We start from the raw sequence: 72,089 nt of genomic DNA, 5'->3' as shown, positions 1-72,089 counted from the left end.
CTATCTATGAACACAGGAGGTTGGATTCACCCCTGTGTAATGGATTGTTATGGCATGTTAACTACAACAGAGCAACTACATCGTAAAAAAGAAGGAAAAATTGGTGACAAGGAAATCCTAATGCATGTCGTCATAAAAGAAGTCACGGTTTGTATCATCTTACCTAATCATATGACACATGACATTTTTCCCTTTTTTTAACGACTGAATTTGAATTTAAATTCTGTAATTGCTTCCTTTTTAACTTCGCACGAAATTATTGATGGACCCCAACCTGGATTGTTCGGATCCAGAATATAAAAGGATTTTCTCACTAGATTATGTTGGCTACAGATTGGAAAACGCAGGACTGGTATTTTTTTTGGCCATCTCGCTTTTTCCGCCTAAATAAATAATGAGAAAATCCTTCTTCACTTTCCTCATAATGTATCAATTTTTTTTTTGAAATCTACTATATGTAGGTACACATTCCGTGTCCAATTGGGAAAGAGTGGATACTTATTGTCGCAAACTTCATCGACAAATCATTCGATGTATTAAATCCTGATTCAGGAGTAGGAAAGTTCTCTACAGTAGTTAACACTGTGATATTCAATTTCAAACAACTATTTGTCAAATGTTACCCTGGTTGCTTCAAGTTCAACATACATGACTTCGGTGTTAAATATGTTCATGTTCCTAAACAAAACTTTAGGTGATTTTTACAATCCCTGTTTTCTGTTTTTTTATTAAACATTTTATTGATTGTGTTTTAATTATACATAAGCTTAACGAGTGCATATCCATTTTCCCCTTTTTGAGCGCAGATATGACTGCGGGATTTTCGTGATCCAATACATGAGGTGCTACAATGGAGTTGAAGTAAAACAATTCTCAAATGTAATTTACTCTTCCATTTAGGATTCTTCTTCGTGGTTTACAAAATACAATAGTAAAATCTAGAATTCTTATTCTCCTATCTCTTTTAACTTTTTTATAATCTGTATATATGTCATTCAAATAAAGGTTGACTTGCAAGCAATCCGAGAAAAAGTCTCATGTCAGCTAGTGATTAACAAATTTAATGAGCAACAGGTGCCAATAGCACGAGAATTTATGTCGAAGCATGTAAGTATAGTTTGTTTATTATTTTTTAGTAATATATCAATTTCTATGCACTCGACCATATAGAATCCCACAACATGAGAATTCATTTTTATGTAAAGTTTGTTTATTATTTTTCACAGGCTCCACATCTTCTTCATTGATTAAGTTAGCATTTGTGATGACCATTTTTGTAAGTCCCTTCAACTTACTATTTTTCCCCAATTAATTATTATTCGGTCTCATTAGAAAATATATGATTTCTTCCAAAATGGAAAAGGCTTTGCTATGCATTTTTCTGTCCGAATTGGTATCTCATATGCATTAGATCTCCCTATGTTTCTTTTGTCTAGAACGCGTCGTGAACATGATCTATTGCTTAGAGTTCACTCCATAAAATTCAACGCATAGTCACCATTTTTTCTATATCCGTGTTGCGCTTCTAAGAAGAAACGTGTAGCTCTGTTTTCTACCAATCGTTTTTGATGCCGATAACTATAACTCTGTACAGATAAACAATTTATTTTCTCAACAAGAAGATATGCATAGCACTGTTTCCAGCTTAAGCAGTTCATACATTTAGTAATCCGCCCTCCAGTTCGACTGACTATGATAAATGTGTTTTCTGTTTAATGCTTCAGTTTTTCATGATCCGTAATACATAGTAGAATTGCTTCAGGTTTTTCAAACATTACCATCAGGATTTTCTAACTTTTTCCTAATATCCTATTTTAAATGTAGCTGTCCAGAGAAGCATGGAGATGATCATTTTTGTCAGGTTACAAGCATCGCTATGCTTTTTTTGCGAGAGGTTCTCACCATTTTAAGTTATCTTTTTCATGTATATCAGATGAACAAATTTTACATCACGAGACAGTTTTCCCTTGTAATAAACATATTTTCCATATATATTTTTGACTTATGTAACTTAATTTGTCTTATGTATACTTGGCATTTTCAAGTTGACGAGATGAGACATTTTCCAGTTTCCTCTTCTTTTTTTCATGTCTCGTGATAGGTGATTTTACAACTTACCTTTTGATCTAATAATGCTTCTTACTTTGATGTTTACAGTTTGTTTTTCTTTTTAATGCTTCTTTCTTACAACCTGATGTATGCGATTTACAATGGAATTTTACAAGGGAATTGGACAATTTTGAAATTTAAAAAGCGAAATTAAAATTGACACCGACGACAATCGAACTCAGGTCGATCGATAACGAAGAGCGAACCAGTCAACAGCGAAATTAAAATTGGCACCGACGACAATCGAACTCAGCTCGATCGATAACGAAGAGCGAAGCAGTCGAACAGCGAAGCAGTCGAACAGCGAACCAGTCAACAGCGAAGCGAAATATGGGCCGGCCCAACAAAGACCAGAGGGGGTGGTCGGTGGCTGTTACGCACCGACCAGGTCGGTATAAAGCAGTTCCCGCCCAACTTCCCAGCGCACGCACGCCGCAGCCTATTCTTTTTCTTTCTTTTAGTCCCACATCGCTCCCCTTGAGCAAATTGCTCTAACTTTCAGCCTATATAAAGACATCAATAGGCAGCTCCAAGAGCACACAAGGCGCCAGACGCCTCTCCCCTCCTCTCTCTCTCGGCGCAGCACAACCCTGCTGTTGCTCTGCCTTAGCGCGACGCACACACGAGAATCAACATGGGAAGCAACATTGCTCTCCCATGTGCGTCGCAATATATTTTCTGAAAACCGCGACCCGACGAATCCCTTCGCTCGGTAATAATTTTATTTCCGCTCTTTTTACGTAGATTGTTGTATTTAACTTCGCAATTTTATTTTCTTAGATCTAAATCTCTGTTTAGAATAGTGGTTTTTCCGTTAAATTTTTAATTAGATCATCTACAACTTTCGTGTAGAAAGTTTTTCCATCCGAACAACTTGTTCGGACAACTTTTCGTACACATTAGAAATGTGATCACTTATGTCTAGTTTTGTAAAATCCATATCTTAAGTTCTACACGTTGGATTTCGACAAACTGTATACCGTTGCAATCAGCAAATCACGTAGATCATGTTAGACATTTTGCGTGGCAGTTTCGCCCACTTTATTTCCGCGGTATCCCTTTGATCCGCAACATCGTCTATAAAATAAATCCTATAATCTTTTTCTGAGAGATTCTTTTGGCGATACGCTTGTAATGGAATCCTCTACAACTTCCGTGTAGAAAGTTCTTCCATTCGAAAAACTTCTTCTAATAACTTTTCGCGAAAAGTGCAGTCCTATGACTGGCTTCGACATAGTTTTCTTTAGCCAAAATGATCCTTATGATCATACCCATCTTCCAGGACCATTATAATTCTTTATCATGTTCACGAGATAATGCATAGCTTACCCCTGGTTGTCTAGTTCATATTATTCAAATAACGAGTTGAGTTGTTTGAGTAAAGTGTGATATATCCTAGTTTAGATTTTTACCTTGCTTTAGTAGGGTGGAGATACTCTACACCATATCACATGTGATGAAGCTTTGTTACCCATTAGCCTCCGCGAACCAAATTCCGATATCATTCACGCCTATACAATCTCATGTCATTCAATCCTTCCACTTAGTTCGAACTATTCAATTTTCAAACGGGTATTTTGAGTAATTCAATATATCACAAATCCATATCCATGCCTATGTGTAAATTATACTATTTTGAGCAATTGTTGTCACACTTATTCAATAGTATTTGTTTTGCACTATTTGTCACTTATGTGATTCAATTCACATGAGTTGTTCCAAATTATTTTCATGCTTTTGTAAAGCATAAAGAGTCTTCAATTAATTCTTGGATAGTCCATTACTTTCTTATCATGTAACTTTCCGTCCAAACTCTCACCGCCATATCTTGCAAGCCACACCTCATGCCACACCTTAGTACCATAGAGCGATTTCTGATTGTTGTCTTGTTTGATTATGATGTTGTTGTTGAATGGTGTGTTTATGTTGTGCTATATTCTATGTTATAGTTGTACGGAGAGGCACATATTTTGATTAAGAGAAGTGAACGCACTTCGACTACCAAAAAGGCAAGTGACATTCAAATCCTACTGTTTTAATTATGCATTAGTGTTTTGAAACTAGTATGCATGGTAGGATTTTGTTTTCAAAAGTAAAGTATTATGCTATGCTTAGCAAACCCTAGTAGTGTGTAGCTACTCCTGAACCTATTAATAGGATACTTTATTTTTGCTCTGCAACATCAAATGCCAAATGCTGTTTCATTGTTTTGATTATGATGGTTTGAAAAGTGAAAATTAACAACCCTTAATGAAACACTTGGGTGGATTGGTTGATTGGTGGGCGGCTGCTCAGGTCCACGCCCCTAGTAGGCTGAAGTGGTGAATCCACGAGAGCTCGCGGTTGTAGAGTGGTCGCTTTTGATCGCACACCTGGTTTTCACCGGGGGATCGTGTGGGGGTTTACTACTCGTGAGGGGTTTTAAGCTTGTGAGTTCCACTTGTGGTTGGCCACCCGAGGATTAAAGAGATTACCATGTCGTCCATGTTTTAGATAGCTTCCAGTGCAGCCTTATAGTATTATGGGCTCTACCAAAATTAATTAAGTTGTGAGGATTCAACTTGTGGCTAGACAGTGGGTGGAGGCGACGGCCAAGGGAACGGGTCTAGTTTGTATGGTTGAATTCTTCTTCTGAAAGATCTTGTCTCATTCTTCTCTTGGGAAGGGTGGGTCGTAAGGTGAAAGTGCACAACCTCTCGAGAGTTAAACCTGAGATCTTAGCCGTGTCCCCGGTTATGGACAATTTGAGCTTCTAGGCAAGGAATGTACGGAAGAATCTCATCATTGTTTTTTGAATGTAATTAAAATTGGTATCAACCTTGAAAAAACTCATGGGAGATGTAACCATGTGATTATTCTAAAACCCATGGAGGATTTTACCATGGTGTGATTTCATAATGTCATTCAAAGATTTTAAAAAATGTTTTGTTTTAAATAAAATTGTAGGATAAAATTGGCTTTATGCAAATTTGCCTAAACTCCACTTGCCAAATATCATGTAGATAGTCATGCCCAAAACAGCCACCATATAAGTGTCATTTGCCAGTACATCATTGTACTGATCTCCATTCGTGGGGCTGCATATTCAAACGTGCAGGATTTTTTTTCCGAGGAGAAGTACGTGGTAGGATCTCGAGTCTACATCCCAACATGACTGCCTGTGGCACATGAAGATGATAAAGGCTCATTGATGACTTACATTCCGCTGTATATGTTCTGAATGTTGTTGAGCTAGTCCATGTGACTATGCACTTTGTAAGATTTTACTTTACCCTCTGGATCAAAGATGTAGTAATTTGATACTGTTGCAATGATTACTATATTTTGTAATGTGTGTGCTATCAGTGATCCGGGAATAGCACTATACACGGGTATCTTACCTTTATTAAAAGGTAGGGTGCTACAGAATGGTATCAGAGCATAGTGTTGCCTGTAGAATCGAGACCCTAGGTTTGGATTAGAAATAGGAAACTCTAGGATGAAAATTTTGTCTAATCCTATTTCAAAAAAAAAAGTTTGCTTTGTGAACTTCTGGTATTCTCATCTATTCCATCTTCAAAATTGTTTTCCTCTCACCTTAGATGTCCCACTTCATGAAACCATCAAGGAAGTAGAGATGATGACTTTGTACCTAAAGTGAGGGACTAATGCTTCATGCGATATTCTTCGACTCAACAAGACGGATTTTATGGAAGACCAATGAAGCATTTGAAGAAAAACTTCGATGCAGACTGCACAACACACGAAGATACACCAAAGGACTAGAATAGAAACTCGATGCATCCAATATAGAAATAGACTATACGACCATTAGTTTTTTTTTGCGAACCAACGATAAAGTAACAAAGTATTGATCTTACCAAATTGAGGTATGACCATACTAGTCATTTTGTGTTCTGAAACATATTGCTTGATGCTTGTTAGATGTTGTTTGTAAGTTGGCTTTTATCTAATGTGTTGGGTAGGAAAATCTTTTTTAGAATCTTTCTATCTATTCTCATCTATACCCAACCCAGAGAATATTTTCGCGGCAAACTTGCCCTGAAGGCAACGATGAGTGAAACCAACCTAGATGTTTCCTATCGGATGAAGAAGCATAGGATGTGAGATACGCAAAACCCTAGCTAAGGATCGATAGAAGTGTTTTAAAAAACAATCCGAGTAATGGGGATTGAAAAATTGATTCAATTATTCCATGAAAGTTTTTGTCAAATTTGTGAGGTTGACCAAGTGTTAGAATGCGAGATTCAATAAATCAAATACATAGTAATGATTTGGGTGCAAGATGGATTGATCACCATTCCTACTACTCTTATTATTCGCTTTCGTAATATTGACTTTGCGAATCTAGAGAGACGTCGTTGTTAAGCCTGAACCTTAGGGTGGAGAAGTATTATACCTTTATAGTAGGCAAGTGTCGCCAACCGTAGGACTACGGTGAGAATGAACACCCAACTAATGGATGAAGATAGTGGAAGAGCGTCGAAGACACCAATAAACAAAGATGAGGAAAGTCGTGAAGTCCTCTCATCTTGGTCTCCTAATAGACCCAAGGAGTGACCATCAGTGTTAGAAGTAGTTTAACAACCAACCATTTGGATTAGAAGCCCTTCTATGAAGGAAACCTATTCGATTCACCTTGAAGAGATATGTTGTTCACTATATGTGAATAGACATTCACCTATTGGTTATTAACTAAGGAGCCCTAAGCCATGGATGTTTTCCAAATATGACCTGTTGTCAAGTCTTATCCTCGGATGTGCCAAGTCATGTCCAAGATAATCTTAGCCTAAACCCAAGATCTAAGACTACCTACAAAAGTTTCTTTTAAGGGTGGTAGAAGCCATACCCTTAGATTATGGATTACACGAGATGCCGCATGAAGTGGTAATTGGAGAAGGTATCACAAAGAGTTTCCCATGAGTATACCCACGAAAAAAAAATAGATTCCATGGGAGGAGTACTATCATATGAGGGTATATGGTTTAGTGTCAAAGTTTTCAAAGCCCAAAGTTAACTTCCGAAATCTCCTCGGAGATGTTCGAAAAAGAAGCAATAGTGAGTATGAACCTTTTAGAAGACCTGAGCTCAAAACCCTTTCTTTCTAGCCTTTCTCAAATCTCGAGGACGAGATTTCTTTTAAGGGTGGTAGTCTGTCATATCCCGAAATTTTCTAAATTTTGGAATGTAAAATAAAAATAATATAATGCTTGATTGTTTGAACTTGAATGAAAATTCACAAAGAATTAAAACTTTTTAAATTTATTTACAAGTTAATCCCAAAATAGTGTTTTTAAATACTTTTGGTTTCAAGTATTTTCAAAATCAAACATATAGGTCAAATGTATATAATAATTATTTTATTTTCACAAAGGGATATTAAAAGGGTTTTTGCAAAATCTAGAGTTTTCATAAAACTTGGTTTTCAAAAGATTTTCCAACAATGCTCTATTTTGTTCGGAGGTTTTGAAACTTATAAAATATTTTATTTGAGAAAACATTTAAAAGGCACTATAGCCACATAGACATGTATGTCAAATTTTGGTTTTATAAAGCTTATATTTTTGTCCCAAATTTGATCTCATATTAAAGTATTTTTCATAACGAATCCAATGGTACCTCATTTGTATTTTTCCGATTTTATTTGAAGCCCCAAAGTGTATTTCCAATTTCAGTATATAAAAAAAGGAAAACGGAAAAAAAAAGTGAATCGGGCTTGCCAGCCGCCGTTCGGCCCAGCTCGCGCGAGCGGCAGCCAGCAAGCCACCGCCTAGCCCAGCTCGCCCCTGCTGCGGCCCAGCCGCACGGCAGCACCGCGCCCAGGCCGCCCAGCCCAACTTCCCAGCGCACGCACGCCGCAGCCTATTCTTTTTCTTTCTTTTAGTCCCACATCGCTCCCCTTGAGCAAATTGTTCTAACTTTCAGCCTATATAAAGACATCAATAGGCAGCTCCAAGAGCACACAAGGCGCCAGACGCCTCTCCCCTCCTCTCTCTCGGCGCAGCACAACCCTGCTGTTGCTCTGCCTTAGCGCGACGCACACACGAGAATCAACATGGGAAGCAACATTGCTCTCCCATGTGCGTCGCAATATATTTTCTGAAAACCGCGACCCGACGCATCCCTTCGCCCGGTAATAATTTTATTTCCGAGTAGATTGTTGTATTTAACTTCGCAATTTTATTTTCTTAGATCTAAATCTCTGTTTAGAATAGTGGTTCTTCCGTTAAATTTTTAATTAGATCCTCTACAACTTTCGTGTAGAAAGTTTTTCCATCCAAGCAACTTGTTCGGACAACTTTTCGTACACATTAGAAATGTGACCACTTATGTCTAGTTTTGTAAAATCCATATCTTAAGTTCTACACGTTGGATTTCGACAAACCCTATACCGTCGGAATCAGCAAATCACGTAGATCATGTTAGACATTTTGCGTGGCAGTTTCGCCCACTTTATTTTCGCGGTATCCCTTTGATCCGCAACATCGTCTATAAAATAAATCCTATAATCTTTTTCCGAGAGATTCTTTTGGCGATACGCTTGTAATGGAATTCTCTACAACTTCCGTGTAGAAAGTTCTTCCATCCGGAAAACTTCTTCTAATAACTTTTCGCGAAAAGTGCAGTCCTATGACTGGCTTCGACATAGTTTTCTTTAGCCAAAATGATCCTTATGATCATACCCATCTTCCAGGACCATTATAATTCTTTATCATGTTCACAGATAATGCATAGCTTACCCCTGGTTGTCTAGTTCATATTATTCAAATAACAGTTGAGTTGTTTGAGTAAAGTGTGATATATCCTAGTTTAGATTTTTACCTTGCTTTAGTAGGGTGGAGATACTCTACACCATATCACATGTGATGAAGCTTTGTTACCCATTAGCCTCCGCGAACCAAATTCCGATATCATTCACGCCTATACAATCTCATGTCATTCAATTCTTCCACTTAGTTCGAACTATTCAATTTTCAAACGGGTATTTTGAGTAATTCAATATATCACAAATCCATATCCATGCCTATGTGTAAATTATACTATTTTGAGCAATTGTTGTCACACTTATTCAATAGTATTTGTTTTGCACTATTTGTCACTTATGTGATTCAATTCACATGAGTTGTTCCAAATTATTTTCATGCTTTTGTAAAGCATAAAGAGTCTTCAATTAATTCTTGGATAGTCCATTACTTTCTTATCATGTAACTTTCCGTCCAAACTCTCACCGCCATATCTTGCAAGCCAGACCTCATGCCACACCTTAGTACCATAGAGCGATTTCGATTGTTGTCTTGTTTGATTATGATGTTGTTGTTGAATGGTGTGTTTATGTTGTGCTATATTCTATGTTATAGTTGTACGGAGAGGCACGTATTTTGATTAAGAGAAGTGAACGCACTTCGACTACCAAAAAGGCAAGTGACATTCAAATCCTACTGTTTTAATTATGCATTAGTGTTTTGAAACTAGTATGCATGGTAGGATTTTGTTTTCAAAAGTAAAGTATTATGCTATGCTTAGCAAACCCTAGTAGTGTGTAGCTACTCCTGAACCTATTAATAGGATACTTTATTTTTGCTCTGCAACATCAAATGCCAAATGCTGTTTCATTTTTTTGATTATGATGGTTTGAAAAGTGAAAATTAACAACCCTTAATGAAACACTTGGGTGGATTGGTTGATTGGTGGGCGGCTGCTCAGGTCCACGCCCCTAGTAGGCTGAAGTGGTGAATCCCTGAGAGCTCGCAGTTGTAGAGTGGTCGCTTTTGACTGCACACCTGGTTTTCACCAGGGGATCGTGTGGGGGTTTACTACCTGTGAGGGGTTTTAAGCTTGTGAGTTCCACTTGTGGTTGGCCACCCAGGATTAAAGAGATTACCATGTCGTCCATGTTTTAGATAGCTTCCAGTGCAGCCTTATAGTATTATGGGCTCTACCAAGATTAATTAAGTTGTGAGGATTCAACTTGTGGCTAGACAGTGGGTGGAGGCGACGGCCAAGGGAACGGGTCTAGTTTGTATGGTTGAATTCTTCTTCTGAAAGATCTTGTCTCATTCTTCTCTTGGGAAGGGTGGGTCGTAAGGTGAAAGTGCACAACCTCTCGAGAGTTAAACCTGAGATCTTAGCCGTGTCCCCGGTTATGGACAATTTGAGCTTCTAGGCAAGGAATGTACGGAAGAATCTCATCATTGTTTTCTGAATGTAATTAAAATTGGTATCAACCTTGAAAAAACTCATGGGAGATGTAACCATGTGATTATTCATAATGTCATTCAAAGATTTTTAAAAATGTTTTGTTTTAAATAAAATTGTAGGATAAAATTGGCTTTATGCAAATTTGCCTAAACTCCACTTGCCAAATATCATGTAGATAGTCATGCCCAAAACAGCCACCATATAAGTGTCATTTGCCAGTACATCATTGTACTGACCTCCATTCGTGGGGCTGCATATTCAAACGTGCAGGATTTTTTTTCCGAGGAGAAGTACGTGGTAGGATCTCGAGTCTACATCCCAACATGACTGCCTGTGGCACATGAAGATGATAAAGGCTCATTGATGACTTACATTCCGTCGTATATGTTCTGAATGTTGTTGAGCTAGTCCATGTGACTATGCACTTTGTAAGATTTTACTTTACCCTCTGGATCAAAGATGTAGTAATTTGATACTGTTGCAATGATTACTATATTTTGTAATGTGTGTGCTATCAGTGATCCCGGGAATAGCACTATACACAGGTATCTTACCTTTATTAAAAGGTAGGGTGCTACACATACCTACCTACTATGTGGTATTTCTCTGCCATTCCAAAGTAAATTACTTGAAGTGCTACCTTTAAAATTTCATTCCTTGTCTTTGCAATATATAGCTCATGGGAAAATAGCCTTAAAAACTATTGTGGTATTGAATATGTTACTTATGAATCTTATTTCTTATAAGTTGCTTGTTGAGCGGTAACCATGTTTCTGGGGACGCCATCAACTATTACACCTTTGTTGAATATCATGCGAGTTGCTATGCATGTTCGTCTTGTCTGAAGTAAGGGTGATTTATCATGATCAAATGGTTTGAGTATGCATATTGTTAGAGAAGAACATTGGGCCGCTAACCAAAGCCATGAATCATGGTGGAAGTTTCAGTTTGGACATTAATCCTCAATCTCTTATGAGAATATTATCTGTTATTGAATGCTTAAGCATTTAAAGAGGAGTCCATTATCTGTTGTCTATGTTGTCCCGGTATGGATGTCCTTAGTTGAGATCTATCAAAAACGAGAAATCAAATGCGATCTATCTCCTTGGACCTTTGTACAGGCGGCATAGAGGTACCCCTTTGTGACACTTGGTTGAAACATATGTTATGCAATGATAATCCATGTAAGTCCAAGCTAATTAGGACAAGGTGCGAGCACTATTGGTATTCTATGCATGAGGCTTGCAACTTATAGGATGTCTTATGCATAACACATATGAATTATTACTACCGTTGACAAAATTGTTTCTATGTTTTCAAAATGAAAAGCTCTAGCACAAAAATAGTAATCCAAGCTTCCCTCTGCGAAGGGCCATTCTTTTACTTTATGTTGAGTTAGTTTACCTACTTCTTTCTATCTTAGAAGCAAACACTTGTGTCAACTGTGTGCATTGATTCCTACATACTTGCTTATTTGCATTCATCATATTACTTTGTGTTGACAATTATCCATGAGATAAACATGTTGAAGTTGAAAGCAACTGCTGAAACTTATATCTTCCTTTGTGTTGCTTCAAAACTTTCTACTAAGAATCTATTGCTTTATGAGTTAACTCCTGTGCAAGTCTTACAGATGCTTGTCTTGAAAGTACTATTCATGAAAAGTCTTTTCTATATGATTCAGTTGTTTAATCATTGTCTTTACCATTGCTTCGAATCACTTCATTCATCTCATATGCTTTACAATAGTATAAATCAAGATTATGATAGCACGGTAGCAACGAGGGGATGAACGAGACTAACCCTTGAAGATTTCCAAAGCCTACAAGAGGAGGCTCTCGTTGCTGTGGTAGACGATCACTTGCCGCTTTCAAAAGTGCGTAGAAGATTGTCGTCGTGGTGAACGGACAGATGCCATAGGATGGCTTAAGTTGGGGCCGAATGGACGCAAGAGGATTCGGGGGAGGGTTTGTGATTAGATGGGATGAACTTCCGGATGGTTTCCTCAAGAACTTAGCCAAGGCTAGAGGTTGAAGAAGAAAGACATAAGGAAGAACTCGCTCTAGATCATCATCTTTATTGATCTCAACAGACTACAAGTTTCTCAGTACAAGTTCTCTTTGTGTTTACGCGCGTGTCTCTAAGAAGGGATGCCCCCTCTCCTTATATAGGGGAGAGGTGGCTTACAAGGCAAGAAACCCTAATGGCATCTTTGACTAGACAAACTACTTTACAAAGCTACTTTAATCATAGAAGACACCGGAGCCCTCTTTAATCGTAAATGCCGACGTCCTCCGGCTTCTTTGACCGTCATCCTTCTCTTTATCGTCAGCCCTTCGTCTAAAGTTACTTTGCTTAGCTCATCTTTGTCTTCTAGCTCCGGAGAGAATCTTTGACCAGTCCTGCCGACCTCGCTCGTTCTTCCGGTAACCCGGTATCTTCTTACCTGATTCCGGCATACCCCTCTTGGGGATACCGGCTTAGCTCCACTTAGCTAAGTTCTTATCTTTAAGTTCCGGTACGAACATTAAACCGGTATCTTGATGGCTCAAACCATCCGGTTTGGCATGCCTTTGGCATACCGGGGGTCATCCCCCCAACATTAGTCCCCGAAGCTGGTATAGTCTGGCGGATCCTATCCAACAGACCATGCCAGGTTCTTTCTTTTTAGGATACCGGTTTAATCTATCCGGCCTTAGGCTTGGATCCGGCATCTTTGCCCAGATCATCTCTATCTCTTCTCCTTAAGGTATTATCCGGTGTCTTATCCTCCGGCATCTATGGTCATTAAATACTTCCTCGGCGGTGTCGAGAATATTTTGGGCCCCGCGCCTGTCGGCTGACATGCGCACTGTGACTGTCGTGGCAGTGTCAGTTGTCACTTCGCTTCGACTCCCGCGCGCCCATTTAATGCATCACTACGGATCCCACTAACCGCTTTGGATCCCACGTGCGCCTCCGTGTGGCCTCCTCTTTTCTCGCGTGTACCTCTTTGCCACGTGGCGGCCCGTGGCGCGAACCGTCGCGGCCCGTGAGGCGAACCGCCGCGGCCCGGCCGGTTTTCAGCCCATCCTCTCTCTCCTTTATAAGCACAACTGCTCCTTCTTCTTCCTCTTCTGCGCATTCCTCACCCTTCGCGCACAGTGCTCCTCGCCTTCGTGCTTCCGCCGCTCTCTGTCCGCCGTCGCTTGCTCCAGTTCCGGCGCCCGGCGAACTCACGCCGTGCTTCCGCCGGACCTCGCTGTGCAGGAATCTCTAGCAGTGGCTCCACCGCTCCCGCTGCATTCTCGCTCCTTCGCGAGCTTCTCCGCCTCACCGTCGACGGTGCTCGTCGGCGACCGCAGGTCCGCTCCACCACCGGCGAACACCTTCCTCAGCGACTGCGCCGCTCAAGGTTGGTACCAATCTTGCTTTGCTTGCTATTTGCTTGCTTTTCAGATCTTGGGTCTACGGTGTTCTTATTTCCTCTTTTTCTTTGGTTTTCTTCTTACTCGTAGATCTTCACGCGGGGTGCAAGTGTGGGATTTCTGTTTTTTCGCCTTCCCATCCAATGTCTGACGAGGAATCTTCCTCCGCATCTTCTTCTTCCCTTCTCGTTAGACACCGTAATCAATCTCCCGGTGGATCCACCGCTCCAGATCCGATGGAGACCGATTCCGGCAACCAGCAGGGATCCGGTAGCCATCAAGAATCCGGTGGCCACCTAGAATCCGGTAGCTTTAGCCAAGCTTCCGGTAGCCAAGAAGCGAGTAGCTCTGGCGAAGCATCCGGTAGCTCCAGCCAATCGTCCGGCGCTGAGCCCTCCCCAATCACTCGCGGAGCCTGGATGGGCTCCAGTGTTACCGAATTCGAGATCGATTGGTTATACCGGTCCCGACGGATTCCGGAAGGAGTCTCTTGCCGGATTCCTGACGACGAAATCGAACCGGACCCCGAGCCCGATGAATATGTTGTTTTCCTTGCTCACTTTGAGCGCGGCTTCGGCCTTCCTGCCTCCCCTTTCTTCCGTGAGTTTTTAGATTTCTACAAACTCTAACCTCACCATCTCCCTGGCAACGCCATCTTCTACCTTTCTTGCTATGCCACCTTCATGGAGGCCTATATCGGCATTCGTCCCACTCGTGAGACGTTTGCCCGCTTCTTTAGTCCGCGGATTAACTCCGTTCGGGGCAAGGAGATCCCTAAGCCCAAGCCGCCCGTTCAATGCGGGTCTTGCATCATCGGCTCCCGTCAAGGGAGCCCCTTTTTTAAGTTCTCCGGTCTCGAGTCATGCCGGCTATGGCAAGGGACCTTTTTGTACGTGAAGAACAGCGGCCGTGCCGATCTTATCGATCTTCCTCCTTTCCAAGCGGGGCCTCCCAGCAGGACCAACTGGAGCTACAACCCGAAGACTGATCATGCTGAAACCAGCCGCGTGGTACGCTTCTTGGCCTCTTTGAAGAAGGAGACCAACATCTGCTCGGATGATATCATCCGCACCTTTATCTCACGCCGGGTGCTTCCTCTGAAGCGTCGTGCGCATAGGATGAGCGAGATGTACGGCCCAGGCGATCCTACCAAGATTACCGGCCGTCCGCTTAGCAAGAAGGACGTCGTTCGCAAGGCTAAGCAGATTTGCCAAACTGCTATGCCATTTGACTGGGAATGGGGCCTCCTCCCCCCAACACTACTAACCCTCCGACCCAAGAAGTAAGGGATTACGCGATTGGGGTTGTTCTTGGCCGGTAGCTTTTGCTCTTGCTAATCTTCTTTTTTCATGTTTCAGGCCAAGGACCGCTTCCCCCTCACTGAAGCAGAGCGGCGAGGACCTTGCCAGAAACGCGCCCTTGACTCCTTCGACCCAGATCCCTACATCTTTTGGAAGGATCTGAAGATGGGCAAGACCCCGGCTGCGCACCTTGGCCGGTCTCCGCCAAAGCCAACCGGGTCCTCAGATGACTTGACCATGCTTGAGGTATTTTCTTTTCCGGTTTCTTTTACCTTTCCGTTATCGCTTTCCTGCGAATTGCTTCTTAGCCAAACTCAATTCATAGATCCATGAGCGCGTGCCGCCCCTGCGCGCCGAGGCCGGCTCCGAGTTTGTGGACAAGCTCATGGCCCAGGGCCAAAAGAACAAGCAGCCGGCATCTGATGCCGGTGCCAGCAAGGCCCCTCCCTCCAAGCGCTTCCGGACCGAGCCCGTGGGGGAGAAGCAAGTGGGAATGCGTCGCTACGGGCGCAAGGCGATGCCAACTTCTTCCGGGTAAGTTTTTCATTTTCCGGCTTGCCTCTTTTTTGCCAAGTTCTTTTTCCGGTTGCTCTTTTCCAACTGTCTTTCTTTCTTTTTCTCAGCCCCGCGCTCAAGCTTGGCCCAAGGCCATCGGGCTCGAAGATTCCGCAAGGACTTCAACCCCTCCTCCTCGCTCAAGCCCGGCACCACCTGGTGCCGGCAACACTTCTGCCTCCCTTTCGGGGGGCACAACAAATTCGGGGCGTGCGGCCCCTTCATCATCAGATCACCGCACGGAGGAGGATCCTTCCCTCTCCTCAGAGAACCTGGATACCGGCGCCAGCAACATCGGCGCCGGAGAAGAAAAAGCTGCCGGGCGGGCGGAGCCTTCGGCTCCTCCCGTCCTTGAAAAGACGACAACTTCCGCGCCGGAATCTACCGCGCCGGAAGGTTCCAAACCGGGTGACGCGCCCTGCGCTCCCCAGTCTCCACGAACCATCCTCATGCCGCCACCAGGTGCTCCTCGCGCCAAACCTCTCGGGGCCGCTCCTACCGCGCCGCCGCCCAAGATCTCCAAGCTTATCAAGGGGAAGGCGACGGCCTCCAGCGCCCCTTCTGGCGGTCAGCAGCCTCTGGTGCTGCACGTCTCCAAGGCCGCCAGGGATACCGCCACGAAGGCCACCGGTCTTCTTGGCCGCATAACTAAGTTCCAACGCCAAGGCCGGGACCTGGGGCATCTCCTGCCCTACGCCCAGAAGTGGAACGCCGCGGATATGACTCCGGCGACCCGCGGCTTGGGCAAGGACAGGCTGCCGGCACCTGATCCGGTTGGGGACCGGTCGTCCGAGGAGCACTTCATGCGGCTCCGCAGCGCCGTGAAAGAGCTCGACAGCGCGTGGTATGATGCCACGAACAACTTGATGGTACGTTTTTCTAACTTTTCTTAATTGCTACCGGTTTCCTTGCTTCCGGATTTGTTCTATCTTTAGTTTCATGCCGGTTTCTATCTTGTCTATCTTCCCAGTCCCCGAGTTTTGTGGTGAGAGCGCAGCTCTTAGCGCAAAACTTAACTTAAAAACTTAGCGCAAAACCGGCACTGCCAGTCCCCGAGTTTCGGGTTAAGAACTTTGTTCTTAGCGCAAAACTTAGCTTAAAAATTTAGCGCAAAACCGGCACTGCCAGTCCCCGAGTTTCGGGTTAAGAACCTTGTTCTTAGCGCAAAACTTAGCTTAAAAATTTAGCGCAAAACCGGCACTGCCAGTCCCCGAGTTTCGGGTTAAGAACTTTGTTCTTAGCGCAAAACTTATCTTAGAAACGCGCAAAACCGGCACTGCCAGTCCCCGAGTTTCGGGTTAAGAACCTTGTTCTTAGCGCAAAACTTATCTTAGAAACGCGCAAAACCGGCACTGCCAGTCCCCGAGTTTCGGGTTAAGAACCTTGTTCTTAGCGCAAAACTTAACTTAAAATCTTAGCGCAAAACCGGCACTGCCAGTCCCCGAGTTTCGGGTTAAGAACCTTGTTCTTAGCGCAAAACTTAACTTAAAATCTTAGCGCAAAACCGGCACTGCCAGTCCCCGAGTTTCGGGTTAAGAACCTTGTTCTTAGCGCAAAACTTAACTTAAAAACTTAGCGCAAAACCGGCACTGCCAGTCCCCGAGTTTCGGGTTAAGAACCTTGTTCCTAGCGCAAGATTTATCTCATTTCTTCTTTCTGAACAGCTCACGGCTGACGCTCGGAAGGCCCTCTTTGAGGAGCTCTTATGGGAGCATCGGGAGCTCGCTGAGGCACACGATAAGTGCCAAGGTAAGTTCTTGTTCTACCGGCATCTTTCTTACCGGAAACCTTTTTCCCTCCTAACATTCGCAATTTCTGCTAACAGTGATCCCGGAAGCTTCCATTAACGCTCTCAAGGAGCAGCTCGCCACCGCTCAACGTATAACTTTTCCCCTTTCTCCTGTTAACTTGATTTTTTTCTCATGTTTACTAGCATAATCTTGTTAACATTCCCTTTTCCGCGTTGCAGAGGAGAAGGAGCAGCTCATCCGGCAGCATCGGGAGGAGCTGAGCGCCCAGAAGACCAGCTACCAGGAGCTCAAGTCCCAGCTCATTCAGCTGGGGCTCGACCATGCCAAGGCCCTCGAAGCCGCTGAAGCTGATGCAGCGGCCAAGATGGAGGAGGCTCTGGAGGACGCCGGTAATTCCAACGTGGTGCTGCGGGCTGAGCTGGAGGAGCTGGCCAAGGCCCGGAAGGGTGCTGAGGAGAAAGCCGCGCGGCTGGAGGAGGAGCACAAGGAATGCAACCAGTTGATCCTGCAAACTGACGCGCTTGCCTACCGTGAGTCCTTTTCCTTCGTGTACTTTGACTATTGCGTACGAGGCTTCTTCTTTTTCTTCCGGCCTCTTTTTCTTCCGGATTCTTTTCCTTAGCCTTCTTCTTTCTTCGCACAGGCCTCTTTCCGGACTCACAGAAGTATGCTGTCAAGAAGGTTGACGCGCGCCGCAAGGACCAAGGCCGAGCGGATCTTACCGTGGCATGGACGCCCAACGACCATCTGGTCGCGCTCAACGCGCGAGTGTCTCACATGCGCGCCATAGATCGCAATCTTTCTGACATTCCTGATGTAGCTACCCAGCTCTTCAGGACCCTGTGGCCTGGCGAAGAGGTGCCGGATACCTTCTCCCTTATCAGCGACCGTCTCAAGGGCGCCGGCAAGAGGATCCGCGAGTGGCGGTGCTCGCTGCCCGCGCCGGAGCAGATTCCGCCCTCCGCGTCGCTTGTTCCCGGTACCCGGAGCTCGACCTGGGTGCCCTCACCGGAGTGCGCGAAGGCGCGGAAACCGATTTGGACCCGATTCTCACCGCTAAGCGGCGGGATCGTGCGTACCATATCGCGGAGTACGCCGACATGCGCACCTTCATCCCTCCCCCTCCCGACGTTCAAGATTATCTTGATGAGGAAGAGGATGAAGCCGAGGAGGAGCCTCTAGACGACGCTGATGCTGGCGACGCTCCTCCGGAAGCTCCTGCTGCCTGATTACCTGCTCTAAGATTTATCCTGCCGTATTGTATGGCCCTGCGTGCCTTAAAACAATGTTCTGTTAAATTCTACCCCGGTATGCCGGGGTTTATGATGTAAAACTCTAAATCTGCTTTTGGTTGTGGCACAACAGTTTATGCCGGTATGTTATACCGGTGCTAATTATCTTATGTTTTGCTTTAGCACATTTGCTCATGGTTTTGCTTTTATCCTGTACTGCAAAGATTTCTAGATCGTTTCTGCATCCAATTTAATGCATACTTGGTTCTTTTGCCTTGGCTCTGCCTGCCTTCTCTGGGCTTTCTTTGGCGTATGAGCACAAGGTTCTTTCACCAAAACAAGCATCTTTTTGAACTTAGAAATAACTCGAAATTTTTGCAAAAAACCGGTATAACCGGGGTTAGTTAAACTTTTCCGAATTGTTCTTTCCCGCTCGTCCTCTTCGCCGTTCATGTGCTTATCCCCTACCGGTTTATCTTGCTTGCCATGAAGCCGGTTTGCGGACAGCAGCGAGTCGAAGACTCCGGTAGGGTTTAGCACACTACTAAACCGGAAGGAAAAAACATTCAATAAGCAACCGGTAAACTGAAAAAATAGACAAGTTACATGCAATCTTATTGGGGTAGTCCCCGAGATTCATTCGAGGTTCCGACATCTTTTACATAGCATAGAAGGTACAAAAAGGAATTTCTTACTCCACAACTTCAAGAGTAGAAAGGACGCAACAAAGCTACATTCCATGGACGCTTGGTCTCCTCTCCGGACCTGTCCGCCTTTCCTTTCTTCCATTCCTGTGCATCGATCAAGTAGTATGCATCATTGTGAAGCACCTTGCTTACAATGAAGGGACCTTCCCATGGTGGCAAGAGCTTATGCCGGCCTTCAGTGCGCTGCACTAGGCGAAGCACAAGATCTCCTTCCCGGAAAACTCTTGGATTAACTTTCCGGTCATGATAGCGTCCGAGGTTTTGTTGGTAAATGGCTGTTCTTGCCAAGGCCAGCTCTCTTGCTTCTTCTAGCAAGTCCACATCATTTTCTCTGGCCTCTTTGACCTCTTGCTCAGTATAGAGCTGTACTCTTGGTGAATCATGGATGATGTCGGTTGGTATGACCATGAGAGTTCCTGCTCTGACCAGGGCATGTATTTTGGCACTGCCGGCATCACCGCGTTCACCTCCATGGAACGACGGCGCAGGCTTTGCTTGTCTGTCGGCTCGGTTACGAACACGACACAGCACACATCAGGGTCCTTATAAACGTTCCGGCCCAAGGGTGTCGGTGGAGGTGGTTGGCCGTAGCCTTCTCCCACCTGATTGACTTGCTGATATTGCTGCCTGTTTTGCCGAGGGTGTACCGGTAAGGCGTTTGCCCCGGTAAGCGGTGGTGGTGGTAGCTGCTGCTGACGCGGCATGTCCGGTGGCGGCATCATTGCATTGCCTCCTTGCCCTTGGGCGTCTTTTACCGCCCCCTTTTGCATCAAGTACTTGGTCCAGGTGCAATCTTTTGTCAAGTGGTTCGACGGGTGAGCCGGATTCGGCGTGTGCCACCGGCAGGGTTGATCCATGGCAGCTTCCATAGTGTACTTCGCGGGTTCTTGCCAGTTCTTTTTCTGGCCCCAGGGTTTCTTTTCGACCCACTGTTTCTTAGGACCAGCCCATGGCTGCGATCCGGTTCTTTGCCTCTGGCTGCCGCTGGCATCAGAGTTTTCTCGCACAGCAGCAACTTGCTGCGAGCCATACCTTCGATCCGGGAAATCTTCCCTCCTTTTGTTGTTCCGGTTATCCCGATACTGCTGTTGAGGCGGGTTCGATTGTTCCGGCTCAGCTTGTATCGCCGGTTGCATTGGGTCTCCCAACGCGTAGTTATCCGCCACACGCATCATCTCCGCCAACGTTGTTGGCATGTTCCTCTGCAGCCTTTGCCACAAAGGCGAACCTCGCCGGCACCCTTGGCTAAACCAAGCGATGGCCTGTGCCTCTATCACTCCTTCACAAGAGTTTACGGTGGAGTTCCACCGGGTCAGGTAATCCCGATCTGTTTCTTGCGGGCGCTGCACGCACAAAGCGAGCTGCTGAGGCCTGTTTGGCCTTCTGTAGGTGCTGCTGAAGTTGCTCACAAAAGCTTCCTCAAAATCCAACCAGCCATTTATGCTTCCTTCCGGCAAGTTGTTCAACCAGATTCTTGCCGGTCCTACTAGGAACATCGGCACAATTCTCACGGCCCAACGCCGGTTTCCTCCTCCAGCTATGACTCCTCCGCCACCAGCAACGTATACCGCGGTCACGTAATCCGCGAGCCAGTCTTCCGGCTTAATGGTGCCATCGTATGTTTTGGTGTCACGGGGCAAGCGAAAGTTGCGAACCGGTGGTGGTTCTTTCATGATCCTTGGGCCAAAGCATTTTGGACCCGGAGGACCCTCCTGCCTCAATCATCTCTCGACGAGTATACTCTGTCCGGACGGTGCCTCGCATCCCGTTCCGGCAAGTTTCTTTCTCCCAACCGCTCTCCCAAAGGTTTCCGGTAAGCGGTGAGTCTTGTTGAATCAGCCTCATCGTAACGTTCTGGTGCCGCGGCCCTTGCCTGCCGGTACCTTGGTGGAGGCATCTCTTCCTCATCATACGCTGCCCTTGCAGCCGGATAGTTTTGCCCGGTTTCGTGTCTACCGGCATGATTGTTTCCGGCATAGCCTTCCTTGGCGTAGCCTCGCTCTGCCCCTTGGCTTTTTCTACCGGCATCGTGTTGCCCGGCTTGTTGTTTACCGGCAAGGACCGGATCGTACACGATCATCCGCCGTGCGTTCACTTCTTTTTCTTTTCTTCTGTCCGGATGGGGGGACGAGGCCTGCCCATGGGACTTGCTTCCGGCATTCTTTGTTGAACGCGCGGATTTCGAGGCTATAGCCTTGTTCAGCTTGGCTAGCTGCTCAGCGTTCTGCTGCTCTACAGTGTCTAGCAGCTCTCTGACACGCTCTTGTTGTTTTGCCAGAGCCTCTCCGGTAAGCGAGTCACACAGATCTACAGCAGCCTTAGCAGCTTTTATGGTTTTATCCGGGCTACTGTACTTAGGTTTCTCTACAATGCTAGCAGATGCCAGAGGTACTCTTGCCGGTAAGAACTTCCTTACGCAGATCCTGATCTAGATTGCGAGCTTTAAGCCGGTTTTCCGGTGTCCTAGCAGCATGAGCGCTAACAGAAGCAAAGCCATGGGCAGCGTTATACTCACGTACGGTTAGGTTCAGCTCGCGTTGCGCCCTGACGACGTCCTTGCCGCTCTCGAGTATCTTCTGGCGCTGCGCCTCCAGCTCCGCCTGAGCCGTTGCCGGGTCGATGTTCTGCGCGATGGGCGTTGCCAACGCGTTCATCGCCGCTTGAAGAGGTGTTGCCGGTGGTGCGGAAGACGCTCCCGACGCGCCGGTGTCGCGCTCCAGCGGTGGCTTGGCCGCACGGGTCGCAGCCGCACGACCAGCAACTTCGTCCGCAGCCTCCTTGCCCGCGCCGGCTACGCCGGCCATCATCACCTCGACGCTGCCGGCGGCGCGGCCTGCACAGAGCCACCTTGGCGGGTCCGGTGCCACCAGCACCGGCGAGAGGCGCCGGCGCGCGGGGACGGTGCCGAAGTAGACGCGGTGGCTGCCGAACTCGATGATGCGGCCGTTCTTGGGGAAGATGCCGCCGTTGGCGAAGCAGCCCGCGTTGTCGTTGATGAAGTCGATGGAGTAGAAACTCTGGACGAGCGCAGACACTGTCCGCTCGCCGGCGAACTCGAGGATGCCCGCCCGAATTTGTATTCCAGCATGCGCCACTTCATGCCCCACGGTGGGCGCCAACTGTCGTCGTGGTGAACGGACAGATGCCATAAGATGGCTTAAGTTGGGGCCGAATGGACGCAAGAGGATTCGGGGGAGGGTTTGTGATTAGATGGGATGAACTTCCGGATGGTTTCCTCAAGAACTTAGCCAAGGCTAGAGGTTGAAGAAGAAAGACATAAGGAAGAACTCGCTCTAGATCATCATCTTTATTGATCTCAACAGGCTAAAAGTTTCTCAGTACAAGTTCTCTTCGTGTTTACGCGCGTGTCTCTAAGAAGGGATGCCCCCTCTCCTTATATAGGGGAGAGGTGGCTTACAGGGCAAGAAACCCTAATGGCATCTTTGACTAGACAAACTACTTTACAAAGCTACTTTAATCATAGAAGACACCGGAGTCCTCTTTAATCGAAATGCCGACGTCCTCCGGCTTCTTTGACCGTCCTCCTTCTCTTTATCGTCAGCCCTTCGTCTAAAGTTACTTTGCTTAGCTCATCTTTGTCTTCTAGCTCCGGAGAGAATCTTTGACCAGTCCTGCCGACCTGCTCGTTCTTCCGGTAACCCGGTATCTTCTTACTCGATTCCGGCATACCCCTCTTGGGGATACCGGCTTAGCTCCACTTAGCTAAGTTCTTATCTTTAAGTTCCGGTACGAACATTAAACCGGTATCTTGATGGCTCAAACCATCCGGTTTGGCATGCCTTTGGCATACCGGGGGTCATCCCCCCAACAAAGATCTTGACGGTGCCACAATCGGGCAGCACCTCCGTACTCGATCACACGTTCGGTGTTGATGAAGACGACGTCCTTCTCCCCGTTCCAGCGGGCAGCGGAAGTAGTAGCTCCTTCTTGAATCCCGGCAGCACGATGGCGTGGTGGCGGTGTTGATGGAGATCTCCGGCGGAGCTTCGCTAAGCGTTGCGGGAGAGGTGGAGGAGGTGGGGCGGCTAGGGTTTGGGGAAAGGGGGTGGCCGGCCACTAAGGGGTGCGGCCAAGCTATGGCTTTGTGTTGGCCGGCCCCCTCCCCTTGCCCCTCATTATATAGGTGGAACACCCAAGAGTTGGTCTACAAGTCTTCGAATAAGACCCCAAACCAAAACCTTCCATATGACATGAAACCTACCCAAGGTGGGATTCCCACTTGAGGTGGGATTCCCACTTGAGGTGGGATTCCCACCTTTCCTTGGGAGGGGGTGGCCGGCCACCTTAGGTGGAGTCCACCTGGGACTCCACCCCCTAGGGTTGGCCGGCCATGCTAGGTGGAGTCCCTCCGGGACTCCGCCTTCCATAGTGATTTCTTCCGGACTTTTCTAGAACCTTCTAGAACCTTCCATAAATGCACGGGATCATTTCCAAACTTGGAATATGACTTCCTATATATGAATCTTATTCTCCGGACCATTCCGGAACTCCTCGTGATGTCCTGGATCACATCCGAGACTCGAACAAAACTTCGAACTCCATTCCATATTCAATATCTACTAATACGACATCAAACCTTAAGTGTGTCACCCTACGGTTCGCGAACTATGTAGACATGGTTGAGATCTCTCTCCGACCAATAACCAATAGCGGGATCCGGAGATCCATAATGGCTCCCACATATTCAACGATGACTTAGTGATCGAATGAACCATTCACATACGATACCAATTCCCTTTGTCACGCGATATTTTACTTGTCCGAGGTTTGATCATCGGTATCTCTATACCTTGTTCAACCTCGTCTCCTGACAAGTACTCTTTACTCGTACCGTGGTATGTGGTCTCTTATGAACCATTCATATGCTTGCAAGCTAATATAGACGACATTTCACCGAGAGGGCCCAGAGTACATCTATCCGTCATCAGGATGGACAAATCCCACTCGTTGATCCATATGCCTCAACTCATACTTTCCGGATACTTAATCCCACCTTTATAACCACCCATTTACGCGAGTGGCGTTTGATGTAATCAAAGTACCTTTCCGGTATAAGTGATTTACATGATCTCATGGTCGAAAGGACTAGGTAACTATGTATCGAAAGCTTATAGCAAATAACTTAATGACGTGATCTTATGCTACGCTTAGTTGGGTGTGTCCATTATATCATTCATATAATGACATAACCTTGTTATTAATAACATCCAATGTTCATTATCATGAAACTATGATCATCTATTAATCAACAAGCTAGTTATTCAAGAGGCTTACTAGGGACTCATTGTTGTTTATATAACACACATGTATCAATGTTTCGGTTAATACAATTATAGCATGGTATATAAACATTTATCATAAACACAAAGATATATAATAACCACTTTTATTATTGCCTCTTGGGCATATCTCCAACAGTCTCCCACTTGCACTAGAGTCAATAATCTAGATTACATTGTAAGGTACCTAACACCCATGGCATTCTGGTATTGGTCATGCTTTGCCCTAGGGAGAGCTTTAGTCAACGGATCTGCTACATTCAGATCATTGTGTACTTTGCAAATCTTTACTTCTCCATCTTCGATGTACTCGTGAATCGAATGATAACGCAGCTTGATATGCTTCAGCCTCTTGTGTGACCTTGGTTCTTGTGCATTGGCGATGGCACCCATGTTGTCACAATAGATGACTAGTGGGTCCAATGCACTAGGAACCACACCGAGCTCTACAATGAACCTCTTCATCCATACCGCTTCTGATGAAGCCTCTGAAGCCGCTATGTACTCCGATTCTGTTGAAGACTTTGCCACCGTGCACTTGCTCGAGCTTGACCAGCTTACTGCAGCACCATTCAATATAAACACGTACCCAGACTGAGACTTAGAGTCATCAGTATCAGTGTTCCAACTTGCATCGGTGTAACTGGTTACAACGAGCTCATGGTCACCTCCATAACAAAGAAACATATCCTTAGTTCTTTTCAAGTACTTCAGGATATTCTTGACCGTTGTCCAGTGTTCCATTCCTGGATCACTTTGATATACTGCTATTCAAACTAACTCGCATGTGCTATATCCGGTCTAGTACATAGCATGGCATACATGATAGAGCCTACTCGCCGAAGCATAGGGGATCCGATTCATCCTTTCTCTTTCTTGTGCCGTAGCTGGACCTTGAGTCTTACTCAAGACCTTACACGGTAACATAGGTAAGAACCCTTTCTTACTTTCGTCCATTCTAAACTTCTTTAGAATCTTGTCCAGATATGTACTTTGTGAAAGCCCTATTAGGCATCTTGATCTATCTCTATAAATCTTGATGCCTAATATGTACGATGCTTCACCAAGGTCTTTCATTGAAAAACAATTATTCCAATAACCTTTTACACTGCTTAATAGTTCTATATCATTCCCAATCAATAATATGTCATCTACATATAATATCAGGAATGCTACAAAGCTCCCACTCACTTTCTTGTAAATACAGGCCTCTCCATGACACTGTATAAACCCGAAGTCTTTGATCACCTTATCAAATCGTCGGTTCCAACTTCTGGATGCTTGCTTCAGTCCATAAATTGAATGCTGAAGTTTGCACACCTTGTCAGCATTTTTAGGATCGACAAAACCTTTGGGTTGTAACATATATAACTCTTCCTCAAAGTCTCCATTAAGGAACGCCGTTTTGACATCCATCTGCCAAATCTCATAATCGAAAAATGCAGCTATTGCTAACAAAATCCTCACAGATTTTAGCTTCGCTACAGGTGAGAAAGTCTCATCGTAGTCAACAGCTTGAATTTGTCGGAAACCCTTTGCGACAAGTCGAGCTTTATAGACAGTAATATTACCAGCATCATCTGTTTTTCTTTTGAAGATCCATTTATTCTCGACAGCCTTGCGGCTATCAGGTAAGTCTACCAAAGTCCACACTTTGTTATCATACATGGATCCCATTTCGGATTTCATGGCTTCTTGCCATTTGTTGGAATCGGGCTCATCATCGCTTCTTCATACGTCGCGGGGTCTTCATCATTGTTGTCCACAATCATGACATTTAGACAAGGATCATACCAATCAGGAGTGGCACGTTCCCTTGTCGATCTGCGAGGTTCGATAGCTATCTTATTCGAAGTTTCATGATCATTATCATTAGCTTCCTCTGTTTCCGGTGCAGGCGGCACAGGAACAACTTCCGGTACTGCGCTACTCTGATCAACGAGAGAAGATTCAGTAATCTCGTTGAGTTCTACTTTTCTTCCAGTCACTTCTTTAGTGAGAAATTCTTTCTCAAGAAAGGTTCCGTTCTTAGCAACAAAGATTTTGCCTTCGGATCTGTGATAGAAAGTGTACCCTATAGTTTCCTTAGGGTATCCTACGAAGATGCATTTCTCCGCTTTGGGTTCTAGCTTGTCCGGTTGTAACTTTTTTTTTACATAGGCTTCGCAACCCCAAACTTTAATGAACGACAGCTTAGGTTTCTTATTAAACCATAATTCATACGGTGTCGTTTCAATGGATTTAGATGGTGTCCTATTTAAAGTGAATGCAGCTGTCTCTAATGCATAACTCCAAAAAGATAACGGCAAATCAGTAAGAGACATCATAGAACGAACCATATCTAAGAGAGTTCGATTACGACGTTCGGACACACCATTTCGTTGTGGTGTTCCCGGCGGTGTCAATTGTGAAAGTATTCCGCATTTCTTTAAATGCATGCTAAACTCATAACTCAGATATTCACCTCCGCGATCAGATCGTAGAAATTTAATATTCTTGTTACGTTGATTTTCTACTTCACTTTGGAATTCCTTAAACTTCTCGAAAGTTTCGGATTTATGTTTCATGAAATAGATATACCCATATCTACTCAGATCATCTGTGAATGTTAGAACATAACGATATCCACCGCGCGAGGCTACACTCATTGGCCCGCACACATCGGTATGTATGATTTCCAGTAAGTCTGTAGCTCGCTCCATAATACCAGAGAATGGAGTCTTAGTCATTTTTCCCATTAGACATCCTTCGCATCTATCAAATGACTCAAAGTCAAGTGATTCAAGTAATCCATCAGTATGAAGTTTCTTCATGCGTTTCACTCCAATATGACCAAGACGACAGTGCCACATATAAGTAGAATTATCATTCAATTTTATTCGTTTAGCATCAATGTTATGAATATGTGTATCACTACTATCGAGATCTAATAGAAATAAACCATTCTTCTCAGGTGCTCGACCATAAAAGATATTATTCATAAAAATAGAACAACCATTATTCTCAGACTTGAATGAATAACCGTCTTGCATTAAACAAGATCCAGATATAATGTTCATGCTCAACGCGGGTACAAAATAACAATTATTGAGGTTTAAAACTAATCCCGAAGGTAGATGTAGAGGAAGTGTGCCGACAGCGATCACATTGACCTTTGATCCATTTCCAATGCGCATCGTCACTTCATCCTTCAATAGTCTTCGTTTATTCTTTAGTTCCTGTTTCGAGTTACAAATATGAGCAACCGAACCAGTATCAAATACCCAGGTACTAGGACGAGAACCAGTAAGATAAACATCTATAACATGTATATCAGATATACCTTCTTTCTTCTTCTTGATAAGGCCATTCTTCAGATCCGCCAAATACTTGGAGCAATTACGCTTCCAGTGTCCCTTCTCCTTGCAGTAATAGCACTCAGCATCAGGCTTAGGGCCAGTCTTAGGTTTCACGGGAGGCGTGGCAGCTTTCTTGCCACCCTTCTTGAATTTGCCTTTAGACTTGCCCTGTTTCTTGAAATCGGTGGTCTTGTTGACCATCAACACTTGGTGCTCTTTCTTTATCTCAATCTAAGCAGATTTCAGCATGGCGAAGAGTTCGGGTAACTCTTTGTTCATGTTACTGCATATTGTAGTTCATCACAAAGTTCTTGTAACTAGGTGGCGGTGATTGAAGGACACGATTAATCCCCGATCCGTTAGGAATCACTATTCCCAAGTCACTGAGTTTCTTCGCATGCCCGATCATGGCGAGCATGTGCTCACTAACGGAGCTGCCTTCTTCCATCATGCAACTGAAGAAATGTTTCGATGCTTCATAGCATTCCACTGCTGCATGAGTTTCAAAGATAGCTTTCAGCTCATTGACCAACTCATGAGGATCGTGGTGCTCAAAACGTTTTTGAAGATCGGCTTCCAGACTGCATAGGATGGCACACTGAACTTGAGAGTAACAAGTTTTCCGAGTCGTGTAAACATTCTTTACTTCATCGGTTTCAGTTTCTGCAGGAGGGTCACCTAGCGGTGCATCAAGCACATATTGCAGATTTCCGCCAGCGAGGAAAATCCTCACATGACGGAACCAATCGGTGAAGTTGCTACCGTTGCTCTTAAGCTTTTCTTTCTCTAGGAACTGGTTAAAATTGATTGGGGACGCCATAATCTACAACATATATTTGCAATAGTTTAGACTAAGTTTATGACAAATTGATTTCAAATTTTAATTCAACAAAATTAAAAATCTAGGTGAACTCCCACTCAAAACAATATCCCTCGCATTGTCTTAGTGATCACATGAACCAAATCCACTACATCAAGCCCGATCATCACGAGACGAGATGTAACTTCAATGGCGAACACTCAAAGTGTTCATCATATCAATCATATGATTCATGCTCTACCTTTCGGTATCACATGTTCCGAGACCATGTCTGTACATGCTAGTCTCGTCAAGGCAACCTTAGTATCCGCGTGTGCAAAACTGGCTTGCACCCGTTGTATACACTTGTTGAATCTATCATACCCGATCATCACGAGATGTTTCGAAACGACAAGTATTAGTAACGGTGCTACTAAGGATGAACACTTTATTATCTTGATATTTTAGTGAGAGGGATCATCTTATAATGCTACCGTCACGATCTAAGCAAAATAAGATGCATAAAAAGGATTAACATCACATGCAATTCATATGTGATATGATATGGCCCCTTTGTCTTTGCGCCTTTGATCTTCATCTCCAAAGCACGGACATGATCTCCATCATCAACGAGCATGATCTCCATCATCGTCGGCGTAGCGTCAAGGTCAATGGCGCCGTCTTCATGATTGTTCTCCCATGTAGCAACTATTACAACTTCTTTGAAATACTACTCAACATGAAATTTAAAGACAACCATAAGGCTCCTGCCGGTTGCCTCAATACAATAATGATCATCTCATACATATTCATCATCACATTATGGCCATATCACATCACCAAACCCTGCAAAAACAAGTTAGACGTCTCTAATTTGGTTTGCATATTTTACGTGGTTTAGGGTTTTCGAGTAAGATCTAATCTACCTACGAACATGAACCACAACGGTGATACTAGTGTTGTCAATAGAAGAGTAAATTGAATCTTCACTATAGTAGCAGAGACAGACACCCGCAAAGCCACTTATGCAATACAGGTCGCATGTCGAGCGTGGAGCAAATCTCATGAACGCGGTCATGTAAAGTTAGCCCGAGCCGCTTCATCCCACTATGCCACAAAGATGCAAAGTACTCAAACTAAAGACAACATAAGCATCAACACCCACAAAACAATTGTGTTCTACTCGTGCAACCATCTATGCATAGACACGGCTATGATACCACTTGTAGGGATTCGTAGCATAGAAAACAAAAAATTTCCTACCGCGAGAACGCAATCCAAGCCAAGATGCAATCTAGAAGACGGTAGCAACGAGGGGATGAACGAGACTAACCCTTGAAGATTTCCAAAGCCTACAAGAGGAGGCTCTCGTTGCTGCGGTAGACGATCACTTGCCGCTTTCAAAAGCGCGTAGAAGATCTTGACGGTGCCACAATCGGGCAGCACCTCCGTACTCGATCACACGTTCGGTGTTGATGAAGACGACGTCCTTCTCCCCGTTCCAGCGGGCAGCGGAAGTAGTAGCTCCTTCTTGAATCCCGGCAGCACGATGGCGTGGTGGCGGTGTTGATGGAGATCTCCGGCGGAGCTTCGCTAAGCGTTGCGGGAGAGGTGGAGGAGGTGGGGCGGCTAGGGTTTGGGGAGAGGGGGTGGCCGGCCACTAAGGGGTGCGGCCAAGCTATGGCTTTGTGGTGGCCGGCCCCCTCCCCTTGCCCCTCATTATATAGGTGGAACACCCAAGAGTTGGTCTACAAGTCTTCGAATAAGACCCCAAACCAAAACCTTCCATATGACATGAAACCTACCCAAGGTGGGATTCCCACTTGAGGTGGGATTCGCACCTTTCCTTGGGAGGGGGTGGCCGGCCACCTTAGGTGGAGTCCACCTGGGACTCCACCCCCTAGGGTTGGCCGGCCATGCTAGGTGGAGTCCCTCCGGGACTCCGCCTTCCATAGTGATTTCTTCCGGACTTTTCTAGAACCTTCTAGAACCTTCCATAAATGCACCGGATCATTTCCAAACTTGGAATATGACTTCCTATATATGAATCTTATTCTCCGGACCATTCTGGAACTCCTCGTGATGTCCTGGATCACATCCGAGACTCTGAACAAAACTTCGAATTCCATTCCATATTCAATATCTACTAATACGACATCAAACCTTAAGTGTGTCACCATACGGTTCGCAAACTATGTATACATGGTTGAGATCTCTCTCCGACCAATAACCAATAGCGGGATCTGGAGATCCATAATGGCTCCCACATATTCAACGATGACTTAGTGATCGAATGAACCATTCACATACGATACCAATTCCCTTTGTCACGCGATATTTTACTTGTCCGAGGTTTGATCATCAGTATCTCTATACCTTGTTCAACCTCGTCTCCTGACAAGTACTCTTTACTCGTACCGTGGTATGTGGTCTCTTATGAACCATTCATATGCTTGCAAGCTAATATAGACGACATTTCACCGAGAGGGCCCAGAGTACATCTATCCGTCATCGGGATGGACAAATCCCACTGTTGATCCATATGCCTCAACTCATACTTTCCGGATACTTAATCCCACCTTTATAACCACCCATTTACGCAGTGGAGTTTGATGTAATCAAAGTACCTTTCCGGTATAAGTGATTTACATGATCTCATGGTCGAAAGGACTAGGTAACTATGTATCAAAAGCTTATAGCAAATAACTTAATGACGTGATCTTATGCTACGCTTAGTTGGGTGTGTCCATTATATCATTCATATAATGACATAACCTTGTTATTAATAACATCCAATGTTCATTATCATGAAACTATGATCATCTATTAATCAACAAGCTAGTTATTCAAGAGGCTTACTAGGGACTCATTGTTGTTTATATAACACACATGTATCAATGTTTCGGTTAATACAATTATAGCATGGTATATAAACATTTATCATAAACACAAAGATATATAATAACCACTTTTATTATTGCCTCTTGGGCATATCTCCAACACATGTCACTTCAGAAATTATCCTTGTTATCGTTTACCTACTCGAGGGCGAGTAGGAACTAAGCTTGGGGATGCTTGATACGTCTCAAACGTATCTATAATTTCTTATGTTCCATGCTACTTTTATGACAATACTCACATGTTTTATAGACACTTTACATCATTTATATGCATTTTCCGGCACTAACCTATTGACAAGATGCCGAAACGCCAGTTCATGTTTTCTGCTGTTTTTGGTTTCAGAAATCCTACAAAGGAAATATTCTCAGAATCGGACGAAATCAACGCCCAGGGTCTTATTTTTCCACGGAGCTTCGAGAAGACCGAAGAGCATACGAAGTGGGGCCACGAGGTGGCCAGACCACAGGGCGGCGCGGCCAAGGAGGGGCCCGCGCCATCCTGTGGTGTGGGCCCACGTGCCTCCTCCGACTCTGCCCTTCCGCCTACTTAAACTCTCCGTCGCGAAAACCCTATGACCGAGAGCCACGATACGGAAAAAGTTCCAGAGACGCCGCCGCCGCCAATCCCATCTCGGGGGATTCGGGAGATCGCCTCCAGCACCCTGCCGGAGAGGGGAATCATCTCCCGGAGGACTCTACATCACCATGATCGCCTCCGGACTGATGTGTGAGTAGTTCATCCTTGGACTATGGGTCCATAGCAGTTGCTAGATGGTTTTCTTCTCCTCATTGTGCTATCATGTTAGATCTTGTGAGCTGCCTATCATGATCAAGATCATCTATTTGTAATGCTACATGTTGTGTTTGTTGGGATCCGATGAATATGGAATACTATGTCAAGTTGATTATCAATCTATCATATATGTGTTATTTATGTTCTTGCATGCTCTCCGTTGCTAGTAGAGGCTCTGGCCAAGTTGATACTTGTGACTCCAAGAGGGAGTATTTATGCTCGATAGTGGGTTCATGCCTCCATTGAATGTGGGACAGTGACAGAAAGTTCTAAGGTTGTGGATGTGCTGTTGCCACTAGGGATAAAACATCAATGCTTTGTCTAAGGATATTTGTGTTCATTACATTACGCACCATACTTAATGCAATTGTCTGTTGTTTGCAACTTAATACTGGAAGGGTGCGGATGCTAACCCGAAGGTGGATTTTTTAGGCATAGATGCATGTCTGGATAGCGGTCTATGTACTTTGTCGTAATGCCACTGATTAAATCTCATAGTAGTCATCATGATATGTATGTGCATTGTTATGCCCTCTCTATTTGTCAATTGCCCAACCGTAATTTGTTCACCCAACATGCTATTTCTTATCGGAGAGACACCACTAGTGAACTGTGGACCCCGGTCCATTCTTTTACATCTGAAATACAATCTACTGCAAACTCTGTTCTCTGTTGTTCTTCGCAAACAAACATCATTTTCCACACCATACATTTATTCCTTTGTTTACAGCAAGCCGGTGAGATTGACAACCTCACTGTTACGTTGGGGCAAAGTATTTTGATTGTGTTGTGCAGGTTCCACGTTGGCGCCGGAATCCCTGGTGTTGCGCCGCACTACACTCCATCACCAACAACCTTCACGTGGCCATTGACTCCTACTGGTTCGATAAACCTTGGTTTCTTACTGAGGGAAACTTGCTGCTGTACGCATCACACCTTCCACTTGGGGTTCCCAACGGGCGTGTGCTTTACGCATCAACAAACCCCTTCGTTATAAAGGGTGCGACGGTTCCCTTCCGTCCCCCATGCTCACATTCTCTCATTCAAGTTCCAGTGCTCCAACGCCCAGAGCCGTTCGAGCCCTCTGCCCCGCCGTCCGTCGTCGAGCCCGAGCCCTCCGGCGAGCCTCTGCAGGAGCACGCAGCGGAGCTTGCTCGTCTTCTTCCGTCAAGTTCTTGCGGCGCCGTTCCTCTTCCTCGACACTGGAACGCGGCACGGCGTCCTCGACTACTTCTCCGCTCGTCGCCGCTGCTCTCCTCGACAAGCTCCGGCGCATTCCTCGCCCCTCCAACCCCGAGGATCTCCGCTGCCGTTCTCTGGTTAGTTCTTTTAACCTGGTTCACTTCCCCCTTCTTAGCATTGTTCTTGGGTCCGGTAGGGTATTTATCCCTTCCTTTTCTTTTGTTTTTCTCTCTATCGTAGATCTTCGCGAAGAGATAGGTTCGGGGAAACCTGTTGTTAGTTAGTTTCCAAACTTAGTGAAAATATGTCGTCCGAAGACTCTATACCGGAACTTTCTGCCAGCACCCGGCATAGCGAAAGCCCGGAGATCTCTTCCGGAGAAGAACCTCCAGTGGATCAAGCTGTAGATGGGCTCGAGGAGGACCTCTCCCAGACCGAGGAAGAGGCTGGTAGCTCTGGTCAAGCTAGCGGTGATCCAGGAAAACACGCCGGCAACTCGAGCCAGGGTGCCGATGCCAACTGCTCCGGTGTAGATCTGGACTCATATACACGCGGAGCCTGGATGGGTTCCGACGTGAATCAAGCTGAAATTGACTGGCTCTACCGGTCCCGAAGGATTCTGGAGGAGGTCTTCTGCCGGATTCCTGGCGAGGAAAGGCAACCTGAGCCCGAGCTCGGAGAGTACGTTGTCTTCGCTGCCCATTTTGAGCGCGGCTTAGGCCTTCTAGTGTCGGATTTCTTCCGGCACTTTTTAGACTTCTACGAACTTCAGCCCCATCACCTTACGGGCAACGCTATCTTTTGCCTTTCTTCCTTTACTGCTTTCATGGAGGGATACGCCGGTATCACTCCTTCTGTTGATAATTTCTCTTTTTTCTACAACTTGCGGAAGAATTCGATCCAAGATCGGAAACTTCCTCTCCCCAAACCCTTTGTCCGTTGTGGGGGGTGCATCCTTTCGCCCCGCCAAGGAAGCATCTTTTTCAAGTTTTCCGGTCTGGAATCAGTCCGGACTTGGCAAAAATCCTTCTTCTACGTGCGGAACGGGGGCCCGGAAGATTTCATCAATCTACCGGCGTACGTTCCTGATCCTCCTGCCATGACCAACTGGCTGCACCACCCCCAGGATGAAAAGGAATCCAGGCGGGTGGCTCTGTTTGTTGAGAAGAGCAAGGAGGAGACCAACCTCTGCTCTGACGATATAATCCGGTTGTTTCTCTCACGCTGGGTCCTGCCCCTCGAGCGTCGCGCTTACAAGATGAGCCAGATGTTGGGTTTGAGGGATCCAACAAGGATCACCACTCACTCGCTGAGCCCCACTGACTTGGTTCTTAAGGCCAAGAAAATCTGCCGGAACACTTTGCTGCCCAACGGGAAGTACGGCCTGAAGCCTTACAGTCGCTCCGATCCTCCTCCGCCCCGAGTAAGATCTCGGGATTTCCGGAAAGCTTCTTCCGGTATGTTTGTAAACTTTTGTTCTAATTTGGTTCTCTATTATGTTGCAGAATTTCGCCCGGATCGCCAGGGAGGAGCCGGCTTCCTTCGCCCCTAGCCGCCAGTTTCACGACGATGTGGACGCAGACCCCTACGTGAAGGGAAAGCACAAGATGGGCCCGACGCACTTCAAGCGCCCCGGTAACTTTTCAACTCCGCATCCGGCAAACGGTTCCGATACTAACGATGAGGTCGTTGTTCTCGAGGTATATTGTTCATCTCTTCTGTCTTATAAATTCTTTCCTCTGTAGTACCTCCTTCAGCCGATGAGAACCCTCAGGTTCATGAGCACGTTGCTCCCCTGGTGGCCGAGGTTGGCCAGGAGTTCCTGGACGCTCTGGCCTCGAGAGGGCGGAAGGACAAGGCTCCGGCCGACGGCGCCGGTACCAGCGGGGCTTCCAGAGTCCGCAAGGTCCCTGCCTCCGAAGTCGCTTCCGACAAAGCTCCCCCCGCAGAGCGCATCAAGAAGGCCGGGAGAAAACGCCCCCGCGAAATCCCGGTTGCCTCAAGGTAAGACGCTAATGTCACCTCTTTCCGGTTTAGATTTTCACCTTCAATGCTTCATTGCTAACTCTTATCTTTTTTTCATTTTTCAGGGCTTCTCTCACGCTTTCCAGGAGCGCTACTGGTATGAAGCCGGAAGCTTCGGAAGAAGCTACCAGGACCTCTCCTCCTCCTACAAGTCCGGTACCTTCGGTTGCCGGTAAATCTCCATCCTCCCTTCGGGGAGGAAACACAAGTTCGGGGCGCGCAGCGCCTAATCTACCAGATTTCCGCGCGGAGGAGGATTTCGTCTCCCCTCCAGAACATGAAGACACCGGCGCCAGCCACATGGGCGCCGGCACCGAAGATGCCGGACGGTCGGAACCTCTGGTTCCGCCCGTCCGCGAAAAGAAGAAAAAGAAGAAGATCACCGCCAGCTTTCCCTCCGAGGCCACGCCGGCGACCCCTTCGCCAGCCAAGAACGCACCTGCGCCTCCGCCGGCACCTCCTGCCGGTGAACCAGCTCCTGCCCCCTATCCAACTTCGCCGGAGGGCGCTATTATAACCGCGCAGCAGCTCAGCGCCGCAGCCACAGCAGCGACCGCGTCTCCTTCCGGCTCCCAGGTCCAGTCCTTGGTGCTACACGCCGGTCGTGCCGCGGTCGTTGCTGGCGAGAAGGCTTCAGCTCAGCTGGGCCGGATCGTTGAGCTGACCCGCGGCGAGGCCGACCTGGGCCCGCTCAGGGAGTATGTGGAGAAATGGAACCGGGCGGACCTTTCCGCCGCCACACGTGGCATCGGCAAGGACAGGCTGCCAGTGGTGGACAACTCCTGTCCGCGGAGCACGGTGCAACATTTTAGCCGGCTCAAGCGGGCCATGAAGGAGTTTGACACCGCTTGGCACGATGCCAACGCTAATGTGGTGGTAAGATTTTCACTTAAACTTCACAACTCTTTTCTTTATACCGATGCCGATTTTTAATGTTTCACTTTATAGATATATCCTCATAGTCCCCGAGTTTTGGATTAAGCACGCAGTACTTAGCGCGAAACTTTCCTGAAACGCAAAACCGGCATAGCTAGTCCCCGAGTTTCGGGTTAAGCACGAAGTACTTAGCGAAACTGCAAAAACCCGGCATAGCTAGTCCCCGAGTTTCGGGTTAAGCACGAAGTACTTAGCGCGAAACCGACATAGCTAACTGCGTACTTTGATTCTACACAGGGCACGACCGACTCCCGGAAGCAGCTGTTCGAGGAGCTACTGTGGGAGCACCGGGACCTCTCCGAGGCCTTCTCCGCCCTCGAGTGCACCCATGGCAAGTGCCAAGGTTAGCTCTTGCCTTCCGGCTTCTTTTTTACCGGCTCAGCTGCCCTTCCAGAAGCCTCCCTTGAAGATCTTGCCGGCCAAATCGCCGCGCTCAAGGGTAAATTTCATTTGTTTATCTTTTCTTTTGTTTGAGCTCACCGGCTTCTTTTACCGAACTTTTATTGTTCCGAATTGCAGCTGAGAAGGAGAAGCTGGCCCTCAAGCACCGCAAAGCACTAGAAGCCCAGCGGAGCAACTCCGCTGAACTGAAGGACCAGCTGGTCCAGGCTGGGCTACAACATGTGCGGGCGCTGAAGGAGGCCATTGTTGCTGGCGATGCCAAGGTAGAGGAGTCTAGGAAGGAGTTTGCCGACGCCACCGCGCAGCTGCAGAAGGAGCTGGAGGAGGAGACCGGGTTGCTGCATCAGGCGCTGGACCGGAACGCTGAGCTTACAGCGCACCAGGCTGAACTTGACCGGATGGTCAGTGACATCGACGCTCAAGCGCTCAGTAAGTGCCTCTTTTTTCATACTTTTCAACTTGCCTTTTCCAGCGGTGTACGTTAATACCGTTTCCCTTTTTCTTTCAGAGCTCTTCCGGACTACCAACCGCATGCGCATAAGAAGGTCACGGAGCTGCGGGCTGGGAACCCTACTCGCGATCCGGAAGCTCCCTGGAATGCACAGGACCATCTTGTTGCGCTGCACGCCCGGCTCTCCCACATGAAGGCTATCGACCGGCATCTTGGCGATGTGCCGGAAGTTGCTATTCAGGTCTTAAAGCTCCTGTGGCCCGGGGAGCCCTTGCCGGACAACCTGACTCTCCTTGCCCGGCGGCTCCGGGGTGCCGGTGAAACGTTCGGCGAGTGGAGACGCTCCTCCGCCCGTGCCGGAGCTGACGCAGCACTTCGTGTTGCGTGCTCTTGGTACGAAGACCTGGACCTGGATGCTTTGCACAGCCTACACGGGGATGCACCCACAGACACAGATCCTGCGAAGACCGCCAAGCACCGTGACCGTGCCTACCGGGTTGCCCAGTTCGCCTCTACCAGCACCTTCATCCCTCCTCCCGCTGACATCAAAGATGAACTTTCTAACGATGAGGAGGAAGAAGAGGCTGGCGAGGACGAATCTGATGCTGAGGCGGAGGTCCTTGATGAAGCAGCTGATGCCGCTCCAGAGCAAGCCCTGGGAGCGCCGGTTGTGCCCGAAGCTGCCCCTGAACCCCCTGTTGGCCAAGATAACTCATCTCCTTTGTACCACGCCCCCTGATTCTATCCTGTCTCAGTGAAAATAATATCGTGAAATTTCCCCGGTATACCAGGTTGGAGTTGTAACAATACACTTAAGTCCTTTTGGTTGTGCTACTTTAACTTAACCGGTAGGCCGGTAAACTTATATGTTAAGCCGGTACTTATGTGATTGGGATCTCTTTGGTTTGTTTTGGTTTTCTTTGATCTTCCTCATGAAGATTTCGGATTTGTTTCCGCATCCAATCCGATGCACACTAGAACTAGGCCGGTAGCCCAACCGGTAGTACCAGGCCTACGCTGGTATCGAGCCCGTAGCCAGACCGGTACTACCGGGGCTAGCCCATCTCCGCGCCCAGCTGCCTACCGTTGCACCGTGCCTCCCGCTTACGCTGCTCTCTCGCCTGCATTCGCCCGCTTGCTGCGCCAACTTGCCCGCTCGCCTGGGCTTGATCCTAGCTAGCTCGATCCATCCCAGGCCGGCTCCCCTCCTTTTGTTGTTTTCTGTGTGCGGGCGGTACTACTGGCCCAACAGGAGGTACTACTGACCCAGGTCGCAATTTTGGCAGTTTTTAGCCCCGACGGAAAGATTTCTTGGCCCCTATTTATAGCTTTCTTCATCTTTTTTTCAGCTAGCTCTTCCTCCCCCATTCTCTCTCCTCCATTGGTGATCTTGAAGAGTTCTCTCTACCTCGTGATTCCTGCAATGATTCTTGAATCTTTTTGAGAGAAAAGAGAGAAGGGGATCTAGATCTACTACTCCACCAATTAAATCCCTCTCCTTGTGAGGGGAACTCACTAGATCTAGATCTTGGAGAAATTTGGTGTTCCTCCTTATTTTTGTTCTTCCTCTCTTATTCCCCCTATAGGTTTTGTAGTTGTGCTGGAATTTTGGAGTGAAGAACTTGAGCATCTTAGTGGTGTTCTTGCCACTGCATTAGGTGCATCGGCTTGAGTTCTCTGCGGAGATTTGGTCTCGTGAGAGTTCGTGGGTGTTTCCTCTTGGGTTCTCGGAACCCTAGACAGTGTGGTAGCCTTTGTGGCCTTGTAGCGTTTGTGGTATTATAGTCTTAGTGGCCTTGTAGCCTTAGTGGGGGCGATGTAGCCTTTTGTGGACTTGTAGCTTTTTGTGGCCTTGTAGCCTTTGTGGCGGTGTATTTCAGAGCTTCCAATTGTTGTTGAGTTTTCCTCAAACTTGTGACCTTTGTGGAGTTTAATTGGGAGCCTTCATTTAAGTTGTGGAAATCGCCCCAAGCTTGTACGGGTGACCACCTTTAAGGGTCCCTTAGTGAATCGAGGATTTCCCTTTTGATGGTAAGGCTCGAGGAGAATACAGTGTGCCATCGTGGCATCTGGAGTGCCTTGTGCCTCCGCACCACCCGAAAGAGTGTGAACTTCGGGATACATAGTTGTCTCCGTGTGCCTTGGTTACTTCTCAATTCGAGCTTGTTTACTTATGAACTTTACTTTGTGATAGGCTTCGTGCTTGATGTTCTGTATCTTGCTATCACCTTATTGCTTATCTTGCTTAGCATAGATTTTGGTGCATATAGATAAATCCTAGTTATAGGCTTTGTGTTTGACAAGTAAACCCTTATTTTTATTTTACACTTTTCAGCCCTGAATGTAGAAGTTTTTGAAACCACCTATTCACCCTCCCCCGACGGCTTCCTTGGTTTTTCAACATCTTTGTCAACGATGTGCACTTCATAAAGTGACCGGCACAACTTAACGCCCTTCGAAGACCCTACGAGGACCGGTCATCCGATCCACGGTTCCCCACCCCCGAGCCACCGTGGCGACCGGCGGAGGGCAGGGTTGCCTTAAATCGCCTTGCACGAGAGACCTATCTAATGTGGCGTTCAATATTATCAACTAGATTGGAAAGATTAAAAGAATACATGTGTGAGATGTGGAAGAATTTACTATAACCACTATCTCCCATTGAATAGTAAGATTTTTTCCAACAAAGGCACTATTTTCGTGAGAGTGAAATATCTCAGATCTTAGATCTTTTGGGGCAACTCATATGGTCAGGTGAACCAACCTATAATAATCCCTTTTCGTCTCATTTTGCTCCCACTAACCACACTCGCCCAAACTCACGCCTTCTCGTTATTGCTCCACATCAATTTCGAGTCGCTGGAATTCAAAGTTTATGCAGTGCGATCGCCAAGGTCATCCAGGAACACAATTGGGCGTTGACGTTGCTCAACCAGGTCTGGTTCACGGCGAACAAGAAGACTACATGGACATCCTGATGAACGATATCCAGCGCCGCAAAAATCAGATCAAGGCCCGCCGCAACGCTTCCTGGGGAGGCGCCGATCACCCGCCTCCTCCTCCACCGGTGAGTAGTCACGTATCACAATCCCGTTCCGCTTTACCATGTTTTGCATGTATGTGGTATTTCTGGTGTATATATTGTGTTAAGCTAAACATTGTAGTGTTAGGTAGGAGTATATCATTTAGTTTGACAGTAATAAAGGCCAATTTATAGATTGTTCAGCGGATTGTTTATTTTTCTAATTTTGCTCTGCCGCAGATAGAAGATGGTTAAGTACTTAGTTAGAGAGAGAGAGAAAAAAAGGATGTCGTAGTCTTGTTTTAGGCTCGTATACGTTTCAGCAAATGCCTTTGTTGGGCACTAGAAATACAAATGTTGAACTTACTCTATCAGTGTCAGAAGCCAAAATTAACGGCATCCAACACTAGGATGTTTTCGTAACTAGTTTTTAGATCAAAGGCTAAAGGGTCGATGTTAAATTAATAACGCCCTCAACGGCGACAAGATACAAGGTGCTGCACCCAGCTTACAAAACACACCCACACGAACTACCAACTTAGCGAAGCGAACAGCCGTCACGACCCTACGAAGACTAGGTAGATTCAGAGAAGAAACCGGACAATAACAGTCCTAGGAGTTATTATCCAAACAATGTGATGATTTTTTTTGAAAAAATGCTACACTTAGTCCTTTAAAAAATAGTACCCTCTGTCTATTTTTTGATATCGAAAGTTTTGTCTAAATTCGAATGTACCTAAACACTCTTTAGTGCATAGATACATTCAAATTTAGATGAACGTTCCGACATCATTTAATGAACGGAGGGAGTAGAACTTGTAGCAGGTCAGGTGAACGGACCAACCCATGATGATCCTTTCCGTTCTTCCTCGCAACAGAGTTTTTGCTTCCACTGGCCATATTCGTTCGACCTCTACCTGTCACTGCGCCTGCGGTGCTCCATATTTCTTTCGAGTTTCTGAAATACCTTGTTTCCTGCAATGCCGATCCTTTAGATCACCAAAGGGCATGACCAAGAGAGCGTTGACCTTACTCAATCAGGTCAGGACCACAGCGACCAAGAAGACTGCATGGCCATCCTAACCAACGCTGTCGAGCGCCAAAAGCTTCGGATCAGGGCTCGCCGCGCTTCTGGCGGCACCGATCACCCAGCTCCTCCTCCACCGGTGAGTTTACAGTCACAAATCATCATCCCTTTATGCTTTAACATGTTCTGCAAGCTATGCATGGTTGTGTGCTTTGATAGCAAGGAAGGAGAACTTGGTGATTGTTAAGAAGTTTCTTTTAGTACTTGTTTTGTACTTTGTCAGAGAGAAAAGGTGGGGTCTCCTTCTAGGATGGTATTTGTTTCAGAAAAATACCTTTGTTGAGCTCCGGAAGTTAGGAAAATAGGCTACAATGGTTTTCTCCCAATTAAGGCCTTATTTGGTGCTAGTGTAGTTATTATGGATTTTGGGGATTATTCCATCAAACTTCAAATCCCCACTTATTTCTAAATTGTTGTTTGCTTCTAGTGTATTGGCTTAGTTTGATCCCCACTTTTTTCTAAATTTTAGTGTATCTTTTTTTCAGTTCTTAATAAGCTAACCTTACTTAGTGGATTGGTGATTGGGATTTTATGTGGACTTGAGGAGGCTGGGTGAAACCCCTATTTCACCTAATCCCCTCTAATCTCCATAACCTACTAGTACCAAACAATACCTAAGATCTCTACAAATATTAAGTGGAAACAAGTTTTGCTAACGATGCTACCCTTGTTTCACGAAATACTGGAACACAAATTCCTGAATAATGGAAACTTTTACCACTTTTTATAAACTAAAGAAACTTCACATTTCAGAGACTTGGTTCAGAGAAAAAAAAGGTAGAACTACCTCTAGGCAGTGGTGCTTTCGTACCAAATAACCATACATAGTGTGAAAATAATTATATTGTTTACTGCATTGGTTCTGTTAATGTCCTTGGTCGGGATTCTGTCAATGTCCTCTCTAACCTGATGATGTTTCATGACAAGTTCTTCAGTAGAACACATCGAAAACATGTGAAACTATGTAGTTATAACCTATAAACCTCACAATTCTGGCTGAATCGATTTAGTTTAAGGAGAATTGGTAAAAGAGTTTTTCCGTGAGACTTTATCAGTGGTCTGGTCATTAACCTTCATCCGTGATTGTACACTTGCATACCAGTGACCTTGTTTCCCTTCCACATAGGTACAAAATCCGCCATCAGCATCTCCAGCCGCGCCTGCGTATCACGAGTGGAGGAAGAGGCAACCAGCCGGACCGCGTACTGGTTCCTCCGGCACCAACACCAGCACCAGCACCAAGCCGCCATCATTCAAGAAGCCAGCATCCATCGTGTGCCGAGTCTGCGGCGTGCGGTGCATGACGGCGTCCCACCTGAAGATGCACGAGATGGGAAGGAAGCACCGGAACAAAGTGGCCTACGCCGCCGGCGAGATGAACGTGCGGTGCGACGTCTGCGACGTGCCCCTCTTAAGTAAGGTCAACGTCGAGGAGCACTACGCCGGCAAGCAGCATCTCCATCGGGTCTTCGCCTCTAGCTCCGGTGCCAGTTCATATGTGGCGCGGCCGCCCGCAACCCAATAGCCTGACATGGTCATACTTAGCAACTTCCCGTTAAGAGTTAAGACTGGATCCTCTCAAAAAAAAAAAAGTTAAGACTGGATACTGCCATCCAACGTTATTTGAACTCATGTAAAAAAAAACGTTATTTGAACTTTGAACTGCCTTAGTCGTATATGTGGACAGAGTCAGTCTAGCGACCCCGTTATTCGTATATTTGGAATCTGCAACGGATTACATATATATTTAAATTTACTAGGGCCCTATTTATTATTATGGTATGCGCGGTTCTGCTTTATTTTTGTTTACCCTGTTTTTCTCAACTTCTAAGTTAAATTTAGCGTTTACCCTTCTTCGGAGGGGGACTTCGCGGAGTGGTGGTCGCTGGTGGTGCGTACCGCCCCTCGCCAGTTGCGTAAAGGTACTTCGTCGATCATCATGCTCACGGCATGGTGGATCTGGAAGCACAGGAATGCTGCGATCTTTGACAACGCACAGCCTTCGGTGCCTTCCCTGCTTGGCGACATCATGACTGAAGCGCGACAGTGGGCGAACGCGGGAGCCCGGGGTGTCCGCCAGATCCTCCCCTAGACTAGGTCTCCTTTCTTGGGTCGAGTTGTACTGCGGGGTGTTCGTCCTCTCATGGACATGTACATATAACCTTTCTTTCTATCTATCAATGCATCGAAACGCAAGTCTTTTGCATTTTCGCGAAAAATAAGTTAAATTTAGCAATCGGGATGGTTTTTAAATTGACCACAAACGACCAAATGTAAAGAAGGTAATTAACCAGCAATCCGGATGGTTTGATGCTGCAGTCTTGATCTTAATATAGACGATCTGTTAACACCCTCCGCTCTGAAGTTTATCATGTTTACCTTTATCAGGTAACTCAAATCCCATAAACGAGTGTTAATATAGTGATAAGTAAGAGGTTTAGCGACTGGCATAAGCTTCTGTGGAACTAAATCAGTGAATGGTTAGACAACAAGGAAGACTAATTTTCTAGAGTAGATAGTGGAATGGTAAACCTCCATACATCCTCACTTGCAATTTACTACAGACACTACCGAAGGCCAAAAAAATCTGTACTACTCAGCTTACAAAAGCCGAAAGCCGAAACATAGTTCATTGAAAAAGTTGTTTCCTTATTTGAAGACCACTATAGCATACATTTTGAAATAGGGGAGAAACCTTTGGCTACCATAAAATCCAGAGATATGTCTTGATTATTTATCTTTCTTTTGAATTGGAATTAATTTTAAAGACTACACGATATTGAATTTAACACTTATCAACACAATAGTATAATAAATAGAAGATCAAACCTTGATCAACTTTGGGTCAGGAGTCAAGGGAGTGATCAAATGATTTTTATATTGTGGTGGTTCACCCGGAGGAGATGAGGACGCAACAACAACCAATCCCGCGAATGACGGAACCCGGCCAAGACTTCTCCGGAGATGTGGACAATGAGATGTCGCTAGCAGAGGTGAGGAAGGATCTTAGCTAGGAGGGTCGGCTGCAAGAGGTCGTTGGCGCCGAGCTTAGGGTTCCATACTTCCAGGTGCAGGGTGGCCTAAGCTGGGAATTGGGGATTTTAGAGGCAGAGCAGGAAGGTGGTGGACCAACGGTGTGGGCGGATCGAGGAGACTAGGTGGCGTGGTGCCAACCACATTCCTCACAGGTGGTGGCATTAGGGATGTACATTGCAAGACGCTAAGTTGGACGCTTATGCGAAAAAAATATATAACAAAACTGGATTTATGAGCCAAGCGCCCTTGCATGCAACGCGAAGCGCTTAGCCAGAACGCTTAGCATCATAGCATGCACCAACTTCTCATCAAACTACCTCGCGCTAAAGAAAAGGAGCCCCTAGCGCCGACGCAACTCTAAGCAGCGACACAAGCCAATATCCCAGTCTCGACCAGGAATTGGACATAACTGCAGGGATTAGGACCCTAGCGCCTGGCCTAAGCGTCCCCATTGTAGATGCCCTTAGGTGTTCTGGCCGACGGTGGAGGCAGGTGTGTCGATGGGAAAGAAGAAAACTAGGGGCAATGAAGATGGTGGGCCGCGGACCACGATACCAAGTGTATGTGTGGGACCTCGTTCAACACCGCTAAGAGTGGGGTGTATCACCTCCTATTTATGCTCGACTTGTTGTTCATGGGGCCGGCACATTTTGAGTGGGATTGGAGACATGCATGTTGTTCCGTGCACATGTTGGGTCGTGCGGTATAGTTAATGGGTAGAGATGTTCGGTGCGATGTGGACATAGGGAGGGGGGTCTAAAATTTCGGGGCCTTATTCAGTCGTCTAGTTGGTTGAATCTCTCTTAGAACAAGTATAATAAAGTTGCATTAGCTGGCTATAAGAACTTAAATATCATACTTTTGCTGAGTTGGAAAAGAAATTAGGATAGAGAGAATATAAGCGGGCTCTTAGCTAAGAGCCAGCTGCAGCACATGATTTTACTACCAAATAATGCTGCAAACTATTGGCATTGTGCTGTCACATTTTAGTTTGAAATTATGAAATGAGTGAATTCCACTTTTTACCCTGTAGTTTTACATTTGTGACACTAATTACCCCGCTGAGTGAAAATTTGTGTAGATTACCCATTTTAAAGGCTTTCTACACTTATTTTTTTGGTTTGTGTTTATTGGGCAAGGTGCTAGGTGACGATGGGGGTGCAAAAATATAAAAATGTTAGTGATGAAGCTAACATATGGATTAAACATGTTTGGGCATAAATCGTTCATGAGGTCCTTCTATATTTGGGTTTATCGCCCCATATCGACATATCATACCTATTATATCTAACAATAACAAGTAAAATGATAATTTGGGTTTAAACCGTGTTTAAAGTCTTCTAAATGGGATATTTTGCTAAAACTTCCACTAAATAGGATAATATGTGTCACAAATGCACAACTACAGAGTAAAAGGTGGAATTCACTCTTATGAAATTTATATGTACCTTAAAACTAATTCTCATGTGTGCCTAGTAATTTATGTATGTAGTAATTTAACTCAACTTGATTTCTAGGCTATGTCTACGCTTTAGTCGCCTGTGAATACGGAGTATATCATTTCTCCAAGTACAAAATTAGTTCACACGAATCTGTAATAGTTTCTTCACCAACTCGTAATAATTTACCTATGTTGGGCAGAAGATTGTAGTCTTATCTTAGTCAAGCGAGAATATTCTTCCTCAATTGTAATGAGAAATTCTCAAAAAAACCGATAATTTGTGAAAAGTATTATTTTTAAAATAAATCTGCATCCATGCAAATTCAGCAGTTAGAGGCACACGGTCGGAAAAGAAGCTGTGGGCGGATTGTGGGTGCATTGTAGGTACACCAAAGGCCGCCTAATAAATTAGAATTCCGTTAAGGGCAAGCTTGAACAGTTAGAGCCTTACTCCGTAGGTGAGATTTGCTAGTGCTCGGTCAACACAAGCTTAATCTAGTACACGATCACATCTGCCTAGCTACGTGATTCGAGATGGCCGCCGAGGGTCAGAAAGCCAGCAAAACCGGCAAAACAAATCAGGAACTTGCGACAGCGACGAACCACCTACGCACAAATAAAATACAGAGAAAGGGAACTAAGGATGCCATGGGTCAAAGTTTAACCGGATCATGGTGCACGGAATCGCGTGTGCTGTGAACACATAGATAGATAGATACGCCATCAGCCGAGTGAAGTGGTGTCAAGCTTTGTTAACTGCATATAGGACGAGCGATGGAGCGAGCGTCTTCTGAACTGTCACGGAACGACTTGAAAACTCTGAAACCTGCGATTGGTCGGGCGCCGGGACTACCTAGCCACAAAGCCCAAAGGAGCGTTCCTTTTAACGATGTAGCTCAGCGACCGCCCAGCTGCGCGCGCATTTCGTGTGAATCGAATCTGAAAACAACAGAGACGGAGGCTGGTCGATCGCCGCGCGGCAGGACCAGGTAGCTGCGTTTGCTCACCGTCCAGCCCAGGGAGGAGGAGAGGAGAGGAGCTCTCTGCTCTCACCCACCGGCCCGAATCCAACTCTCCTATTTGCCCGACCTCTCCCTCTATCTACCCACTCTAAGTAATAAACGTCTTTTATCAAAGAAAAATCTATCGACTCGTTCCCTCCGTTACAAGAACACGTAGAGCTATGAACTCGATATAAGTGGTGTTCCGTGTTGTAAGACGTTTTGGGTAAGCTAAATAATAGCCTAGTAGAAACATCTTATAATATGAAACACATGAGTAGAATTTAGCCCTAGCTCGATTGTACTGAATTTGCGCAGGTGAGCACATCCACCAGAGTGGAGTTAGTCACTGAATCTTCTGCCCTTCATTTTCAACACGGTCAAGATCTAGGGCTAACAGCAAAAGAGCTCAGTGCCGACAGTTTTAACCGACTCTACACGATACGCCCTCGTCGGTATCACAAAGACTCCGCTCTGGTTGCCTTCAGCCAAAGTTTTAAAACAATTGACTATGAACATCAGTTTAATTATTGGTTTGGAAAAAATGAAGATCACATGTACAGTTTGTCCTAAAAGTACTTCCAGAACCTTATAGTTTCTTGGTCATTTACATATCTAACAATCAGAGTTATATCCTCAATATCGTGTCAATATCCAAAACATCACAAGCTTATTTGAAAATTGGTTAAATAGCATTGAGAAGGAAGTTAAAAGCCACAAGTTGGAGTTTGCGTTTTACTTTGGGCTATGTGGTATGTAAGAAACGAGTTTGTTTTTACCATATCCACAAAAACTTCCTTGTTGCAGGTTATCCCTTGAGCGTCCTATTGGATTCATGTGTGGTCATGTCTTGAGCCGGAGGAGTTAAGGCAGGCCATGATTTATTTAGTCGGTGCAGCTGGTGGCTTGATCGAAGACTCACATGTTACTCTTCTCGAGACTATGACCAAATTCTAATAATGAAATAAACAACCTATATGCATCAATCGATGCAGAGGACTAGGCGTTGATTTCCCTTTAACAAAAATCCAAAACATCATATTTTTGAGATACACGTAGAGTAAGAGTAAATGCAACACCATAGGAAGACAACAAGGATCATGATCGACCCTAGGTCGTTCCCCTCCAGGGCGACTCGGGGCGGAACCCTAGCACCCACCGCCGTCGTCTTCCCCTCCCCCTCCCCACCTCCTCCTCGTCCCCGGAGGCTGCTGCCGGTGAAGCCGGGCGCGGGCGGTGATGGGGGCGGCGGGGATCCTCGCGTGGACCCCTGGTGCGGCGGATGGAGGCTCGCTTCCGCACTGGGGGATGGACCCAGCCCTTGGAGGATGATGGCGGCGCGGCCCTCCCGCCGGGCGGCGGCGATGGCGGCGGCGACGTGGCCCTGGTTTCTGGTGGCGCGACCTCTCCTCACTTCCTCACCGACGGGAGGGCGGTGATGGGGGCGGCGGCGTGGCCCCGGAACCTGGAGGTGCGGTCATCTCCTTCCGTCCTCGCCTCGGTATCGCCGGGCATGCGGTGATGGGGACGGATCTCGTACTGCTCCTCGTCAAGGTCTAGGACCACGACACCAAGGGCGGTGGCCCTGGATGGCGGGGACGGCGTCGACCTGGTGGCAGGTGGCGGGCGTTTGGTGCCGCTGATCGTGGCACCGCGATGGTGGTCTTCTCTCTCGCTGGAGGAGATCGACTAGTTGTGTGGCTAGCCGTGGCAGACCTCGCGATCCGTCGCCTAGCTCCCGATGGTGAGGTGCAGCTGCCGGTGAAAGCCGACCCAGACTTCGGTCATGGCGGATCATGGCGGCGTGTTTCGTCGTTACCTTGTTGAAGGCATTGTCTCTGCAGTCTGCGTTCTTCGCCTGAGCTGCTCCAGGGGAAACCCTAGACCCGGGTCTCCCGGATCGGACGATGGCAACGCGCAACGCCGTTCTCCCAGTTGGGGGCATCGTTTTTGGAGCAGACAAGATGGCGGTGGTGCTGAGGTGGAGCGGTGTGCTTTTGTTGTGTCGGCGTCGTCGTGTCGCCACGGCATGGTGCAGTGGTGTCTCGGGACGGATGCAGTGTGATGGACTCGCGCTGGATGGTGGAGTCGTCTGGCACCGTGGCGGCATCGATGGCAGGCCTGGCTTGGTCAATGCGATGATCTCTCTTGAAGATGGAGTTGAGGAAGACGGCGGTAGCAACTTCTATGGCGCGTGCGTTGGCGTATGCTGAGAGTCTGCTTGACTGGATGTGCTTCTCATCTGCTATTGGGCGGTCTAGGAATGCATTTGGTTTTTGGCTGATGTGAGTTGGTGAATTGTTACCCCCTTCATCCCTCTGTAGGTTTAGCGAGGTGGCTTCGAGTTTGATCTTTTGTATTGCTTTTGTAAGGTGTTGTGAATAATCTAATAAAAAAACCGTGTGCATCCCTTGGATGCAGAAGCTAGGGCGATATTTTCCCCATTTCGAAAAAAAAGAAGGTCGAGTTGTCCCGAAAAGTTCACCGACATATGGCCAAGAGTAGAATCAGGAGCCTAGGGATCACCAGTTCATCTCATGCACACCTCAAAATCTCCTTTACTAATCCCAGACACCCTAATCTATTCAACAACCTTGCTCTGCTCCATATTTGTCTCAGTCTTGCATTGATAGATCTTAATTTTTTATGTGCTCTAAGATCTTATGTCTTTGATTTTGTCACGCACGCCAAGGACCATGAAGAAGAAACGGGGGAAGGATCAAGGATATTAGAAGATGACTATGTAAAAAAGGATGATTAGCAACTTAAAAACAAGTAATCAGCAAAATTATTCACAAGTCACTATAAACACAATGAATAGAAAGAAGAATGCAAAATCTAAATAGATGTGTATGCTACTTAGTCTTATTGTGATGTGCCCATATCCATGGACATATGCATGTAAGAATCTTGTTGTGTGCATTGACGTAGAGGTTGTTCCACCTTCTCGAAAAATGTAAGAATTTGCTGGCTCATGCTTATATCTCACAAGTTTTTAAGCAGGTTAGTGATATGTCTTCACAACTATTGTTTGTGGTTGCCATGTTAGGATAAAAATACAATAAGGATAGTGTATGGCTATCGCGTAATAATTTATAGTATTTGACACTGTAATATTAGGCAAAGGTAGATAATGAGTATTCAAGCATTAAAAATTATACCTACAACATATAAACTCATAGAGCTGCCTCGAATTACTATCATGCAAATCTTAAGCATGTGAAGATGGACGTCTAATTAAATTACTATGACCTTGTGATCAAGTTGTTATAATATGTCTATATATAATCTGGTAAATTAATATAACCTAGAAATTACTGGAAAGAAAACTTACCGAAAATATCAACATAGATCTAATTTTGAAGATTAATCATAACAATTTTAGAGGTATTTAAAAAAAAAGATGTGAGAGAATCTTGGTGATGCCATGATATTGTCAAGTAAAAATATACTAACATCTATAGTTCCTCCATTCCAAAATACTTTGAGTAATAGGTTTTTTTATGACATTGTTTAACTTGCAACACCACTTTGGTGTGTAGATTTTGTGATATAAATCATAACCACAATAACAATAAGTGTTTTGAAATACGAACATAATGACCTCAATTCTACTTCATATAAATCATACTCCATATATGAAGGTGTTCTTGAACAGGGAGTGCAATACCTTCAAATCTTCAATGATAAAATGTCATCAAAATACCATGCCGATGGCAATATAATTTTGTGGCACAAGAAGCAGGCAAGCAGGGCATGCCGCCTGGAAATTAAGCCGACGAGCGTCGCCAAAAACAAGCCACCAAAGCTCCGTTAGTTCGTTGTCGAAACTCTTTTAGCTCACCAAATCAAACGGCCATACGTTTGCATGAAGCAACCACGTACTGCACGCCACGATGGAGGACAAGGACACCTATATTAACAGCTGAAGAACCCCTCCAAAATCACACACACCTCGCTCCTCACAGGACACAAAGCACACACACATACAAAGCACACACGCCAGGACGCCACAAAACCGCCTTCGTTTGCCGACCCAAACGTACGCACGCCATGGGCACCATGGACGCGCCAGTCTCGAGCGGCATGCATAACGCCACCACGGCTGCGTTTCTCGGCTCCAGCGGCCTCGCCAGCCAGCTCCCGGAGCTGCATACGGTGGAGGTGCTCGTGGCAGTGTCCATCTTCGTGGTGATCCACTCGCTGCGGCAGCGGCGCTCGCTGGGCCTCCCGTCGTGGCCGGTGGTCGGCATGCTCCCGTCCCTCCTCCTCGGCGTCCGGGGCGACATGTACGAGTGGATCACGGGCGTCCTCAAGTCCCGCGGCGGCACGTTCACGTTCCGCGGGCCGTTGTTCACCAACCTGCACTGCGTGGTCACCGCCGACCCGCGCAACCTGGAGCACCTCCTCAAGACCAAGTTCGGCAACTTCCCCAAGGGGCCCTACTTCCGCGACACCGTGCGCGACCTCCTCGGCGACGGCATCTTCGGCGCCGACGACGAGGTGTGGCGGGCGCAGCGCAAGGCGGCCAGCCTCGAGTTCCACTCAGCCGAGTTCCGCGCGCTCACGGCGAGCTCGCTGGTGGAGCTCGTGCACCGGCGGCTGCTCCCCGTGCTGGCCGAGACTGAGGCGGCCGGCGTCGCCGTGGACCTACAGGACGTGCTCCTCCGCCTCACCTTCGACAACGTGTGCATGATCGCCTTCGGCGTCGACCCCGGGTGCCTGCAGAAGGGCCTCCCGGAGATCCCGTTCGCGCGCGCGTTCGAGGACGCCACGGAGGCCACCATCGTGCGCTTCGTCACGCCCACCGCTGTGTGGCGCGGGATGCGCGCGCTGGGCGTCGGGCACGAGCGCGTGCTCCGGCGGTCGCTGGCCGGCGTCGACGAGTTCGCGTACGATGTGATCAGGAAGCGCAGGGAGGAGCTCGCCGCCGCCGCGGCCGGCCGTGAGGATGCCGCCGCCGGGCTCAAGCGTGCCGACCTGCTCACCATCTTCACCAAGATGCGCGACGCCGACGGTGAAGCCGTCTACTCGGACAGGTTCCTCCGCGACATCTGTGTCAACTTCATCCTGGCCGGCCGCGACACGTCGTCGGTGGCGCTCGCGTGGTTCTTCTGGCTGCTCAGCAAGAACCCCGGTGTGGAGGCCAAGATCCTGGAGGAGGTCGAGGGCATCGTCGCCGCACGGGCGAGCTGCGGTGAGGTCGAGGAGGAGCTGGTGTTCCAGCCGGAGGAGGTGAAGCGGATGGAGTACCTTCACGCCGCGCTCTCCGAGGCGCTCCGGCTCTACCCCTCCGTCCCCGTCGACCACAAGGAGGTACGTACGTCGTATTTTCTACGTATATGCATGCACACACGCACGGCCATACATAGTCCTACGTACTGCTTAGATATTACGAAGAGAAAAGCGTAGATTTCTCTAGTGGAGTGATCGAGATTCGAGCATGTATGTTTCGTGCTGCGATCTTGCATTTCGCGTTGGTGTGTTTGGTAGAACAAACTTGACCTCATGATGCCATATTCCCTAGTGTGTGAGTCAGTGAGTGACCGACCTTTCCTCATCTGATTTACCATCTGCACGAGGAAATCAAATCAATGATCGTACTAGATATAGAACAAGTTCACCAGCTATAGGTGAACGATCTGTACAATTTTGTACCTGGAGTCAAGTATGAACATTGATAAGTCACTGGACTATTTTAGATATACTGAGGTTGACTGTTACTGGAGCTGACGACCGCATACAAGTTCCTAGTAAATCGTTCTAATTTTTTCTGTTACTAGCTCTGATCCAAATCTGAACCTAAACAGATTTAGACAACATTTAATTTAAATCTGCGATAATTAATTTGGACCCGAGAGAGTAATTTGAATTTGAACCCTCTCACCAACAACAAAACATGATTGAATATACTAGCTGCGCCTGCACAGAATAGGGATGCATTGGACATTTTGAACTTGCATCATGAAGCTGACATGTAAATGAATTTATGCAATATTTCTAAGTTACAAGTTTTGCTTCTCTACCAGTAATTAATTTTGTTTTCGGTGTCTTGTGGAGACTTGAAAACTCTGCTCCAAGTTGGCAGAGACACGCGTCTCCCAGATTCAGTAGATTTTGCACCTGTGCTTAGTTTACCCCTCAATTATAGGTTAGCAGAGTTTGATTGTCAACAAGGGTGCTCTTTACCTTGGTTAACCCAAAAGTACAAGTTAAAGGTGAATCAGATTAGATCAGAACAACTTTAATTAGCCAGATCACCTAACCCTATCTACCTGGACAAGGTAAAACCCCCAAAGCATATTATAACATAACTGAGCTAGTGACAACATATTGGTTAACAAGTTAGCATGTCACTTGAGATATCTTTATTTTGCAGGATGACCTAGATATGTTTATGTAGGGTGCATGCAATTCAATAAACATAATCCACTTCACTTTTTTCTCCATTTGCTTACGCTTTTGGGTGACCTTGATCGATATCTTTATGTAGGGTGCATGCAATTCAATAAACATATTTTTCTCATGATCCATCAGGTTGTGGAGGACGAGGTGTTCCCTGACGGCACGGTGCTGAAGAAGGGCACCAAGGTGATCTACGCCATGTACTCCATGGGGAGGATGGAGAGCATCTGGGGAGAGGACTGCAGGGAGTACAGGCCCGAGCGGTGGCTCAGGGATGGCCGCTTCCTCGGCGAGTCCGCCTACAAGTTCACCGCCTTCAACGGTGGCCCGCGCCTGTGCCTCGGCAAGGACTTCGCCTACTACCAGATGAAGTTCGTCGCTGCCTCCCTCCTCCGCCGCTACCGTGTCAACATCGTCGAGGGCCACCCGGTGACGCCCAAGATGGCGCTCACGCTCTTCATGAAGCATGGCCTCAAGGTGACTCTGGACAAGAGGGACAAGGCCAAGCTCTGAACCACAACATCTGACCGATGATGCTCGGAAATGGTGGTGTGTGCTGTGATACTTTGATGAGAGAAAAGCTGGGGCTGTGTGGAAAGCTTTCCTCTCTTCTTTTGCTTCTTGCATTACAACTTTTATATTGGTATTATGTCTTTCAGTTATTTCGTTTGGCAGTGATAGCATATATATAGTTTAGCCAGGAATGGGTGGCATAGAACCTCTGTATATGTGTATATGTAATGGTGAAGCACTGTGGCTTCAACTTCAGGTGGTGTTCTTCGATGATATTATTTTGAATATAACAGCTGCAAGATGTGATGAAATCGTGCTCTCACTCAGATACAACTGCTTATATTACGAAGAACGGCGCCATCTGTTCAATACATGGCATACATCAACACAGACAAGATCCTTTAAGAGTGTCAGTAAGAACAAAAACACAGGCAACATCCAGGGACTTGATGCAAAATACTTTGCAGAGAGTCTTATCATCAATTCAATATTCAGAGTCCCATGACATCGCCTATAGATTTATTTATGCTCTAGTGTTTTGGGCAAACCTTCATTGGGACTTACAGTGACGCAAAACTAGATGGTTATGTGGGCTTTTCCTTAATATTGGTCAGAGCCAGAATTTCGACCCTGTTATTTAGAAGTGTCTTATCACTATCTCGTGATTCAGTAACACTTCTCGATTTGTCCCTTGCTTACATGCCTTCAGCATGAAATGCGACATAGATGTGAGTTGTTGAAAATTGGTTGGCCAACTTCAACCCTTGCCCCAAGCCCACGGTCTGATTGGTCACTTCAAGCCCTGCCACTCCACTCTTCATAGAATTCAGACACAAAATTTTCCATGAACTTGTGCCTTTTCTCCGCTCTCCTTTTCCCAGCCTATGTCCAGAATATACGTGTCAATATGTAGGAACACGTAATGGAAAGCTACAGCCTAGAAGGCGTGTCAGGATACTATAATAAGTCATTATAATTAGTACAACATCCAAGTCAAATCTATATGTCGATTAGGACATCAAAATAATCTCAAACATGACATCAGGACCATTGACTTCTTTGAAAAATATGATAGTTTAAATAAAAATAAATTATATAAGTATATTTCATGATGAATCAAGTAATAACAATTTTTTAATGATGTAGTCTGTGTTGGTCAATCCTTTTAAACTGATAGTCAGAACTAATACCACATGTAATTTGACATAGAGGGAGACACTAACAGATACAATAGAAGTATTAGCAAGCTGGATCGCATTTGCATATACTCAGCATGCATGTAATTAAAGATGCAGTAAGTTCAAAGATGCAATGCTTTCTTCCTGGGTTTATACAAGACAAATGAAGAACAGTAAAAAAAAAGACTTCTAAACCACAGCTCAGCCTTTACCTCTGTCTTCATCATGTCCTTCAACTTAAAGAGCTTCTCATGGAAATGATTTATTGACGTTTGTTTCTCCTCCTTGGACATGTACTTCTCCTTTGACAGATTATCACGTGGAAGTACTTTAGGATCATGCAATGCACTGTTCTTGCTCCCTCCATATGTAAAACATCTTGCAACACCTACAATGTTAATTGGGAAGATTAGAGGAAAACCACTTAATCAAACTAAATATGACCAAACTGGTAGCAATAAAAAGGCACATTCTTGGTTTTATTTGACCACAATTCATATATGAAAATTGAGAATATTTAAGCATTTCAAACTTGTAGGATCCACAACATTCTTATAACAACAGTTGCATTAGGTACAACCTCATAAAAAAATGATGCAGAATCTGTATTCTGATTCTTCCATGTACTTGCTTATCTTCAGATTATAGCGGATCTAATCATGAAGATACCTCATCCAGTGTTAAATCTATCATGTCATAATGCTTTTGTTCTATGAATAGTGTGCGATGGAGCTAGACATACTATTTCCTTACATTGTTTCCAGATATACAAACCATAGTATTATGGTTTGCAATTAATTTCTAGTCTATATGGCAAAACCAAATGATGGAGATTGCATAAACCTGAATATTGCATTTTCTGTTCAGAAAATGAAACTGTGCATCACCTTTTCTTTGACTGCATTGTAGCTAAACAAATCTCAAGAGAGATTTCCCTGTTATTTAAAGTTGATATTGTACATGTGTTTGAATCTGTTGCCAGATTTTGGGTAGCTAACAATAGACATCATGCATTATATTCAGTGAGTTCTTGTGCTTTATGGTGTCTTTGGAACAAGCAGGTCTGGAAACTAATTCTGAATTCTATGAAAAACTAGGAGATGATCTTTAAGGAGCCCATGCTCGAGAGAGCTGGCTTGTTCTGTCAACATGTGAGCAAGCTGATGCAACAACCTATGTTGCTGGATAATGGTTAACCAGCAAGGATCAATCTGGAGAAGACTTCTCAAGCCTCCTGCTGAGGCAATTCCCTGATGCTCCGCTGCTCCAAGCTCCTAGAAGAGAGGAACCAACTTCAGGAGAACCAATAAGGATTGCTGGAGCAGGGACCTGGTTGACTCCTACATCGACCCAGGAGATGGTCTTCGAAGCATCTGAGGATGCTGATGTAGCCGGTGTTTGATGCAATGATGACTTCTCTAAAAATTTAGTAATTTCCTTTAATTTCTTGCTTTAAAGTTCAAGTCAGCGCTTTTGCCAATTTTGCTGGATACTGGAACTGCTGCTCTGCTAGTAGGTAGTTAGATAAACACTGGAGGTTTTTTTGTTGATCACTAACCAGTTTGATTTGGTTGGTTGCATTTATATCTAAAAAACAAATGATAAGCAATGAACTTAGAGAGTTAAGACAGCAAAACCGAAATAAAAAACAAACACAAGACTGGAGCTGCAGAATGAACGTGTATAACCAGAGCTATGCATAGTTGTATGGTTTTAGAATTTAGAAATTCTAGTATGCTGAAACTGATACAGACATTATGGTTGAGCAGTGCTTACCAATCGCACCAATCGCATCCAGACGATCTGCATCTTGCACAATTGCAAACTCAAGAGTGGGCTCAGCATTAAGCTTGTTTGAAACCTCATTTTTGAATCCTGCAGTTAAAATCGTGGGTGCAAGAGCTTATTCCAAGAACGTTTCGGCACACTAAGCACTACAACTGATGGGTAGTCAGATCATGTAACAGATAACACCGACACACTAAGACGAACAACTCACCCATCCCTGTAATAATGGCCACAATTTCCTCCCTCTGTCGCTCCTCCAATCCCACCTCTTCAAGAAACTGCTCGACGATGCTCATATCCTCCGCATTATCCCTATCCATTCCTCCAATCAGATTCACTTACTCCTCAACAACAGTACATGAAGGTTGCGAGACCTCTATACTATCAGCGGTTTAGGTAACTCTAACTCAACTTGCTCTCACTCTTCAAGATGGAAAGGACGAATTTAACAATATAGCAAACGAGAGGTTTCCCTTACTTGGTGTACTTGTAATCTCCTGCAAGAACAGAGGTAGCAAATAAATGGGCGTTCCCCATCAGTTGTTCATATCAAGAGCTAATCAGCTCGAGCGAATCGTAAACGAAAACATAAAACGAAGCAGTAATTGGGAGATCGCGACTTACCGACGTCGTGCAGGAGAGCCGCCAGTTCCACCTGGAGCAATCAAAATTCCAGCGCCGTAAGCAAAACGAAATGGAGAAACGAAATTTCCAACATCAAGTGGAAGAACGGGCCGGGGAAAGAAGAAGAAGAAGAGGTAAAGGATGGTTACGATGAGGAGGCGGTCGGGGGAGGAGAGGCCCTGCTCGGCGGCGAGGGAGAGCGCGAGGTCCCGGACGCGGAGCGCGTGAGCGGCGTCGTGGGAGGCGTCGCGCCCGCTCATCTCCCTCTCCACTACCTCCTCGGCGCGCCGCACCGCCGCTGGATTCGCCGCCGCCGCCGCCATTTTGATGTGCGCGGTGTGCAGGAAGCTGCAGGAGGCGTCTGCCTGTGCTACTGCTAACGGGACACTGACAGAGGAAAGGGGCCGTGCGTGCAGCATGTCGTTTGTCGATTAGAGCATCGCGCCTCCCATAGCCCTCCATACGAGCACATCTCGGGCTAGGTTTACCGGTTTGTTCTTTTCTAAATTATTTTTTATAAAAGCTACCAACTCTAAGGCAAAGCGTTACAAATTGCACTAATTTTCGTTAAATATTTTAACAGCAGCCCTGACCGCTGAAGTTCAACTGTAAAGGCTGAGCTGGCAACACACATAGAGGAGGAGCTGATGTGGACATGGGACCCACTTGTCCGTTCTCATCTTCTTTCCCCTTTATGTTCTTCTTCCCCTCATGTTTCTCTCTCCCCAGTCGGACCCGACTAGGCTTTGTTGGGTTAGCGGCTGAGCCAGTCAAGTGAGAGGATCGTCTAGGTGTGCCCACACTAGAGCTCGGAGGAGGATGGATGGGGGCTCGGGAGAGAGGTCGAAGGACACAAAGAGGATTGGCAGGGGGGTCAAAGGAGGATGAGCATGGCCTCTTCACCGGAGCTCCAAGGCTGTGAGCGAAGGGGTGGACGTGCTAGCAGAGGCGGAGAGGAACAAGAAGAGGCGGGGTGTGGTCGTAACGGAGCCCCCAACGCCCCCAAACGGGAACAACCAACGCTTCCTACAGAAGCTTATCGTCGGGGGTGGGAGCGGTGACACATAGTGGAAGAAGGGGAGGTCGTCGAGGCTAGGCCTCACGCGGCGCTTAGAGCGGAGCAGGGAGGCGGCAAGGCACATACACCAGTCCCGGTGACATCAATACAAGGAACCTATTAGAAGTTCTGAACACAAACGGTGATCGCAGCCACATAGGATACAACATGTGTGCACCATATTTCAACGTCCTAGCTCATTATCCTCCCACCAGCTCACCTCTCGTGTGCTCGAGGTCTCTCCTACCCCCACCAAATCGCCGCTAGAGGATGAAGGAGTTGTTCATGAAGATAATGCATGTTGTGAGGGCGTATGATATCGAGTTCGCGATGAAGAAAGACACCATCAGAATGCCCCATTTCTCATCAATTTAGAAATGCATTGTTGCTATGAGGATGCTTGCCTTTGAACCTTATGCCTATTTTGGATGAGTCTCCTTGTGCCTATTATGTTCATTATTTTGCCCATCAACTACTGTTAACTCTTTATTGACGTTGCTAAGGAGAGTGGGTGATTGTATTTGGATCTGTCAGCAGCTTGCACACTTTTCTAATGGTCTTGGCATATATTGTAAAAAATTGAGAATGCTTCGAATAACACAGGCCGAGGAACTGATTGTTGCATTGGAATTAGAAGAAGTTGAAATGGGGAGTGGGCTCATTCAGGAAATGGGTTTGGCGAGTGATAACGTATATTACTTGCCGCTATTATGCTCACCTTCTACTTCATTTCATAACACAATTGCTTGAAATTCAAATATTATTCAAAAGATCTTTACATCATCTTGTTCACAATTATAGGATGGGTGCGCCAAGGCACCATTTCATCAAGGACTAGGGACTCTAATGCAAGAACTCATACCAAGGACCAAAACGAAGAAACCCCTCACGTTCAAAAAGGAGCAGAGCCTCGAGAGGCATCTGACCTGCTCGAGACCACCGACGCCAAGGATAAAAGCGAAGAGAGGGGGCTGCGATCCAATCTACTCCGCACCACGTCTCACTCCACCCACCTTCAGGGCGCCAGCGCCAGCGGCGGCGCTAGGGTTTCACCAAGGACCCGAAGCACCGGAAGGAATGGAACCGATCGCCGTCTGTAGCCTAAACAAGAGAGCCTCAAGATCTCCCTCGTCTCCACCCTTTGCTCCTCGCTACTGAAACTTCGGTGAGCACCAAGGGAAGAGTAGTGACAAGTTCATCTCCCAGTCTGAACCCTTTCCCTAAAGCTCTAATTCTTGATGTAATCTTGGTGTTCTTAGTGAAAGACATCAACTTTAGCCTCTGATAATCTTCCCTGTTGTTGTGTGGTTGAATCCAAGAACTTGCAGTAATCAAAAGCTAGTGTTTTTCATCTCTGTTCTCCTACTCCTTATGCTCATGAGGATCCTGTGTTGTTTCCTTGTTTGTGTTGCGAAAGTTAAGGTCTGTCTTAAACCTGTTTGATGAATTGTTTGCACCAAAACCAAATTGTTAATTGTCTAGATGATTGAAAGCGCCAAAGTCACTACTTTGATCCCTGTGGAAGAACGATAACAAAATGGCTATACTTCTTCTATCAGCGAGGCCATGTGAGACACATTGGAGCCATCCCTTCAGAATCGTGAGTCGTGTCCTCTCTATGTATGCTACAATACGACGAGTCCTCATCAAGATTGGAAAAGGAGTACTATGGTGTGGAGGCCGTAGTGGCTCTAAGCGGGGTTACATCATTTCGGTCATTTGAGTTTGTTTTCATAGTACACTTGATGCAAAAAATATTTGGACACACATGTGATTTGAGCATAGAATTGCAAATGAAAGACCAAGATATTATTCATGCTATTGAGCTAGTTGATTTCACAAAGTATCACTTGGAATGCTTGAGGGCTGATTCTGGATGGAACGATTTATAAAGGTCACGTCTTTTTGTACGAAGCATAAGATCAAAGTTGCTTATATGAAGGATCCTTACTTTCCCATTGGGCGACCAAAAGGGGGTTCCTGGCTATAAGGGTTCCATGATTTTTTCCATCTCTTCCATGTTGATATGTATGTGCGTGTCATTGACAGGAAAATTTCCGAGTTGAATGGCAGGTTTGATGAGGTAAACATGGATTTACTTTCTTCCATGACAGCATTCAGTCCACTTCGTTCATTTGCTGCTTATGATCAAAAGAAGTTGGTTATGCTTGCTACAAAGTTTTATGCTACTGATTTTGCAAGTGACAAATTGGAAAGACTTGCATGGAAATTAGACATATATGTACATTACTCATGTGCGAAGAGATGAAAGGTTTAACAACTAAAAGAATATAGTCTAGCTTTCAATTATGTTTTTGGAGACAAACAAGCATGACCAATATTTTGTTGTTTACAAGCTTCTTAAGTTGGTATTGATTATGCCGGTAGCTACTACCATTGTTGAAAGGGTACTCTCCTCAATGAACTAAGGAACAAGATGTGCGTGATGACTACTTGAACAATTGTTTGGTTACATTTTTTGAGAGAGAATTTTTCAATCAAGTGAAGGATAACGATGTCATCAATCTCTTCCAACAAGGCAATCACAAAGTTATATTTTAATATCATCAATTCTTCACTCAAGAGTCAACAAGTACTGCCTAATGCAAATTTATAGTTGTAGTATTAATAATTATTATGGATTTGTGGTCTTAAGTATTTTAATGTTACTTCAACAATTTTTATAGTCTAACTGAAATTAAGGCCATATGTAGATTTTTTTTGCAATGAATACATGGTCTCCAATTCCCGGCACCGCCACTAGGGATGCTGGTTCTACATAGCGCACTAGTAGGAAAAAGCCTACTAGTGGCGTGTGGATTTGGGTAGTGGTATCCATTAGTAGTCGCGTGCTGCTGGGCACGCGACTAGTATGCTACTTAGATGCCGCGTGCGGACACGACGCGCGGCCAATATGTCTAATGGCAGCGTGTGGCCGCACGCTGCCAGTATACTGGAATCGCTGCAAGTACTTCTGGTCCCTATTTCTAATACATGTTCTCATTTCTCCGTATTATACATCTATACATACACAATATCATACTTACACAAGCAGTACGAAATACATACACACATGATACAAAATACATACACACATGATATGATTATACCAGTACCAAACCATTATTTGATCTCAGTTAATATCAGAACAACCGAAGATCGATCATAAGCTAGTTAATTAGTAGTCTAAACTAAAAGCACATAGATGAGAAATGCAGTCGCGATGAGCAGGACGAAGATGATTTTCATCCGATTTCTCATCATCACTCTCATCTCTTCAGCTAGATAGTGCGCGTATATAGCTTCCGCCTTCTCCATTGTGTTGTACCGTATGTAGATGCAGCTGTGAAAATGGTGTACCTGCCTCCAACAGTCGTCCCAATTGGAATAGACTTCGGAGCTCTAGCCTTGTAAACGACATACGAAGGAATCTCTATGCATAAGATAAATAATATACATCAGTAATGAAATTCATACATAATAAACGATGTAGTGCGACACCATTTAAAAGAAGTCAAGTACCAAGAAATGAGCCTCATATAAAAGACACACTATAGAAGAGGTAACCAATAATACAAAGTCAAATGCCCATGCAATGTGCATGGAAATATAGACAAGGTCTTATTGGCTCCCTCTTTCGTTTGACGGTGCCAGAGTTTAATCATCGGCAAGTGCATTTAAATATAAACGACACATGACAAGAGGTCAACCAACAAGATCAAGGCAAATACGCAAACAATGTGTAAGATCAGTTTACAACACACGAGTTATAGATCATTCAAAACTAAACCTAAGCAAATTAACGACGGAATGGGCAGAGGCCATCAAACATCATGAAGTCCCGGTAGTCACCCTGAAGATGACAAATCTCTTCTATCTGCCACTGACTTGGTTTTACATCGCCATAGTAGAACAACCCCTCTGAACTGAAGACTTCCTTCCTAATGAGTTGCTCAACCTTATGATGAATGCGATACAACTCGAATCTGAAATCTTTCTCGCTATAGTTCACAAAGTCCTTGATCCATGTTGTAAGACTAGATGGCTCCACAAGTAGCCGATGATCCTGTACAAACTCACGCATGTGATGGATTGCGTAGAATGCCTCCATCGTGCTATCTTTTAGTTGCTTCACGCAAGGGAACTCCATTTCGTGGCTGAGTACACGCCTGCCTCTTATGACTACTTCTTGTTGTGGGTATACTTCATAGGTGTACCATCGACAGTGCCTAGATCCGGCAAGCCCGGGTGGCCCACAGACGGTGATGAGGCATGTGGCCCATCGGGCGGCCCAGTTGCTGTTGATCAGGTAGGAAGAAGTCCAGCCCAGGATCAGCAGGCCGGATCCGCACCGACATAGGAGTGACCCGGATCCATGGAGGCCCATGAGGAACCCGGATCCAGGAAGACGTGTATGGAAGGCGGATCCGTGACGTGCACGGCAAGATTTTGTACCATAGTTAGGTTATCTGTAATCCGGCTAGGACTCTCCGTGTAAATCCTAGATCCGTGCGCCTTTATAAGCCGGATCCCGGGAGCCCTAGAGGCACAACCACAACTCATTGTAACAACGCGAAAGCGCCCAGATAATTCCGGACAAGCGGCGAGTAGGCCCCGTTATCGTGCGGGTGTTCCGAAGCTGGGTAACTCGCGTACCACCGTCCCGTGTGCACTCCGCCCTATGGCCCCTACTTCTTCTCCCCCTCGTGAGGATCCCTCCTCCGAGGTACCGTCGATTAGGCAACGACGGGTTGGCGCCCACCGTGGGGCTGCGGCGTCCGGAGGCCGGAGCCGGGAGGGTTCCGCCATGGGAAGCTACGACGACACCATCGCCGTGGGGCGTGTCCTTTACGCCGGAAATCTGCCGATCGTCCCTCCGGATGAGTGTTGGATTCCGGCTAAAACCGACCCCATCAAGCTCTCCATCGTCCCGAGTTGGCGGCATACACATCTTCATCGGGGAAACCGTCGATTCCGACGGAAACCCACCGGTAAGTAGCGCCGACGCGACCGCCGCCGAGCGGGACGCGGTCGCGAAGATCCGATCCGAGACGCTGGAACTTCCTAGCGAAGATTCCGCCTTAGATCCGGAAAAATCAAAACCCACCCAATCCGCCCCCGAGCGAGAAGTAACGGTGGAAGACCAATGCAGATCCGCCTGGGTCTCCCAGGTGTTAGAGAAGCAAAGGTGTCACTTCGTACACTTCTTGGCCCATACCGCCGGAACCGCCCCTCCTGAAGTCGGAGTTGGTCCCGTGCAGGTTGAGGCCCCGGAAAACAACGCTGCTCCGGATCAGCAGGAGGCTGTCGGAGAAAGCGAGACTCCGGCTGAAGAATCGATCTTGGGAAATCTAAGCCCAATTTCCGGAGACTCCCCGTCCACGGAATCCGATGACTTCGTCCGCAAGCTAGGGGAGTATGGTTTCAGCGATCAGCCTGAAGTCGACTCCGCCCAGCCAAAGCAGGTACTCGCAACAGTAGCAGCGCTCGGAGAAGACGGATCAGAAGCGGCAGACACTCAATCCGACCCCCAGCCATCTCACCATGGATCTCCGATGTCGCGGGAACGGCCCCGTAGGGATCCTTCCTCGGAGAGCCTCCTGTCGCCTGAAGAGATAGTTGCGCAAGCACGCATGGATTTGGTCGCAAAGTCAGACGTCCTCAACAAGCCAATAACTCCTGGCGACGCCGCAGATCCGGAGGCCCTAGAGGCCACCGAGAAGGAGATGCGGCCACGGCCAAAAGTTTGCCAACACCGCAGTTTGCTATATTGGATGAGAGGGAAGAAGCTGCACCGATCATGGATCGCTTTGAGAGACGGGATCGCGAAGTCACCGCAACGCTCGAGCAAGTCAAAAGTATGAGAGCGAGTGGGAGGTGAAAATGACCTATGCACGGGCGGAGGCTGATAGAATCGTCGGAGAAGCAATCCCTCCCCGCGAGGATCAACTTTGCAACCCCTGCCGAACGGCAGCCGCTCGCTACCCCGAAGGACAATGCGGCAAGAGCTGCAGAAATTCTGAAGAAAAGTGACGAGGAGGTTGACATCAACTACTTGCGCACGCTCGTCGCTTCAGCGGTTAAACAGCAGAGCAAGGCAGATACTTCGCGCAAGTTGGAATCCAACCCGGAGCATTGCGTCTCCACTGCGCAGAAGGACGCCCGCAACGATCGCCATCGAGATGACGAGTCGCGAACCGGATCCTCGGAACGCAGAAGGAAAGCCAGGGAACACCCAAATCCGATCCCCGTACCATCAAAGACGCCTCCGTCAGATCCGAGAAAGGGAAAGGATGCAATGTACTCCGGACGAGACAAGTACCGCAACGCCTCTCCTCCGCCTAATGGTTACCCGCGTCCCCCGTCGTCGCAGTCCAGCCGGAAACACCGGGCCTCAAGGGCATGGTGGAATTATTATCCGCGACATCGTGATGCCTTCCGGAAACCGGAACAGGGAGCGCACGCCGGAGCCTCGCCGGAATCGAACAATGATCGTGAGCCCGAGCCGAGGAGGAGCCGGAATGAGGAGCGCGACCCGGAGCCCCGCCGGAGCCGGAACGACCGGGGCAGCCAGCGTCATGGCGAAGGCAGCCACGAGAGCCGGAGCCGGCACCGGGAGGGCCGGGGAGAATCTGCGGGCGGAAGCGAGAGGTCGGATCGGCCCCCTCGCAGGTCTCCCTCACCACCACCTAGCGGTGGCGGCGGAGGTGGAGGCGGAGGCGGTGGCCGGAGATCTCGCTCTCGCTCAAAGTCCCCCCGACACGGCTCGCGCGACGCGCGGGAACGCCTCAACGAATACAGAACCGACTACATCGGACCAAAGTGCTTTGGCAGGATGATTCGAGAGGAACCAAAGCCAAGGAGCTCCCTCAAGTTACCCGGAAACTTGAAGCATTATGATGGCACCGAAAGGCCGGATACCTGGATTGAGGATTACTACAATGCAGTAACCTTCGCCGGAGGAACCCCTAACATCGCCTGCCGCATGCTCCAGTTGTACCTTGTAGGACCAGCCCGGATCTGGCTCAGCGACCTCGAGAAAAACTCAGCCCGGATCAAGCCGTTACCCTTCAAGTAGTAGCGGTTGAGAGCATCATTCAGAACGTTCTTGATGTTGGTGTAGTTTTTCGGTTTTCCACTCCTCGAGTCAAAATACACGGTGTGTGAGTGTTGAATCCACAAAACAATGAGGTCGAAATATTGGTCTCCGTGCAACACAATTCAAACAGACCATTATATTCTAATTTCAAACATATTGAAAGAAATGTATAGGAAAGCATCTTGTGGCACTAGCAAGTGACTTACTCGGGAAAATAAGGAAGGACAAACATTTTTTTATCCTTATTCACCAAGAAGTATTTTCGATGTAATACATCACATTTAGTTTGTTCTCGTAGTTGACCAAGTAGCTCTCATACAGGTAGTATGGGGCCACTATCGCCAAACTCGGGGATAACTCTTGCTCTTTTCTGACCCGGTAGGCCCTAGCAAGTGTAAATAGGCGAACAAAGTTTCGGTGGAATCTATGCATGTGAAACATGGAGAATATGTCCTGAAATCTCAGGAAAAACACGTTCGTGGTGTGTTTATCGATAAAGTCCAAGCCCTTAGAAACATTGACGATAAAAAGCGGGTATGTTGGATATTCCATATAAATAGACGTCTTTCCTCTTTCAGAATGAGGTCATGCAGACTCTTCATATCACCAGGTATCGTTAGGTACTTCTCCCACGATAACATAGGTTCACCGGCCACATGATACTGCCGGTTTTTCGTGTAGATCTTGTCCACAACCCGGTTTGTTTCGCAAGCGGCATAATCCTTTTTCTTAGGTCTTTTCTTCCTTTTTTTTCAAAGCATGCTCGGCAGGATCTGACACCACATGTGATGCGGGCGCGACAGGATCTGACGCCACATGTGTTGCAGGCTCGGCAGAACCAGACACCTCGGTGGACCCTTGGTACTTGGGATGTGGCCCTTGTCGACCTCTGATACGTCTCCGACGTATCGATAATTTCTTATGTTCCATGCCACATTATTGATGATATCTACATGTTTTATGCATACTTTATGTCATATTTATGCATTTTCCGGCACTAACCTATTAACGAGATGCCGAAGAGCCGGTTGATGTTTTTCTCGTTGTTTTTGGTTTCAGAAATCCTAGTAAGGAAATATTCTCGGAATTGGACGAAATCAACGCCCAGGGGCCTATTTTTCCACGAAGCTTCCAGAAGTCCGAGGAGTAAACGAAGTGGGGCCACGAGGCGACGACACGCCAGGGCGGCGCGGCCTAGGTGCTGGCCGCGCGGCCCTGTTGTGTGGGTCCCTCGTGACCCTCCCGAGGGTGCCCTTCCGCCTACTTAAAGCCTTCGTCGCAAAACCCCCAGTACCGAGAGCCACGATACGGAAAACCTTCCAGAGACGCCGCCGCCGCCAATCCCATCTCGGGGGATTCAAGATCGCCTCCGGCACCCTGCCGGAGAGGGGAATCATCTCCCGGAGGACTCTTCACCGCCATGGTCGCCTCCGGAGTGATGAGTGAGTAGTTCACCCCTGGACTATGGGTCCATAGCAGTAGCTAGATGGTCGTCTTCTCCTCATGTGCTTCATTGTCGGATCTTGTGAGCTGCCTAACATGATCAAGATCATCTATCCGTAATGCTATATGTTGTGTTTGTTGGGATCCGATGGATAGAGAATACTATGTTATGTTGATTATCAATCTATTACCTATGTGTTGTTTATGATCTTGCATGCTCTCCGTTATTAGTAGAGGCTCGGCCAAGTTTTTGCTCTTAACTCCAAGAGGGAGTATTTATGCTCGATAGTGGGTTCATGCCTCCATTAAATGCTGGGACGTGTGACAGAAAGTTCTAAGGTTGTGGATGTGTTGTTGCCACTAGGGATAAAACATTGATGCTATGTCCAAGGATGTAGTTATTGATTACATTACGCACCATACTTAATGCAATTGTCTGTTGTTTGCAACTTAATACTTGGAAGGGGTTCGGATGATAACCTGAAGGTGGACTTTTTAGGCATAGATGCATGTTGGATAGCGGTCTATGTACTTTGTCGTAATGCCCAATTAAATCTCACTATACTCATCATATCATGTATGTGCATGGTCATGCCCTCTCTATTTGTCAATTGCCCAACCGTAATTTGTTCACCCAACATGCTATTTATCTTATGGGAGAGACACCTCTAGTGAGCTGTGGACCCCGGTCCATTCTTTTACATTGAATACAATCTCATCGCAATACTTGTTCTACTTGTTTCTCGCAAACAATCATCATCCACACTATACATCTAATCCTTTGTTACAGCAAGCCGGTGAGATTGACAACCTCACTTGTTTCGTTGGGGTAAAGTACTTTGGTTGTGTTGTGCGAGGTTCCACGTTGGCGCCGGAATCCTCGGTGTTGCGCCGCACTACATCCCGCCGCCATCAACCTTCGACGTGCTTCTTGACTCCTACTCGGTTCGATTAAACCTTGGTTTCTTGCGAGGGAAACTTGCCGCTGTACGCATCACACCTTCCACTTGGGGTTCCCAACGGGCGTGTGCTTTACGCGTCATCAAGCTAAATTTCCGGCGCCGTTGCCGGGGAGATCAAGACACGCTGCAAGGGAGTCTCCACAATCCAATCTCTTTACTTTGTTTTTGTCTTGCTTTATTTTATTTACTACTTTGTTTGCTGCATTATATCAAAACACAAAAAAATTAGTTGCTAGCTTTACTTTATTTACTGTCTTGCACTCTATATCAAAAACACAAAAAAAAAATTAGTTACTTGCATTTGCTTTACTTATTTCAACATGTTTCCTTTTAATTTTACTGTAAAAGATATACCTGTGGGACAAGGGTCTATAATTGGAAGAGATAATATAGAAGAATTTTTCACCCATGTTAGTATGCATGAAGATCTTAAAGATATACCCCTTGCAAAAGTCTGTCCCTACTTATGAAGATGCCTCTGTTTGTTTGGTACGCATGATGGAAGCTAGATTTATTAGTCTCAACCCCATGATACAACACATGTTTCTTACACTTTCTGATATGGAGCGGGGAGAGAAGAGAGATTTTGTTCTAAAAGTCTTAGTGCGAGAATTTGCAGATATAGCTAGAGAAGAGAAACTAGAACGTGAAGCTTCTATTCCTAGGAAGCTAGAGGATGGTTGGGAGCCCATCATTAAGATGAAGGTCAATGACTTTGATTGTAATGCTTTATGTGATCTTGGTGCAAGTATTTCTGTTATGCCTAAGAAGATTTATAATATGCTTGACTTGCCACCATTGAAAAATTGTTATTTGGATGTTAATCTTGTTGATAATGCTATAAAGAAACCTTTGGGGAGAGTTGATAATGTTCGCATTATCGTTAACAATAACCTTGTCCCCGTTGATTTTGTTGTCTTGGATATTGAATGCAATGCATCTTGTCCCATTATATTGGGAAGACCTTTTCTTCGAACTCGTTGGAGCTATCATTGATATGAAGGAAGGTAATATTAAATATCAATTCCCTCTCAAGAAAGGTATGGAACACTTCCCTAGAAAGAGAATGAAGTTACCTTTTGATTCTATTATTAGAACAAGTTATGATGTTGATACTTCGTCTCTTGATAATACTTGATATACACTTTCTGCGCCTAGGCTGAAAGGCGTTAAAGAAAATCGCTTATGGGAGACAACCCATGTTTTTACTACAGTATTTTTATTTTATATTTGAGTCTTGGAAGTTGTTTACTACTGTAGCAACCTCTCCTTATCTTAGTTTTGTGCATTGTTGTGCCAAGTAAAGTCTTTGATAGTAAGGTTCATACTAGATTTGGATTACTGCGAAAGAAACAGATTTCTTTGCTGTCACGAATTTCGACCTGCCTCTCTGTAGGTAGCTCATAAAAATATGCCAATTTACGTGCGTGATCCTCAGATATGTACGCAACTTTCATTCAATTTGAGCATTTTCATTTGAGCAAGTCTGGTGCCTCAATAAAATCCATCTTTACGGACTGTTCTGTTTTGACAGATTCTGCCTTTTATTTCGCATTGCCTCTTTTGCTATGATGGATGAATTTCTTTGTTCCGTTAATGTCCAGTAGCTTTGTGCAATGTCCAGAAGTGTTAAGAATGATTATGTCACCTCTGAACATGTGAATTTTTATTATGCACTGTAATGTCCCAGGTTTAGAGACGATCGAGGGGTAGATTTTAGAAAGGGATGTGCATGGCATTGTAAATTCTGGGGAAATTTCGCGCTTTTAAACAAAAATTGCATCGAAGGGGGACAAGTTTCTCTCTCGACACCTTACGGGGTTAGGGTTTCGAGAGTGCGACAAACTTGTTTCCCATCTAACTAAATTAGAGTTTTGAGAAGAGAGGGGAGAGTTTGCATCAAACTTAAGTTGCATGATTGAATTCTAAATTCGAGTAGCATGGTTGAATTCAAACCAAAGTTGAATTTGAATTTCAAATTCAAATATTAAATAATTACCCTAAATAGTTGAATTGTGAGGAAATTCATTAAGTAAATAATACATAAAACACATTATGAATAATTTAAACAATAAGACAAGCTCATTAGAGAAAACCTTGAGCTTTATTGATTAACACACAAGATACATTGTCTTTACATTATTCATAATGGAAATAAATGAATTTTACAACACATTACAAGAATTGGAGAAATTGAAAAATAAAAGAAAATAAAAAGAAAAGTACAAGGATGGATCCTATCCTAAATACTACAAGATCATCTTCACTTGATCTTGGATTTGATGATCTCCATATCCATTTTGATCAACATCTTGATTCCCTGCACATAAAAAAAACAAAGCAACAATTATGCCAAGTGGCATTGCCACTTGGCAGGTTAGAAAGAAAATGGCAACAGAGAGGATATGCTCACAGCTCTGCCGAGCTGATCCTCTCCAAGCCAAGTGCAAAGTATCAGGAACACACACACACACAGGCAGCTCACACTGCATGTGTGCATGCTCACCAGCACACTCACACAGGGGGAGTCACCAACACTTGCCAGGCTAAGCTGTCGAGCAGTGAAGCAAAGGCCAGCCATATATAAGCTTTTCACAGCCAAACCCTAGCTATTTGCTTCATCCATCGACAAGCAACAGGGTAAGTCACCAAGAACACCAAGAACAGCTAGAACAAGAAGAACAGCCAGGTCTTGTTCAACCTCGTCCATACTCACCACCGAACCAAACCAAGAATCACAAGCCACAAGGAGGAGCGGGGCAAGTCAAGCAAATCACCGAAGCAAAACCTCTACACCAACAATATTTCTAGGAGCTGGAGTGAGGTATACCAATCATCATGAACAAACCGGATGGTTTTGTTCATAAACAAGCATATGCACCAATCACACATAAGCAAAAGGGTAGATACCCTATGTTTGTGTCATCCTATGGCTAACTAGTCATTGGGTTCAAGCAAACATAGAGAACGAGCGAGTAGAGATCATCCGGGGAACATTGGTTGTGTCTACACATGGACACAACCGAGAGAAATCCAACATGGATTCAAAACCTCGGCCGGATACGAGGCTCACTTGACAACCTGAGCTAGCTAAGCCATCGGACATGATAGACTATCATGTGTCTATCTTGTTTTTCAACATCAAAGCTACCGGTAATTCACCAAGTGATTAGCCGGTGAGCACCTATTCATCAAAGAAAGCCAACACAGTGGGAGCTACCCTAACGGCAATGAATTAACTGTCAGTGGCTACCTCAACCACACCACAAAATCCCACAGATAAGCTCAAGCACATCTATCATTACCCGGATGGGTTCAAAGGGAGCTAGGGTACCCAACGGAAGTTGGCATCCCTCTAGCTCTACTAAATCAACTCATATGATCATCACTCGCAAGGCAGTTCACATCATTTATCTACTCAATTAAGCAAGGTAACGAGAGATAAATGAATTACACAAGTAACCAATGCACCAGAACCTTGCACATGATCCAGAAGATCACTGCAAGCAATAATCAATGCTTGAGTAAGCAATAGAACCCACTAGCACAAGTGTATGAGTCACACAGGTACCAGAAGGAGCACCAGATAGTCACTGTCAGAAGCATAACAACTAAATCATCAAGTAAATGTTAATCATAGGCTCATTAGTGCTTGCTAGCACTGGAAACAGATGACTATAAGCAAGCCTAGCACCAGAAATGAGCTATTCACTGAAGAAATTACACACAAGCCTTAATTGAATCACAGATAGCCGAGATAAACCATTTTATGATTGTACCCATAAGCACATCGGCAAGGAATTGATGCATATGGACAACAATTAAGCAAAGCGAGAGCCTACCATGAGCCGGAACACTTTAATCATCACACAAACAAGCCTCTGGTACTTGCAAATTTTGCAAGAATCACACACGATCAATAAACCGAGGGACCGAGTTAATGCACTCACGGGAGAGATAGGCTACACATAGCAACAGCGGGAGCCAATAAGATTAAGCAAAGCATCACGGTATGCTCATGAGCAAGAGCTCATGAGGTATACCAT

General features: G+C 46.0%; 2 protein-coding genes across 2 annotated transcripts; one reads left to right on the top strand and one right to left on the bottom strand.

Moving 5' to 3' along the window:
* Positions 1–50,945: 50,945 nt before the first annotated feature.
* Positions 50,946–54,177, top strand: LOC124681412 (cytochrome P450 86B1-like). Its single transcript, XM_047216335.1, has 2 exons — positions 50,946–52,290; positions 53,512–54,177. The coding sequence occupies exons 1-2, from the start codon at positions 51,028–51,030 to the stop codon at positions 53,890–53,892; spliced, it is 1,644 nt and encodes a 547-aa protein (XP_047072291.1). The 5' UTR covers positions 50,946–51,027; the 3' UTR covers positions 53,893–54,177.
* A 161-nt stretch (positions 54,178–54,338) lies between these two features.
* On the bottom strand, positions 54,339–57,820 carry LOC124681411 (uncharacterized protein YpgQ-like). Its single transcript, XM_047216334.1, has 7 exons — positions 57,632–57,820; positions 57,483–57,513; positions 57,337–57,355; positions 57,070–57,170; positions 56,847–56,945; positions 55,283–55,458; positions 54,339–54,774 (listed from the first exon to the last, which is right to left on the bottom strand). Exons 1-7 carry the CDS (start codon positions 57,803–57,805, stop codon positions 54,688–54,690), a joined length of 687 nt encoding a protein of 228 aa, XP_047072290.1. The 5' UTR covers positions 57,806–57,820; the 3' UTR covers positions 54,339–54,687.
* Between the last annotated feature and the right edge of the window lie 14,269 nt (positions 57,821–72,089).

This window comes from Lolium rigidum, unplaced genomic scaffold (assembly GCF_022539505.1).
Source record: "Lolium rigidum isolate FL_2022 unplaced genomic scaffold, APGP_CSIRO_Lrig_0.1 contig_41879_1, whole genome shotgun sequence".
Classification (NCBI taxonomy): Eukaryota; Viridiplantae; Streptophyta; class Magnoliopsida; order Poales; family Poaceae; genus Lolium; species Lolium rigidum.
Note: the sequence above shows the minus strand (reverse complement) of the source record. Positions and strands in the feature narration are given on the sequence as shown.

Coding starts and splice junctions, on each gene's coding strand:
- LOC124681412 (XM_047216335.1), top strand. CDS start 51,028: ATGGGCACCATGGACGCGCCAGTCTCGAGCGGCATGCATAACGCCACC. Junction 52,291..53,511: donor TCCCCGTCGACCACAAGGAG/GTACGTACGTCG, acceptor ATGATCCATCAG/GTTGTGGAGGACGAGGTGTT.
- LOC124681411 (XM_047216334.1), bottom strand. CDS start 57,805: ATGGCGGCGGCGGCGGCGAATCCAGCGGCGGTGCGGCGCGCCGAGGAG. Junction 57,514..57,631: donor CCCCCGACCGCCTCCTCATC/GTAACCATCCTT, acceptor TGATTGCTCCAG/GTGGAACTGGCGGCTCTCCT. Junction 56,946..57,069: donor GGCCATTATTACAGGGATGG/GTGAGTTGTTCG, acceptor TTTTAACTGCAG/GATTCAAAAATGAGGTTTCA.